Source organism: Lithobates pipiens, unplaced genomic scaffold (assembly GCF_037356315.1).
Source record: "Lithobates pipiens isolate NorthernLeopardFrog02 unplaced genomic scaffold, aLitPip1_a1.2 Scaffold_8, whole genome shotgun sequence".
NCBI classification, from domain to species: Eukaryota; Metazoa; Chordata; class Amphibia; order Anura; family Ranidae; genus Lithobates; species Lithobates pipiens.
In genome coordinates this window covers 344,022,658-344,094,746 of record NW_027507903.1, presented here as the reverse complement: position 1 = coordinate 344,094,746, position 72,089 = coordinate 344,022,658, and the positions used below count along the sequence as shown (strand labels likewise).

Here is a 72,089-nt window from a genome sequence, read left to right as displayed (position 1 = left end):
TTTATATCCAGCTCTCAAATTTTGTTGGTCAGACATTCCAACAGAAAAAGTGCGATGGAGCCCACACACGGTCGGATTATCCGACAACGTGGTCCGATTGGACATTTTCCGTCGGAATGTCTGACCGTGTGTACAAGGGCTGAGACTAATGCGTGGTTCCCTCCGCCCAGTCTATGTCTGGATAATTATATCCCCCATTATGATAACAGTTCCCATCCTTGCTACTAATCTAAATTGTGATAGGAGGTCCGCCTCCCTCTCCTCCCTCAGGTTAGGGGGCCTATAGCATACTCCCAGTATTATTTTCCCCTTAGCTTCATCCCTTCCATCTCCTCCCTAGCTCCCTTAGTGATGTTATCTCTCACATTCACTTGCACATTATTCTTGATATACGCGCATACCCCTCCCCCTTTTTTACCCTCTCTATCCCTGCGATAAAGAATGTACCCTTGAATGGTTGCCTGCCAATCATGAGAGCTGTTGAACCTCGTACACCCATCTTGTCCGCCAGGCTCCTGGCATTGGTGAACATGCCACATAGTTTAGACTGGTTGCATACTATCCTCTTATTGGGTGTTCCAAGAAAGCAACCAATGTATACCAACACCAAGAAATCAAAATGTAATTCCCAAAAATCAAAGGGTAACATCACTATTCTACACTCACACACCAAGAACCACCAAATATCACTGAATAAATCAAGAAGCATAATGTCATTCCACCACCTATAGGTATATGTCCAAAGAAATGCAGTATTTGCGTAGGAGGGTTCCACCATTGCAAATTGTTCCATATGTTTACCATGGGCAAGGACAATAATCAGCCTTAAGAATTCCCCACCAGCACTAATTGAAGCCTCTTACCAAGCAAAAAGCAACACAATTAGATATGGTTCAGAATGCTGACAGTAATCAGCCATACCCAGCCTTCAAAACAGATGGTATATGTCAGAAACAGGTTGTTCAATGGTTCTCATTCCTTTCACAGTACATCTGCATTGATTAACTTATTGCACCCCTGGGACTTGTTGACACCACAGAGATGCAGCCTACATCCATGTGGCAGCACAGTGGCTATTGGGTTAGCACTTCTGCTTAGCAGTGCTGGGATTGCTTGTTCAAATCCCAAAACATGCTACTCCATGTAGAGAAGTTGTCTGTTCTCCCTATGTTGTTAAACATAACTCCTGACCTTACCCAAATTGTTTCTAAATGTAGTATTTATATTTAGGGTTGCACCACCATTGCAAATCATGCTATATTTTTTCCATTGGCAAGGGCAATAATCAGCCTTAAAGTGGCTGTAAAGCCTGTTACACCACTTTTACCTACAGGTAAGCCTATAACAAAGCTTGCCTGTAGGTACCTTGAATATTTCCTACACTTGCACAGTTTAAAAGATATTCCGTATATGCTCTACTTACGATGTCATTGGTGCATGCGCACTGAAGAAATGGGCCGCAGGTGCTGTTTCTTCAGTAGCTGTGCTGTGACCGGCAGCTCCCGCACGCACGCGTGGGAGAGATGTAATCACGGCTTTGGCCAATCACAGCACCAGAGCCACGAATCCCAGAAGTAACTGTGGTGGAAGATGTCTGCTCTGTACTCAGAGGGCCGACACCAATCCAGGGCACCATTCTAAGGTAAGTATTTCATACTAACACATTAAGTCTTTGTCTTGCAGGTCAAAAAGCAACAAAATTAGAGATGCAGCATGCTGACAGTAATCAGCCATACCCAGCCTTTAAAACAGATGGCATATGCCAGAAACAGGTTGTTCAATGGTCCTCTGGCCTTCCACAGTACCTCTGCATTGATTAACTTATTGCACCCCTGGGACTTAGGACTGTTTGACACAACAGGGATGCAGCCTACATCCATGTGGCAGCACAATGGCTAACTGCTTAGCACTTCTGCTTAGCAGCACTGGGGTTGATGGTTTGAATCCCAAATATGCTGCTACCTGGCTAGAGGTTTGTATGTTCTTTCTCTGTTGTGGTTTTAAAGTTTTTTTTCACCAGTGATTACATTTTTGATGGGTTTCACATAATGGAAACCCAAGAAACGACATTATAAATCAAGCGAGTGTGGGTTTGCGCCAAATCTATAACTGTGTGTTTTGGGGCATACTGTATATGGATGTATATGTCTGGTGTGATCCTGCACACATATTTAAATGTTGAATGCCCCTACCCCTAGATTAATGTGTTTGAGGCAACCCCTTGCATTCTAAATGTTGTACACACGAATGCGCTTTTTCAAAAATTTGTGTAAGTAGCCCTCACAAAGTTGTCATTTCCTGTTTTCTACCCTCCACATGCCCAACAACGTGTAAGTTTAATTTGTAGATTTTTGGTATTACTGATTATGGCCATAGCTTTGGACATTTGTTATGTTTAGGTTTACCCTGCACATATATATATATATATATATATATATATATATATATATATGCATGCTGATGCATTCTTTCATTTGTAAAGAGTGTGTTCCTGATGAACAGATGTGAGCACTTGAACACTGAACACTGAGTGGAGTTCTGCTTGAAAAAAAAAAGTCAGCAGCTACAAATACTCCAGCTGCTGACTTTTAATAATTGGACACTTACCTGTCCCAGGGTCCAACGATGTGGAGGAATGAAGCCCTGCTCATCTCCCCCTCCTCTCTGCTGCGCCGAGCACCCGCTGCGCATACGTGAGCCATGCCATGGGCCCTGACTGGCCGGGCAATCATCTTGGACCTGTGACATGTCCCAGATGATTGCCGAGAGGGAGGGGGGAAGAGGTGATCTCCCTTCCGGTGCCGCAGTGCCCTGGGATGAAGTGGGAGCTGGGACCCGCTAAAAAGAGGGTTTCCGCCCCCCCCCCCCCCCCCTCAAAAAATGACATGCCAAAGGGCATGTCAGGGGGTCACCTCCCTTGAAGTGGAAGTTCCATTTTTTGGTGGAACTCTGCTTTAAGGCATACATTTAGAGATATAATCAATTACACTGGGGGGGGAGGGTCCTTTACTGAGGGGGTGGAGGTGTGCTAGCAATACTAACTAGGTTATATAAAGGCCTGCACTTGTGATGCTTGTTTGGCCTGAGAAGAGACCAGAATCTTTGTTTGCAGTGTTTATATTGGTTTACAAATAGATTATTTTTTTTGGGGGGGGGGTGCATAATGCTTCATCCACACCCCACTAAGGCTGTTGTTTGACAATTGCTTTATGCGTTTGCTGGCATAGTTTTGCATTAAGTAGGCATGATATCCAAATTGTGTCTTTGTCCAGTCTGACCATGTGTGATTTTTTTAATGCGCTGCCTTTTTGGATTTTGTATTAATTTTGTCTGTTTTTGCTTATTATAAATATATAAATATTATAAATACATTTACATACATTTTTTGCAGACTATAAATACATATTTTATAAGTGAAAACTATTCATACCCCTTTAAATCTGTATTAAATCTAATTGCATACAAAAGTATTTGGTTGTGCACACATGCAAGTCTTTGAGTAGAAAGGGTAATGGGGGGAGAGGAAGAAAAAACAAAATAAAAAAAAAATAATAATCCCTGCATTCCAATGCTGAATTTCAGGGCTCTATTAATTCTTTTGTGGACTAAGTAAACCATGAAATATGTCAACTAAATCTGAATTCACTCTAAGCGCCAAATGAAAAAAAATGTTAAAAAAAAAAATTGCTGTGGGGCCCCCCCCAAAATCCATACCAGGTCCTTTGGTTCTGGCATAGATTTTAAGGGGAACTCCTTGCCAAAATAAAAAAATGCTGTGGTGCACCCCCCAAAATCCATACCAGACCCTTATACGAGCATGCAGCCTGGCAGGTCAGGATGGGACTGACAACCAACAGCCCCCCTCCTGAACGGTACCAGGCCACATTCCCTCAACATGAGGGAGGGTGCTCTACCCCCCCCCCCCCACACCCCAAAGCACCTTGTCCCCATTTTGATGGGGACAAGGGCCTCTTCCCCACAACCATTCTTATAATAATCTGGATGCCCCCTTTGGCCCTCAGATTCCAGCCTCCCCGTGTGATTGGGTATCAGGTACATCGTACCCCTACCCAATTCACCATAAAAGTGTCAAAATGTAAAAACCACAAGAGACAGTTTTTGACAATTCTTTTATTAAAAAAGAAAAAAAAAGTGTCTTGCAATGTCCATCAAAAATAGAAAACAAAAACAAAGCTCCACCTCTATGGGAGGCCTCTGTCAGGGCTGGGCTCAGCCCTTACTTCTCTAAGCCGGCCACTCAGCTGTTGGCTATTTGCCTTTCTCTCCACAGTGACTCACCTGTTTCTAATATCCTGATTGTCAGTCCTACCTACTTAAGCCGTCCAACCGAGATGATCTATACCTTCGCCTTGGTCACATTTCTAGAGACGCTCTCCTGTGTTCCTGTTAAAGACTTGCTTGGCTGACATTCCTTCTGGCTCCAGATCCTGCTTGCTGTTCTACTATGCTCATCTCAGGCTCCCTGACATTTTGGCTTGTCTGACTATCTGTTCCGGTTCCTGAACTCACGCACTTCTGTCTCATTCATGGTTTCTGACAGTAGGCGAAGGCCATGAATTCAGAAGATGCAGTCAATCCACTTGTTGGTAATATTTTTTCCAGACTGGATGAGCAGGATCACCACATGGATCAGTTTGCCGTGGCGTTACAAACACTACTGAGTCACACAGCTCACCTGAATCTCCCACTGTAACTGCTCCAGTACAACCTGTGTTGCAGGCCGTCCCTGCTGCTGCTCCAGTATCTGTGCAGGCACCCTGCTTGAGTATTACTTCTATAAGAGGTATGTCTGGTTCCGCTCCATTTCCTGTCAGGAAAGGTTCCACCCGCTGATGATACTGTCTGACACTTGGCGTGCAGTACTGTGTCCACCAGCAGGTGTCTCCTGGCAGTCTGGAACTGCCTGGGGAGCCTTCCCCTGTTGATAGTATCATATGATCCTTGGGTCGCAGTACTGGTGTCCACCAGCGGGTGGTTCCTGGCAGTGTGGGGCTGACATCATCTCCTGCAATTAGGTGTCACCTGAGTAATTGCAGGAGGTGTGTATAAGTACCCGGCAGACACACTGATGCCTGGCCTTGGTATCTTCCTTGCGCTGTGAACCTGTGAACCTGTTTGTTTCCTGAACCCTGGACTCTGAGCCTTGTACCTGATGACCCATCCACCCTCTCCTTGTCCTGTTTCTCTTCCATCCCCAGCTGCTGAACCCCCGTTGTCGACCCCGGCCTGGCCCTGTTTATGATTCCGGTATTCCCCTTTTACTTGTATATATTTGTCTGTTACTATTTGTGGGTTTCTGTTGGTGATTGTTTGGTTGCACATTGTAGTATATTGGAGGCGGTTGTGTTTATTTGCTTATCTTAATAAATTATATATTTTCACCTTATCTGCATTTGTTCCTCTGTTGCTGTCCACACAGCTCTGGTCACACCAGATACGTGACATTTCCCCAGCAATTTGGGGTTGATCTAGTTCAATGCAGATGGTTTCTCAATCAAGTTGAGATATACTTTGAGATGCTGCCCCAAGCATTTTTCACAGACAGAAGCAAAGTAGGTTTTGTGATATCTTTGCTTTCTGAGAGAGCCTTGGCCTGGGCAAACCCTCTATGGGAGACGCAAAAACCTGTTGTCTTGAGTTACCCAGAGTTTGTGGCTTCTTTTAAAAAGGTATTTGACATTCCCGCATGTTCCACTTCTGCTGCCAAGTGCCTCCTGTCTATCATACAGAGTACGAGAATTGAGGCCCTGGCGGCTGCTTTTTCTCATGGTCTTTCAGATACCATCAATGATGAGATAGCAGCCCAAGATATACTGTACCCACTGAGCTGAAGAAGTTGATCACGTTTGCCATCCTCATTGACTACAGACTCAGAGAAAGACTTCCTTTTAAGGAGCGCTTGCTGAAGCCTCCTGTACATTTGTCTCCGAACTATGCAGTCCCACCCTTGCCTCCCTCACCTCCCATGCCTCCTGGTACTGAGTCAGTCTGTGAAAATGAACCCATGCACTCAGGCTTTACGTGTCTCTCTGTGGATGAGAGAACCCTTAGGAGGAGGGATTGTCCCTTTATTGTGGCCAGGCAAGTCACTTTTTGAAGTCTTGTCCTACCCGTCCAGGGAACGCCCAAACCTTGAGGTCCTGTCACGGACAGACCTTAGGTGGCGTTGCTTCATTCCCGGTTATCCAGAAGTATAACCCCCTGGTTTTGGTTACCCTTTCTTGGGCTGAGTTGTCCGGCGAGATACAGGCTCTAATTGACTCTGGGGCTGAAGGCCTGCTCATTGATGCTGCCTTCATATCGAATCACTCAATTCCGCTGCAGCAGCATGACACTCCACTTGCTCTTGACGGGAGACCTCCACAGCCCGCCCATAAGACTCATGAGACTTCCATCGTCCATGGCTGTAGGGGCTCTTCACCATGAGATAATCCAAATCCAAGGTATTTCCTCACCTAATTTTTCCGCTGGTTATTGGTTATCCTTGATTAGAGGCACAACCCCTCTTTTGACTGGCTCCGTGCTGAGGTTCTCTCCTGGTCACAGCAATACAGTAAGTCATGCTTCCAGAATGTAGCCAAGGTCCTGTGCACCTCTTCACTCTCCTCCCTGCTGGAGGAGTACCGCAATTTTAGCAATGTCTTTGACAAAGGTCAAGCCAGTTTGCCTACACACCGGTCGTATGATTGCTCAATTGACCTTCAACCTGGTGCCATCCCCCTCGTGGCTGAGTTTACCCTTTGTTGGTGGGGGAGGATAGGGCCATGGAGGAGTATGTTGCAGACAAACTTTCTCGAGGTTTCATCCGCAAATCTTCGTCTCCTGCTGGTGCTGGTTTCATCTTCGTGAGGAGTGGTGAACTGAGACCCTGTATTGATTATAGGGGTCTCAATTGTTTCACGATTAAGATTGCCTATCTGATTCCATTGATTACGGAGTTATTTGACTGTCTCAAGGGAGCAACGCTTGATTTGAGAGGGGCATACAATCTTGTGAGGATTAAGAAGGGCGACGAGGGGAAAACTGCGTTTAATACCACAACAGGCCATTATGAGTACCTCGTAATGCCTTTTGGCCTTTGTAACGCAGTTTTCCAGGAATTTATTAACAATGTCCTCCGAGATTTGTTGTAGTTATGTGTGGTGTGTGGTGGTTTATATTGGCGATATCCTCATATTTTCCATGTCCCTGGAGAGCCACGACACAGATGTCTGTCATGTGCTTCAGAAACTCAGAGAGAACAATCTCTATTGTAAATTGGGGAAGTGCGAATTCCATCATGAACAGGTTCAATTCCTGGGTTATGTCATTTCCACTGCTGGTTTTTCGATGTACCCAGAGAAACTTGCAGCAGTCCTACAGTGGCCCCGACCCATGGGTTTACCTCCTCTGCACCGTTTTCTTGGCCTTGCCAACTATTATTGGAAGTTTATTCGTAACTTCTCATCTCTGGTCAAGCCCCTGACTGATATGACCAGAAAGGACAGTACAGCACAGAGTTTGTCTCCGGAGTTCATTAAGGCCTTTGAGAGTCTCAGTCTCTTTGTTCCACTTGGGCACAAGTCCAGGAGGCTTTGCAACATGCTAATGATAGGTACAGACTCCATGCTGACTGCAGACGACAGCCTGCGCCTTCCTACCAGGTTGGGGACAGGGTTTGACTGTCATCTCACAACCGCCAACTTTGTGTTCCCTCTCTGCAGTTCGCACCTCAGTTTATTGGGCCTTTCCGTATATTTCGCAGGATTAACCAAGTGGCTTACGCATTAGACCTTCCTTCTAATATTCTATATTATATTATATAATCTAAATATCTCTAATGTATTTCAGCCGATTGGCTGTTGTTCCCGGAAGTGATGTCGTGGTCCTGGTTGGCGGCTTGCGTTCCACCCGCAGGAAGTGTCCACACACTCCATTCCAGCTTGCTGTTTGAACACTGCTGCCATCCAGTGCATGACTCCTATCCATCCCACGGACATCTGGCATTATATGCCTATATGCGCAACAGTGTTGTACCTTTGTGAGTACCATGCTTTTAGCTTTTTATTAAGTGGCGCTTTTTGTTTTACCCACAGTGTCCACAGAAGATTTTCTTCTTATGCTTCCAAGGGGCTGCCTTCTAAAGCTTCTATTTTCACAAATTACATGGACTTTTTAAAGCCATTGTTGTTATTTATATGCCATTATTTTAGCTGCCCTTGTGTGATTTTTTATTTAGTTCCTTTGAACATTTTGGTTGGATTTTAAACATAGTGTGGGTAATAGCGCTCAACATATTTTTCCATTTTGTTATGTACAAATGTATTTCATGTCTACTTATTAAAACCTTTGGTCTGAAACTGCTTTATCACTTCAGTGCCTTGTCCTCACCCTGTACAGGTTCAGAACCATGAGGAGTATGAAGTACAGTCCATTGTTGACTCATGTAGGTTCCGTGGGCACAGGGCCGCTGATAGAAATCATGGGGCCCCGTACAGCCTACTTAATGGGGCCCCTTTCAGCTCCACCCTGGCCCGCCCCTGGTCCCTCCTTCAGCCCCACCCATTGCCCCTCCCCAGACCCCGCCTTGAAAAAATTGGCGGGGTATGTATTGCAGAGTATTGGCGGGGTATGTATTGCAGGGTATTGGCGGGTTAAGTATTGCAGAGTATTGGCAGGGTATTGGCAGGGTAAATATTGCAGAGTATTGGCGGGGTATGTATTGCAGAGTATTGGCAGGGTATTGGCAGGGTAACTATTGCAGAGTATTGGCAGGGTATGTATTGCAGAGTATTGGCGGGGTATGTATTGCAGAGTATTGGCGGGGTAAGTATTACAGAGTATTGGTGGGGTAAGTATTGCAGAGTATTGGCGGGGTAAGTATTGCAGAGTATTGGCAGGGTAACTATTGCAAAGTATTGGCAGGGTAAGTATTGCAGAGTATTGGCAGGGTAAGTATTGCAGAGTATTGGCAGGGTATTGGCAGGGTAAGTATTGCAGAGTATTGGCGGGGTATGTATTGCAGAGTATTGGCAGGGTATTGGCAGGGTAACTATTGCAGAGTATTGGCGGGGTATGTATTGCAGAGTATTGGCGGGGTAAGTATTGCAGAGTATTGGCAGGGTAAGTATTGCAAAGTATTGGCAGAGTAAGTATTGCAGAGTATTGGCAGGGTAAGTATTGCAGAGTATTGGCGGGGTAAGTATTGCAGAGTATTGGCAGGGTATGTATTGCAGAGTATTGGCAGGGTAAGTATTGCAGAGTATTGGCGGGGTATGTATTGCAGAGTATTGGCAGGGTATGTATTGCAGAGTATTGGCAGGGTATTGGCAGGGTAAGTATTGCAGATTATTGGCAGGGTATTGGCAGGGTATGTATTGCAGAGTATTGGCAGAGTATTGGCAGGGTACGTATTGCAGAGTATTGGGTATTGGCAGGGTATTGGCAGGGTATGTCATTTGCAGATGTTGAACTTCAAGCCCCCCCCAAGCAAGCATACACCTCACCTTGTCACCTGTAATTGTCCACAAGATCTGGACTCGATCGATTCGCCCAGCCCCTGCTCTCTCTGCTCGCCTAAATCACCTCTCACTCTGCTACTAAGCTCTTGTCATGCGGAGAGAGAGAGAGAGGATTGGGAATATCACTCCGCAACACCATAACATTATATGCTGGCCGGGACTTGTGCGGTGTGCGGAACGGGTGCAGAAGACGTATTCTTCCACGCCCGAAATACAGGAAAGAGTCCCTCCCCTGCAGCCGCATACTGGAATGAATACAGCGCATAGCACATTTAACCACTTGAGACCCGCGCTATAGCCGAATGACGGCTACAGCGCGGATCTCCTTTTCCGGGACTACGTCTATTGACGTAGTCCCGTGCACGAGCGGCGCGCTCTGTGATCGGCGAGTTTACGAGACTCGCCTGATCACCGATCCGTGCAAGGGGTCAATCCCGACCCCTTATCACGTGATCAGCTGTCAGCCAATGACAGCTGATCATGTGATATAACGGAGCCGGTAATCGGCTATGATATGAAAAAAAAAAGCCGATCACCGGCGGCCGTGATCGGGACATCAGTCCCGATCACGGCCAGCCCTGCCAGTGACCACCTGCCCCCTGCCAGTGCCCACCTGCCCCCTGCTTTGCCTGCCTGAATAAAAAATGTGTCCCCCCTGTCAGTGCCACCCAGCAGTGCCCATAGTGCCACCCAGCAGTGCCCACAGTGCCACCCAACAGTGCCCACAGTGCCACCCAGCAGTGCCCACAGTGCCACCCAGCAGTGCCCACAGTCTGCCTCAACAAAGGTGCTGCACCCCAGTGCCACATATCCGTGCCCAACAGTGCCGCCCATCAGTGCCCATCAGTGGCAGCAGTGCCGCCCATCAATGCCCAGCAGTGCCACCTATCAGAGCCACCTATCAGTGCCACCTATCAGTGCCCATCAGTCCCATCTATCAGTGCCCCCTTAGTGCCACCCATCCGTGTCACCCATCCGTGCCATCTTATCTGTGCCCGTCTTTGCCCATCAGTGCCGCCTTATCTGTGCCCATCGGTGCCGCCTTATCTGTGCCTATTAGTGCCGCCTTAACTATGCCTATCAGTGCCCACCAGTGCAGCCTATCAGTGCCCACCAGTGCAGCCTATCAGTGCCCACCAGTGCAGCCTATCAGTGCCGACTCATCAGCGCACTTCAATGAAGGAGAAAAATGACCTGTTTGCAAAATTTTATAACAAACTATTAAACATGATTTTTTTTTTTTTTGCATCTTTTTTTGTTTGTTTACCAAAAAATAAAACTCCCAGCTGTGATTAAATACCACCAAAACTATTTACATGTCTGGTGGGACTGTGAGAGGATCCGCCCCCTCTGGACACAGGTTTTTGAATGTTATAATCTTCTAGCTGATACTCCGGTTCCTATCTCTCCGAAAATTGCATTACTCTCCATACTACCCGGGTCTATTAAATCGCAGAGACAAAGATTGCTTCGTTTTTTTATGTCCTCTGCTAGGCAGCTGATACCTGCTTATTGGAAGACGACGACTACCCCCCCATTGTCACGGTGGGTATCCATTATGAATGACACCATGAGAATGGAGGAGATGTTGGCGCTGGACAATGATACTTACTCCAAGTTTATATCTCAATGGTCGATCTGGCTCCGCTTCTCTTCCTCTGACACTTTAATGGAACAAGTATTGAATGCGTAGGGGCGCTGTGGGCTCTCTCCTACCCTTCCCCCCCCCCCTACCCGTATCCCTTCCCCTTCCCCCCTTTTTTCCCTCTCCTCTCATCTTGATATCCATTTTTTCCTGTAACACTCTGTTCCTCTTTCTTTTGCTCCTCTCTTCCCTTTCTTTTCTCTCTCTCTCTCTGTCTTCTTCGTAATACTAATTGCACGTTGTCTCATGTAGTAACCCATGAGTATTCTTTCCCTACTGTGGCCTTGTGGATCGGGAACAGGCTGCTTTCCTTGTTTTCCAAACTTTCCGACGGGACCGACTGTGGCTGATAGTCGCTAGCCGTCCATTCACAAATGTAGTCCTGTTACTGTTCCTGCTTGTATTTGCCTCATGTAGGTTACTGTCTTGTTGTTTTTTTTTTTTACTTGAAATGTTCAATAAAAATATTTTCAACACTAAATACCACCAAAACAAAGCTCTATTTGTGGGAAAAAAATGATAAAAATTTCATTTGGGTACAGTGTTGTATGCCCGCGCAATTGTCATTCAAAGTGCATCAGCGCTGAAAGCTGAAAATTGGTCTGGGACTGAGAGGGGGGTTTAAGTGCCCAGTAAGCAAGTGGTTAAAAAAAAAAAAAAAAACTTTACCGAACGGGGGGGGGGGGGGGGGGGGGGGGGGGATGGGGGGGGGGGGGGGCGGGGGTTTAGTTGGCGGGCACTGATCGGTGGAGGAGGAACTTTTTTTTATTTATACATAAAATTTTGCAGTTCAGGTTGCCCGGGCCCCCCTGCTGGTGAGGCCCGGTACAACAGGACCAGTTGTACTGGCCTAACAGCGACCCTGCCTATAGCATGTGTGAGCAATATATCATTTAGTGACAACTTTGTGCAAAAAAAAAAAAAAGTTTGTAATATTCCCACAACTTGTGGCAAAATATAAAATATTCCATGGACTCAACATGCCTCTCAGCAAATAGCTTGGGGTGTCTACTTTCCAAAATGTGTGTGGGGTTTTGTGCTATTTTGGCATTTTATGGCCTTCGAAACTGTAATAGGTAGTCAATTGGTGTTCGGGGCCCCGTACGCAGCTAAGCTCCCAAAAAGTCTCTCCGTACTCAGGAAAGCAAAATGTATTTTGGGGTTCCACATATAACCATGGCATGTGTGAGCAATATATAATTTAGTGACAACTTTTTGTAAAAAAAAAAAAAAATTGTATTTTTTGTCATTATTCAATCCCTTGGGACAAAAAAAAAAATATTCAATGGTCTCAACATGCCCCTCAGCAAATAGCTTGGGGTGTCTACTTTACAAAATGGGGTCATTTGGGGGGGGGGGGGGGGTTTGTGCCATCTTGGCATTTTATGGCCTTCAAAACTGTGATAGGTAGTGATAGGTAGTGAGGAGTAAAATAAAAAATGTATGCCCTTAGAAATCCTGAAGGCGGTGCTTGGATTTCGGGGTCCCGTACGCGGCTCCCAAAAAGTCCCACACATGTGGTATCCCTCCGTACTCAGGAGAAGCAGCAGAATGTATTTTGGGGTGTAATTTCACATATGCCCATAGCATGTGTGAGCAATATATCATTTAGTGACAACTTTGAGCAAAAAAAAAAGTTTAATATTCCCGCAACTTGTGGCAAAATATAAAATATTACATGGACTCAACATGCCCCTCAGCAAATAGCTTGGGGTGTCTACTTTCCAAAATGGGGTCATTTGGGGGGGGGGGGGGTTGTGCTATTTTGGCATTTTATGGCCTTCGAAACTGTGATAGGTAGTGAGGAGTGAAATCAAAAATTTTCACCCTTAGAAATCCTGAAGGCGGTGATTGGTTTTCGGGGCCCCGTACGCAGCTAGGCTCCCAAAAAGTCCCACACATGTGGTATCCCTGTACTCAGGAGAAGCAGCAAAATGTATTTTGGGGTACAATTTCACATAACCATGGCATGTGTGAGCAATATATAATTTAGTGACAACTTTTTGTAAAAAAAATGTTTTTGTCATTATTCAATCCTTTGGGACAAAAAAACAATATTCAATGGGCTCAACATGCCCCTCAGCAAATAGCTTGGGGTGTCTACTTTACTAAATGGGGTCATTTGGGGGGGTTTTGTGCATCTTGGCATTTTTTGGCCTTCAAAACTGTGATAGGTAGTGATAGGTAGTGAGGAGTGAAATAAAAAATGAATGCCCTTAGAAATCCTGAAGGCGGTGCTTGGATTTCGGGGTCCCGTAGGCGGCTAGGCTCCCAAAAAGTCCCACACATGTGGTATCCCCATACTCAGGAGAAGCAGCAGAATGTATTTTGGGGTGTAATTTCACATATGCCCATAGCATGTGTGAGCAATATATCATTTAGTGACAACTTTTTGTAATTTAATTTTTTTTTGTCATTAATCAATCCCTTGGGACAAAAAAAATAAATATTCAATGGGCTCAACATGCCCCTCAGCAATTTCCTTGGGGTGTCTACTTTCCAAAATGGGGTCATTTGGGGGGGGGGTTGTACTGCCCAGCCATTTTAGCACCTCAAGAAATGAGATAGGCAGTCATAAATTAAAAGCTGTGTAAATTCCAGAAAATGTACTCTACTACTACTACTAGTTTGTAGATGGTATAACTTTTGCGCAAACCAATAAATATACGCTTAATGACATTTTTTTTACTAGAGACATGTGGCTGAATACATTTTGCCCTAAATGTATGACTGTAATTTAGTTTATTCGATTTTTCTTATAACAAAAAGTAGAAAATATATATTTTTCTCGAAATTTTCGGTCTTTTTCCATTCATATCGCAAAAAATAAAAATCGCAGAGGCAATCAAATACCATCAAAAGAAAGCTCTATTTGTGGGAAGAAAAGGACGCAAATTTCGTTTGGGTACAACATTGCATGACTGCGCAATTACCAGTTAAAGCAGTGCAGTGCGAAATTGTAAAAAGACCTCTGGTCCTTAGGCTGACAATTGGTCCGGGGCTTAAGTGGTTAAAAATTAAAAAAAAAAATTTTTTTAAAAAGGCCTTTTTTATCTTGTTCCAACAAATACTGTATAGCCCTTTTAAATACAAATAAAAGTTATATAAATGTAAACCATTATTACATACAATTGCCTTACAGTGCCTTAAAAAGTATTCATATCCCTTGAAATTTTCCACATTTTGTCATGTTACAACCAAAAAACGGAAAATTGTATACTCACCTTTCCATAATTTTCCTTTCCTGTTGCATCTCATGGCAGCATACACCTATGGGTTGTGGCTCCGCCCCCGCAACCTGATAGGACCATTTAACTATTAAATCTTGAGAGGGCCTCTGCCTCAGCATTCTCAATATATAGATACCTCACCTTAGACGGGTGGGCATCTGTATGCTGCCATGAGATGCAACAGGAAAGGTTTTCCTGTCGCATCATGGCAGCATACACCTATTGGGAATAACTCGCAAAACTGGGTGGGTATGAGCAGAAGAAGTTTATTTACAAGGAATGGAGGAATTGGACTGAATAATTGCTCTTCCAAATTCCACCGTGGACAGCCTAGCGGAGTCCACTTTGTAGTGGGATATAAAAGTGCATTCTGAAGACCATATGGCTGCCCTGCAGATGGTTTCTGAGGAGACTCTGCAGAAGGCTGCCCAGAAAGTTGCCATCGCCCTTGTAGAATGCGCCTTTAAGCCCTCAGGTATTTGAGCTTGATTAGATGAGTAGGATTTCTTTATGATTTTCACAAGCCATGCTGCGATAGTGTGGGAAGTAGCCGCCTGTCCTCTTCTGGAGCCGTGAGGGATGACTAAGAGATTTTCCACTTTCCTGAGGTCACTGGTTCTCGAGAGGTAGGCCAGTAAGTTCGATTTTACATCAAATGGATGAGGGTTGCCCTGCTCTGTGGAAAGAGCGGGAAGGCATATTTCCTGATTAAAATGAAAGGAGGAAGCCACTTCGGGGATGAAGCGGTCTGAAGGTTTTAGAACTACCTTGTCTGGGTAGATGGTAAGGTATGGTTCCTTTGCCATTAGTGCATGCATTTCTGATACCCTCTTGGCTGATGTAATCGCTATCAGGAAGGTGATTTTGAGGGTTAGATCCCAAAGGGAAGCTTTTTCAACTGGAAAGAATGGATCATAGGATAGGAAATCCAGCACTACCGAAAGATCCCAAGTTGGAAAGGAGGGTTTCCTGGGAGGTCTTAATCTTAGACAGGCCTTCTGGAATTGAGAAATAAGAGGTTCTTGAGCCCATTTCACCCCCATTATGGCAGATAGAGCTGATATGTGCACTTTCAGGGTATTTGAACCAAGACCTTTGTCGAGACCTAGCTGCAGGAACTCTAGGACCTGAGCAACTGTAGGGGATGAAGGGTCCAAGGCTTGCTGTTGTGTGATCGAGAGGAACTTATCCCAGATTCTCTTGTAGGTGTTATTAGTGGTAAACTTTCTGGCTTGGAGAAGGGTGTTTATCACTTTGTGGGAACAGCCGTGAGCTTTGAACCTAGCCCTTTCAGTCTCCAGGCTGTTAGGTGTAATTTCTCTGGGCATGGATGGAGGAATTGACCTTGAGAGAGTAGGTCCGCTGTCACGGGAAGCGGCAATGGTTCTGCTGTATTCAATTGGAGTAGGGTCGTGAACCACGGCCTCCTCGGCCAAAAAGGCAGGACTGCTAATACTGTGGAACTTGAGTTCCTGAGTCTGAGTAGAAGCCTTGGTATGATTGGAGTTGGTGGAAACACGTAACCTAGGTGTAAATTCCAGTTGTGTTGTAAACAATCCGTGCCGAAGGAAAGGGGACCCTCACCAGGTACCTCTGACACTTTGCATTGTTCGGAGTTGCTGCCAGATCGATATCCGGAACTCCCCAAATTTTCGTTATCAGGGAAAAAGCCTGACGGCTCAGGGACCATTCATGGTTGGATACGAACGGTCGACTCAAGGTGTCTGCTATCTGATTCTGGACACCCGGCACGTATGTTGCCCTGAGACTGGCTAAATTCAGTTGTGCCCATTGGAAGACTGGTTGGACTTCCTGCAACATGGAGTGGCTCCTGGTGCCCCCCTGCCTGTTGATATAGGCCACTGCCACTCGATTGTCCATCTTTAGTAGGACTTCTTTCCCTTCCAGAAATGGGCTGAAGGCTAGTAGTGCCTGGAATGCTGCTTTCATCTCCAATATGTTGGAGACCACATCGTGTGTCCTGAATGGCCAACAACCTTGAACTGCGTGGTGACGATAGTGTGCTCCCCATCCTTCCATGCTGGCATCCGAGGTAATTACTTCTTGAGAGAGAAGGACTATGTGTTTGCACCTCTTCAGATTGTGTGGTTTGGTCCACCATGATAGCGATTGCTTCACCTCCTTCCGAATCACTATCGGCTTGGTCATTGACACGCCATTCCATTGTTTCAGGAATGATATTTGAAGAGGTTTGGCATTCCACTGGGCCCATTGTACCATTGGAATAGTTGCCGAGAATGACCCTAGAATACTGAGACATTCCCTGGCGGGAATGGTAGTGGCCCAGAGTAGTCTCTTTGCTTTCCGGATTAGGATGGGAACGTTCTCCTCCGGGAGTTCTACTGTATTGAGTCGGGTATCCAGCTCTGCCCCCAGAAAAATCATTCGCTGCGTGGGACTGCTTTTCCCCCAATTTATCAGCCACCCAAATTTTTGCAGGGTGGAGATTAGGATTGCGCGATGAAGTAGGAGGGAATCTCGGTTGTCGGCCAGGAGAAGGATATCGTCTAGATAGTGGTGCACTCTCAGGCCTTGTTCCCTTAATAGGGCTATTACTGGCAGTAAAACCTTTGTAAATGTTCTTGGAGCAGTGGATATTCTGAACGGGAGACTTTGGAATTGGAAATGTTGATGACCTACAACAAAGTGGAGAAATTTCTGAAATGAGGTGTGAATGGGAACATGCAGGTAGGCGTCTTGTAAATCGATGGAGAGCATCCAATCTCCTATGTTGATGGCCTGGAGAATTGTCTGCAGACTCTCCATTTTGAATGCTTCCACCAGGATTCGGTGATTGAGTTTTTTTAAGTCCATGACAGGACGTAAGTCTCCTGTTTTCTTTTTTACCAAAAATAGAGGAGAATAGAATCCTTTCCCTCTCTGTGGCAGAGGAACTTCACTTATAGCTTGTTTCTGGATTAGGTCCTGAACATATTCGTTCAGTAGTATTCTCTTTTGGTGAGAAGATGGTAGCTTTGTTACCCGGAAGTGGTCCCTTGGGTGCTTTCGGACCCTCCATTTGTGTCCGAACTGGACAGTCGCCACTGCCCATGGATCCTTTATTGTCTCCGCCCATACCTGCCTGAACAACCTGAGCCTGGCTCCTACTACAGCTGGTTGGGTGGGTGCACCATCAAAAAGACTTTTGATCCCCTGTAGTAGGGGTCTTGGCTTTCTGAAGCTTGAGGAAGGATGATTGAGGGTTCCTCCAGTTTCTCCTATACTCTTTGCCAGGTCTGTAGGATCTTGCCTCCCTATATTTGTCTGGGAGGTTTCGTCTGGAGGCTGGCGGTCTTCACTGTTTAGATCTTCTATCTGAAGGGATCAGACCCGATTTTCCCCCGGTAACTTTAGAAATCGCAGAGTCTAGTTTCTCTCCAAAGAGATTTGCTCTGTCAAAGGGAATCTTGCACCAGTTTGACTTCGAGGATGGGTCTGCTGACCAGGGTTTGAGCCAAAGTGCCCTTCTGGCCATTACTGAGCTCAGCATTGCTCTTGATGTAGATTTAATTATGTCTACAGAGGCTTCTGCGACAAAGTTGCCTGCGAGAGATTACTTTCTCTTGTTCCACTCCTTCTGATACCAGCCTCTCAGCATTGGCGGACCAGTTGGAAATGGCTCTACCGACAGCTGCTAGGGCCACAGCTGGTCTGCAAGCACCTCCTGCCGATAGGCAAGATCTTTTCAGATCTAAGTAAATTTTCCTATCCAGCACATCTTTAAATGTAACAGCATCTTCGATTGGAAGTGTCACATGTCTGGCAAGACGCATCAGAGAAGAATCCACCACTGGCGGGGTCACTAATGGAGTGACACTAGGCTCCTTCAGGGGGTAAAGTTTTTCTAACCTGTTAGTTAGGCTGATCTTCTTTTCCGGCTTTTGCCATTCCTCTTTAATCAAATCCTCTAGTTCCTCAATAAATGGGAAGGTCTCAGGATCTTTTTTGAGATTTGGAAAATATTTCCTCACTTTTTGAGGAGTTTGTTTTTCTTCCACCCAATCGATTGCTTCCTTCACTGATTTAATGAAGGGTTCGACCAGTGCAAAGTCGAAGCCGGTAGAAGTGTCAATGTCATCATTATCTGACAAAGGATCTGACATCTTTGAAGCGGAGGGAGCAGCAGATGTGGTACCTTGCAAAGGTCTGCTAGTTTCCGGCCCTGCGATTTGGAGGGGCGATTCAGAAGCTGGAATACTAGGATCTAACTCTCTGTCTCTGGTTGCTTTATTGAAGCATGAACGACAGGCCAGCTTATCTGGGAGTGCTATTGCGCCACAGACCCAGCATGAGTTTCCAGAGGGATGGAGACTTCGAGCGTGAGAAGAATGTCTGCGTGTAGGGGTTCTTCTGTGGTAGGAGTGGCCATGTCGAGAGTAGGACCTTGATCAACTCCTCCTGTGACCTCCACTCTCTCTGCGTCTTGAACGGCTTCTGCCATGGTCTCGATCTCGTCTATGACTTGAGCGACTTCTTCTTGAGCGCCTTGAGTGCGATGATCTGGATGATCTGATAGGGATGTGCAGTTAGACAGCATTAGTGACAGGCTCTCTTTTTCCTCTTCGTACTTACCCATTTGACCCCACTTACCTATTAGGCTGGCGATGGTCTGCTGCGGCAGCGGCCTCCATGAAGAGTGAATCCTAAAAACGAACGGAAGTCAGTGAGCAAAGACAGGTAGGGAGATATGCAAGTTGCAAAAAAGAACCTTAGACACAAAGAGACTGACCTTAAGATCCGAAGGAAACAAGATGAAAGAAACGATCGGAAAGACTTCAAAAACGATCTTATTAGTAATGCAGCAGCAGCCACAGTACACAAAGAAAAAATGCTGTTTTTAAAATCCGCGCCACCGCCGTCCGCAGCGTCGACGTCATCTCGCGCATGCGCAAAAATGTCCCGCGACGTCCGGCTCCATTTTCGAAACTGGCGAACCGGCAGAACAGCGAGATACTGGACGCCGGCGCATGCGCTGAAGAGTCCAAACATCGGCGCCCGAGGAGCGAAGAACTACAGGGCTTAGCAAGGAAAGGAACAGAAAATACCAAGAAAGCACAGGTTAGAGGCCGCTGCATGATAAATCTATTTAAGATTTGTAAAGATAAAAACGATACCCCTGAGACCATCAGAGTGGGGATTCCTCCATTAAGCTCATTTAGAGGCTGTACAGGTAGGACTTCCACCCAGGAGAGGCTTGAACCTGGCTGGGGCGATAGCGGTAAGGGGTGATGTCCAGTCTTCTCAAGTGAGGAAAAAAAGGAGAATGCTGAGGCAGAGGCCCTCTCAAGATTTAATAGTTAAACGGTCCTATCAGGTTGCGGGGGCGGAGCCACAACCCATAGGTGTATGCTACCATGATGCTACAGGAAACATAGATGTTTTTTATGTGGATTTTATGTGATAGACCAACACAAAGTGGCACATAATTGTGGAAGGAAAATGATAAATGGTTTTCCAAATTTTTTTACAAATAAATATGTGAAAAGTATGGTGTGCATTTGTATTCAGCCCCCCTGAGTCAATACTTTGTAGAACCACCTTTTGCTGCAATTACAGCTGCAAGTCATTGTGGGGATGTCTCTATCAGCTTTGCATACCTAGGAGAGTGCCATTTTTGCAAAAAGCTCAAGCTCTGTCAGATTGGATGGAGAGAGTCTGTGAATAGCAATTTTCAAGTCTTGCCACAGATTCTCAATTGGATTTAGGTCTGGACATTGACTGGGCCATTCTAACACATGTATATGTTTTGATCTAAACCATTTGATTGTAGCTCTGGCTGTATGTTTAGGGTCGATGTCCTGCTGGAAGGTGAACCTTCACCCCAGTCTCAATCTTTTGCAGACTCTAACAGGTTTTCTTCTAAGATTGCCCTGCATTTGGCGCCATCCATCTTCCCATCAACTCTGACCAGCTTCCCTGTACCTGCTGAAGAAAAGCATCCCCACAACATGATGTTGCCACCACCATGTTTCACGGTGGGGATTGTGTGTTCAGGGTGATGTGCAGTGTTAGTTTTCCACAACACATAGCGTTTTGCTTTAAGGCCAAAAAGTTCAATTTTGGTCTCATCTGACCAGAGCACCTTCTTCCACATATTTGTTGTGACATATAGTTGTCCTGTGGACAGATTCTCCCACCTGATCTGTGGATCTCCGCAGCTCCTCCAGAGTTACGAGTTCTTGGCTGCTTCTCTGATTAATGCTCTCCTTGCCTGTCCTGTCAATTTAGGTAGACGGCCATTGCAGTTATGCAATACTCTGTCCATTTTTGGATGATGGATTGAACAGTGCTCCGTGAGATGTTCAAAGCTTGGGATATTTTTTTTTATAACCTAACCCTACATTAAATGTCTCCACAACTTTATTTCTGACCTGTCTGGCGTGTTCCTTGGCCTTCAGGATGCTGTTTGTTCACTAAGGTTCTCTAACAAACCTCAAAGGGTTTCACAAAACAGCTGTATTTATACTGAGATTAAATTACACACAGGTGGAGTCTATTTACTAATTAGGTGACTTCTGAAGGCAATTGGTTCCACTAGATTTTAGTTAGGGGTATCAGAGTAGGGGACTGAATACAAATGCACGCCACACTTTTCAGATATTAATTTGTAAAAAAATAAAATTCCTTCCACTTCACAAATGTGCCACTTTGTGTTGGTCTATCACATAAAATCCCAATAAAATACATTTACATTTTTAGTTGTAACATAACTAAATGTAGAAAAATGCAAGGGGTGTGAATACTTCTTTCCAGGCACTGTATTTTCTGTTCTACTGGAAGTGAATTAACATAGGTACACCATACAAAATATTATTTCCCTTCTTTGGTTTAAGAGGATTAGCCATAAATGAAGACATTGAATAGCACCTATGTTTCCGGCATGCACATAATATACATTGTATATAGAGGTCTTCAATAGGAAACACAATTTCACCATCTTTTGAGTTCATAGATATGCTACTGTTTAATTCCATCATAGCTGTAGTAACATTTTATCATTATTGTACTTAAATATTTGCAGTAACTTTTTTGTGTTAAGACAGAGCATGTCATGCTAGGTCTATACTGAATTATCATGACATTTAGGCCTCTTGCACATGGTACTAAAGTTTGGGCATCTGCATATTTGGATGTATTTTCTGGCATGTAAGACGTTTTTGTGCCTACTTGCATGTATTTATGTGTATTTGTGCGTGTTTGTACAGAATACCGACTATGAACTCAATCTATTTAACAAAATTCAGTACTTGTTTTACTTGCCTTTGTTTACAGCTGTGGTTCTCAACCTCAGTCCTCAAGTTCCCCCAACAGGCTATGTTTTCAGGTTTTCCTTTACTTTGTACCGTTGCTTTAAATCAATAGCAATGACATGGTATTGATAAGAGCTATTTTATCTAAGGGCGGTTCCCAAAACATGGCCTGTTGTGGGTATTTGAGGACTGAGGTTGAGAACCACTGGTGTACAGGACCATTGTAAACAATGGGATGCATTTTAGAACAGTAAAATAAAAAAAAGACGTATGTCTGAAAACTGAGGGGTTTCAGGCAGAAGTGTGCAAAAGGCCTTAGCAGCCAATGTTTTATTTAATTTGGTGCCCTGTTTCAAATTCTGCTTCATGCATTGATATACCTCTATAGACCCAGTCTCTCCATCTTATGCCCCGTACACACGGTCGGACATTCCGACTAGGGATGAGCTTCGTGTTCGAGTCGAACATCGGCTGTTCGACCCGTTCGGCGAATTCCGAACGTTCCAAACGTTATGGGCCGTTCGCGCCAAATTCGTGTGGCGCTCACGGCCCACAATGCACTGCGTCATCGCAGTGCATTGCTGGCTCATGATTGGCCAAGCATGCACTGTGACCCCGCATGCTTGGCCAATCACAGCGCCAGCAGCGAGGAGAGCCATGATTGGCCACAGGCAGGATGCCTGTGGCCAATCATAGCTCAGGCTGTGTAGTACACGCCCCACACTATATAAGGCCGCCAGCGCGGCGGCCTTGTGTAGTGTGTTGGCGTCTGAAGCAGTTAGTGGGTGTTCTGTGTACCTTCAACACAGTACACACCGATCGTTATCGGACGATTTTCGACCTTGCTCTTCTGTAGTGGTTGTTGTCTGCTTGCCCTGACCACAGTATACACCGCTATATTCACCTCACCTATATAGCTAGTGATCTATCTTTTATAATAGAGCTTGCAGTCAGTAGTGTTAGGAGCTTGTGCGTGCTGTCTGCGTGCTCTGTACCCAGTACACACCGCTATTTCCACCTACATAGCTCTTCTCTATTTGAGCCCATTTGCCATCTGCAGGAGTTATTGGAAGTTGTGTGTGCCTCCAGCACAGCACAGTATACATCTGTATATACACCTTTATCTCTGGTGTTCTATAATAAAGGCATCTGCAGGAGTTAGTGGGTTTTTTGTGCCTCCAGCACAATATACACCTGTATCTACCCTTTATTGCTGTTCTATAATAGAGCCATCTGCAGGGCTTAGTGGGTGTTGTGTGACTCAATTACAGTATACCCCTTTATCTCTGGTGTTCTATAATAAAGGCATCTGCAGGAGTTAGTGGGTGTTGTGTGACTCCAGCACAATATACACCTGTATCTACCGTTTATTGCTGTTCTCTAATAGAGCCATCTGCAGGGCTTAGTTGGTGTTGTGTGACTCCATTACACTGCTGTTTTACCCAACTCCCTTCAGGCCATTACCATGTCTGGAAGGCCAGCAAGGAGAGGCAGACAGGCGCGAGCCAATGAAAGAGGGCAAGCAGGCTCTGTGTCTAGAGACAACAGTGCTGGTCGTGGACGTGGTGCATTGTCATCAGCACGTGGCCATGGGACACACTTGTCCTTCTTTTCGGCAGCTGGACATGTTGAACCGCAACATGCCAACGACTTGGTAGAGTGGATGACCAAGCCCTCTTCATCCTCCTCATCCTCTCTCACCCAGTCTCAGGGTACTAGCAAAGCAGCTGCCAACACATCGTCTTCCCTCCTCTCAATGTCATCATCAGTGACTCCTTCCCTAGACCCACCACGTCCTCCTGAGGAGTCTCCTGAACTCTTTGAGCACAGTGTTGGGTACATGCTCCAGGAGGATGCCCAGTGTTTTGTAGGCTCTGATGATGACACTTAGCTAGAGGAAGGCAGTAGTGTGAGCGCAGAGAGAGGGGATGCCCAAGAAGGACAGCAATCGGCAGTCATGTTCCACAAGCTGCAGCATACTGCCAGGTTTGCTACAGCGATGAAGAGGGAGGGGATGATGAGGGCACTGACTCCACGTGGGTGCCTAGTAGGAGAGAGGAGGAGGAGGAGGCACATGTCCAACGAGGCAGGATGCCCTCCGGGGGCCAGCTTAGGGGCAGCACACCGACTGAATCACACCGCAGAGCTCCGCCTGTGCAGGGCGCTGCCTCTGCGCGTTATTCTAAAAGTTCTTTGGTGTGGGCCTTTTTTGAGACGAGTGCATCAGATCGCACCGCTGCTATTTGCAACATATGTCTCAAGCGTATCTCGTGTGGCCAAAACATCAGCCGCTTGGGCACCACATGCTTGACCAGACATATGTTGACCTGCCATGCAGCTCGTTGGCAAGCGTACCTCAAAGACCCACACCAAACAACAAAGCGGGCCTCTCCTTGCTCCTCATCAGCTGCCATCTCCAACCCAACTAGACCTTCAGTCCTCTCTGAAACCTGCTCTGAGAGGAATGAAGGTGTAGAATTAGGTGTGTCACAGCCAAGTGCTTCCGGGCACTCTGCTAGCAGTACACCCACATCCGATTATAGCAGGCAAATGTCCCTGCCCCAGCTGCTGGACCGGCGAAAGAAGTTCACTCCCAGCCATCCACATGCCCAGCGGTTGAATGCTAGCTTGGCTAAATTGCTAGCACTTCAACTGCTGCCTTTTCAGTTGGTAGACTCGGCCCCCTTCCGTGAGTTTGTACAATGCGCGGTTCCTCCGTGGCAGGTCCCCAAACGCCACTTTTTCTCACGGAAGGCGATTCCGGCTCTCTACCGGCATGTGGAAGGTAATGTCCTTGCCTCGCTGGACAGGGCGGTCAGCGGTAAGGTGCATATTACCGCTGACTCATGGTCCAGCAGGCATGGACAGGGACGTTACCTGTCTTTCACGGCCCATTGGGTCACTCTTCTGGCAGCTGGGAAGGATGCAGGACAAGGTGCAGTAGTGTTGGAGGTTGTTCCGCCACCACGCCTCCAAAATGCTACTATTGGTTGTGACACACCTCTCTCCTCCACCCCCTCCTCTTCTTCTTCCTCCATGGCCTCTTCCAGTGCTCTGTCCTCAGAACCAGCGGTGCTCCGTAGGCGTTCCAGGGGCTACGCGAGTACACAGGCAAAACGATGCCATGCCGTGCTTGCGCTGGTTTGTTTGGGGGACAGGAGCCACACTGGGGCGGATGTTTTGTCAGCTCTGCAGGGGCAGGCCGAGAGGTGGTTGACGCCACGCCAGCTTAAGCCAGGAATGGTGGTTTGTGACAATGGCACCAACCTCCTCTCCGCCCTCCGACAGGGACAACTGACCCATGTGCCCTGTGCAGCTCACGTCCTTAACCTGGTGGTGCAGCGGTTCTTGGGAAGGTACCCCGGCTTACAGGATGTCCTGAAGCAGGCCAGGAAAGTCTGTGTGCATTTCCGCCGATCATTTAATGCCTGTGCTCGGCTGGCTGAGCTCCAAAAGGAGTTGAACCTGCCCAAGAACCGCCTTATATGTGACATGCCCACCAGGTGGAACTCAACGTTGGCCATGCTGCAGCGGCTGCACACGCAGCAGAGGGCCATCAATGAGTGCCTGTGCGACTACGGCACCAGGACAGGGTCAGGGGAGCTTGGTTTTTTCTCACCACGCCAGTGGGGCATGATCAGGGATGCATGCACTGTCCTGTCACCGTTTGGGGAGGCCACAAGGATGGTGAGCAGTGACAGTGCATGCATCAGTGACACTGTACCTCTTGTCCACCTCTTGGAGCATACGCTGCGTGGAATAATGGACAGGGCACTTGAGGCAGAACAGAGGCAGGAAGAGGAGGACTTCTTTGCCTCTCAAGGCCCCCTTTATCCAGACAGTGTTCCTGTTGTGCCACCCATCACACAGGAAGAGGATGAGGAGGAGGAAGAGGAGGAGGAGGATGATTGTGTCAGCATGGAGGTGGAGGCTGGCACTCAGCATCAGCAGCAGCAGTCTTGTAGGGATGATTTACAGTCCCAAGAAACACGTGGACTTGTACGTGGCTGGGAGGAGGTAGCTGCGGATCATGTTGCCCTTAGTGACCCAGAGGACTCTGGACCGAATGCCTCAGCTAACCTACGCTGCATGGCCTCCCTGATCCTGCAAAGCCTGCGACAGGATCCTCGTATTCTTTGGATCAAGGAGAGGGACCATTACTGGCTGGCCACTCTCTTTGATCCAGAGGGAGCAGAGGATGAGACATCTCCGGGAGGCCTTGCAGAAAGGTCTGTGCAACGCGTTCCCAGAGACTGGGAGGTTACAAACTCCTGGTCCTGGACAACGTGTTGCTGAGGCATCGGTCAGAAGGAGCGGTGGAGAAGGTGGCCGTCTGACTGATGCTTTCAGACAATTTTTTATTCCGCAGCCCCAAGGTATGATCGGTTCCAGCAACCATCACCAGCGTCTGATTTACATGGTGCAGGAATACCTAGGGGCAAGGTCAGACTTGGACACCTTTCCCACCGAAAATCCTCTGGCTTACTGGGTCTTGAGGATGGATCACTGGCCAGAGCTTGCACAGTATGCAATTGAGCTACTGGCTTGTCCTGCATCCAGCGTTCTTTCGGAACGCACCTTCAGTGCTGCTGGTGGCTTTGTTATCGATCACAGGGTGCGCCTGTCCACCGAATCAGTTGATCGACTGACCTTCATCAAGATGAATCAGTCTTGGATCACCCACAGCTACCAAGCACCTGAAGCTGATGTAACCGAATAATTTTTTTTGAAACATCATATCCCTTCAAGACTGCCTATGCTGATGCTGAGTGACTGTCCTGTTATGTTGATTGTCTATCCTCTTCCTCCTCCGCTGATATGTTGGAAGAACATTTCTGGTTCTGGGTGATGCCATCAGCCCAATTTTTCTGTCCCTGTTTAACAGGGGCGTTTAATTACAATTTTTGATGCAATGCTTTGCAGCAGGGCTAATTCCTGCAATAAAACTAGAGTATATGGGAGAGGTTGCAGTGTTGGTGCACCAGCAACAGTGCCTAAGGCCCAATTTTTCTGCCCCTGTTTAACAGGGGCGTTTAAGTACAATTTTTGATGCAATGCTTTGCAGCAGGGCTAATTCCTGCAATAAAACTAGATTATATGGGAGAGGTTGCAGTGTGGTGGCACCAGCACCAGTGCCTAAGGCCCAATTTTTCTGCCCCTGTTTAACAGGGGCATTTAAGTACAATTTTTGATGCAATGCTTTGCAGCAGGGCTAATTCCTGCAATAAAACTAGAGTATATGGGAGAGGTTGCAGTGTCGTGGCACCAGCACCAGTGCCTAAGGCGCAATTTTTCTGCCCCTGTTTAACAGGGACATGTAATTACAATTCTTGATATAATATTTCACAGGAGGGCCCGTTCCTGTGCCCACCCAGAGTAACTGTGAGGACTTATAGTGTTGTGGCACCAGCACCACAACCACCAAAGGTCAATTTTTCTACCACTGTTCAACAATGGCATGTAATTACAATTCTTGATATAATTGTTCACAGCAGGGCGCTCCCACCAAGAGTCACTTTGAGGGCTTACAATGTTGTGGCAAAACCAACACCTTGTTCCGCCATTTCTGCAGAGCATATAGGGCAGGCCCTACTTTCAAACATCCAACTTACAAACATCTCCTACTTGCAAACGGAAGGAGACAACAGCAAGTGAGATGAAAAAAGATGGACGACAAAACAAATTATACAGGGGTGATAACCCTTCCCTATGTTTTCCAAAAAGCTTAAAAATAGTTTTTTTGACTGGAGCTACACTTTAAAAATGTACCAGTTGAAAATTACAAACAGATTCAACTTAACACAACAAACCTACACAGTCCCTGTCTTGTTTGCACCACCTGTATACTGCTGTTCTGAGTATATAGGGCCTGGGGGCCACACACATTTCCTTTTTTTAATATGGGCACGGGGTTCCCCTTAATATGAGTACAAGACCCAAAGGGGCTGGTAATGGGCAGGGAGGGCTACCCATGCCATTTTTCTCAATGATTTTCAACCATATTGCAGGAACCAGATATAACATTAAAACCGCAAGCAGTTTTAAATGATGTTATTTCTGTTTAATGTCATTTTGTGCAGGGACTTTTCTAAACACGGGAAACACGTGGCACTTCACAGGCATACTACAGACACATCCCAGGCACCATATTTAAAGGAATATTTCACTTTACTCATCATTAAAATCAGTGCTCCCGCCAAAACGGCCATTTTTAAAAACATTTTAGGCATTGACCCATGTCTCCTGGGGCAGGAGCCAGGTCCCCAAACCCTTTTTAGGACAGTATCTTGCATATTAGCCGTTAAAATTAGCACTTTTAATTTTGAACGTTCGAGTCCCATAGACTTCAATAGGGTTCTAAAGTTCGTTCGAATTTGGGGTCCGTTCGAAAGTTCTGGTGCGAACCGAACCGGGGGGTGTTCGGCTCATCCCTAATTCCGACCACAAAATCCGTCAGATTTTCTCTGATGGATTTTGTCCGAAACTGGTGTTGCATACACACAGTCGGACAAAGTTGTCGGAAAATCCAATCGTTTGGGACGTGATGACATTCGTTTGTTACGACGGGACTACGTTGAGGCTAGTAGCCAATAGCTTTGGTCTCGTAATTTGATCTGAGCATGCTTGGCACTTTGTCCCATCTGAATTCTCTACAAACGATCGGAAAAAGTCTGATCGGATTTTTTTGGAGGAAAATTTGAGATTCTGCTTTTTTGCGTCTGAATTTCTGATAGAAAAAGTTCAATAGAGCCCACACACTATTGGATTTTCCGACAATATAATCCGATCGGACCTTTTCCATCTGAATTTCTGATCGTGTGTACGGGGCATTATGCTTACTTGCTCTGTGCAATAGCATTGCAAAATATGGCCATGAGTTTCCTCTTTTAGGGTTCCCCACTGGCTCTCTAGGCTCCTCTTCTTCTGTGATGAGGAAGCACGTCTGTGTGAAACGCGTCCACTAAGCACCTTTTTTGGATTGATGTTTGTCATGTTCACTTGATTTTATGGATTTTCAATAAATTCTTTTGATTTTACTTCCAGATGTGCTGCCATTCTTTGTTTCCATTGGATTTCCCTGGCTGTGGACCAGTCAGGCACCCAGATCTCTTCAGCAGCTTTTCGGATCCTCATAGGTGGTTTTGAGCTGTGTGTTCCCAGCTCTTTCTCTCTATCAGAAACCATGAATCAGACCGAGACAGAAGTACAGTTAAATCACACTTGTTTAATAATAAAAGTAAATAGAACAAACTTAGTCAAAACATAGCCAAAGTTTGGTAACTGTAACAGATAGTCAGACAATCTAGAAAGTCAGGAAGCCAGGGAACAGCATAGTGTAACAGCAAGCAGGATCTGGAGCCAGAAGGAATGTCAGCCAAGCAAGTCTTTAACAGGAATGCAGGAGATTGTATCTTTGATGTTGACCAAGGCGAAGACAGAGATCATCTGGGCTGGGTGGCTGAAGTAGGCAAGACTGATGAGCAGGATATCATCAACATGTGAGTCACTGTGGAGAGATAGAAGCTGGTAATTAGCTGACAGCTGAGCAGCCAGCTCAGAGAAGGAAGGGCTGAGCCCAGTCCTGACAGTACTCCCTCTTTAATGACCCCTCCCCCTCTGAGGACCAACAGACTTGAGGGGAAAACATCTATGGAAATCACGGAGGAGGACAGGAGCATGTACATCCGAGGATGAGACCCAAGAGCGTTCCTCCAGACCATACCCTTTCCAATGCACCAGGTACTGTATGCACCCACGGAATCTACGGGAGTCAACAATGGACTGTACTTTATACTCCTCATGGTTCTCAAACTGTACAGGGTGAGGACGAGGCACCAATGTAGTAAAGCTGTTGCAGACCAAAGATTTTTTATAAGGAGACATGAAATACATTCGAGATACGCATATTAGAAGGAAGTTCTAATGCGTAAGCCACTGGCTTAATATTGTGAAGAATACGGAAAGGCCCAATAAACCAAGGTGTGAACTTCAGAGAGGGAGGTTGCGAGATGACAGCCAGACCCTGTCCCCAACCTGGTAGGAAGGCGCAGGCCAGCATGGAATTTGTACCTATCATTAGCATGTCGCAAAGCCTCCTGGACTTGTGCCCAAGTGGAATGAAGACCATGGAAATGCTCCTCTAATGCAGGAATACTCTGCGGAACAAATGAGTTAGGCAACATGGAAGGTTGGAAACCATAGTTCGCCATAAACAGGGACAATCAGGAAGCAGAATTCAAGGCACTATTGTGAGCAAACTCCACCCATGGTAAGAGGTCTGACCAGTTGTTATGATGGTCAGAAATATGGCAACGTAGGAATTGCTCCAAGGACTGATTGGCTGCGACCCCATTAGACGGCAGATGATACGCAGAGGAGAAAACAAGCTGAATTCACAATTGTGCACAAAAGGCTTGCCAGAACCGGGACACAAACTGACTACCCCTGTCCGAGACAATCACCTTGGGTAGCCCATGTAAGAGAAAGATCTCCTGAGCAAAAATGGAAGCCAGTTCCTTAGAAGTGGGCAACTTCTTAAGTGGAATACAATGAGACATTTTCCAGAATCGGTCAACTACCATAAGGATAACTGTGTTGCCCTGGGAGTGGGGTAACTCCACAATCAAATCCATAGACAGGTGGGTCCAGGGCCTCTCTCCATTGGGTATGGGTTGTAGGAGGCCCACTGGAAGGTGCTGTGTAGTCTTACTCTGAGCACACAGAACAGGCATCTATGAAGTTACATCAGCACATAGACTATGTCCCCAGAATTGTTGGGAAATGGCCCAAAAGAGTTGATTCTTCCCAGGGTGCAGCCTTGGGAGAATGGTAGGTCTGGAGCACGGCAGTATGGTGACTCTCTGGGACAAAGCAGTGGTCACAAGGTTTCTCAGGAGGACCATGGACCTAAGCAGCAAGAATTGACAAAGTGTCAGCCCTTACATTCTTAGTACCGGGTAAGAATGAGACCATGTAATTGAAACTAAAAGCGTTTAGCCTCAGATAAGAATGTGAGATTCTTATGGTCAGTAAGAATGAAAAAATGGCACAGTGGTACCTACATTCTTTCAGGGCTAACATGATCGCTAACAGCTCTCTGTCACCAATCTTGTAATTGCACTCCTCAGATGACAATTTCTTGGAAAAGTAGCCACAAGTATGCATAGTGCTCCCAGAGGTAGGACGTTGATACAGAAGGGTACCAACTCCAGTCTCAGAAGCATCAACCTCAAGGATAAAAGGTAATGTAGGATCAGGATGTGCCAACACAGGAACAGAAACAAAGGCAGCCTTAAGACTCTCAAAGGCCTTAATAGACTCTGGAGACCAATATGCCATCCATGACTCTGCCCCTAGTTACATCACTAACCTAGTCTCAAAATACCAACCAACCCGCTCTCTTCGGTCATCCCAAGACCTCCTACTCTCTAGCTCCATTGTCACCTCCTCCCATGCTCGCCTCCAGGATTTCTCCAGAGCTTCTCCCATCCTTTGGAACTCCCCACCCCAATCTGTCTGACTGTCTCCTAATCTATCCATCTTTAGATGATCCCTGAAAACCCTTCTCTTCAAAGAAGCCTATCCTGCTTCTAACTAACACTGTTTTACTTCCTCCGTCAGCTCATCCCCCCACAGCTATTACCTTTTGTATCAATTGACCCTTCCTTTTTAGATTGTAAGCTCTAACAAGCAGGGCCCTCTGATTCCTCTTGTACCAAATTGTAATGTAACTGTAATGTCTGCCCTCATGTTGTAAAGCACTGAGCAAACTGTTGGCGCTATATAAAACCTGTATAATAATAATAATAACTCTGTGGGTTACCGTTCTTTCTGATCATATCAGTAAGGGGCTTAACTAGAGACGAGAAGTTACAAATAAACTTCTGATAATAGTTGGCAAAGCCAAGAAAACGTTGTAGAGGATGTAAACCCACGGGTCAGAGCCACTGTAGGACTGCTGAAAGTTTCTCTGGGTCCAACGAAAAACCAGCAGTGGAAATGACATAACCCAGGAATTTAACCTCTTCACAATGAAATTCACACTTCTCCAATTTACAACAGAGATTGTTCCCTCTTAGTTTCTGAAGCACATGACAGACATCTGTGTGTTTGCTTTCCAGGGACTTTAAAAATATGAGGATATCGTCGAGATAAACCACCACACATAACTGAAACAAATCTTGGAGGGCATTGTTAATAAATTCCTGTAAAAATGCCAGGGCATTAAAAAGAGCGTTACAAAGGCCAAAAGGCATTATGAGGTACTCATAATGGCCTGTTCGGGTATTAAACACAGTTTTTCACTCGTTGCCCTCCTTAATGCTCACGAGATTGTATGCCCCTCTCAGATCATTGCCCCTTGAGGCGGTCATGATTGAGACCCCTATAATCAATGCAAGGTCTCAGTTCACCACTCTTCTTCACAAAGAAGAAACCAGCACCAGCAGGAGACGAGGGTTTGCAGATGAAACCTTGAGAAAGTGCGTCTGCAGCATACTCCTCCATGGCCTTATCCTCCAAGACCAACGAAGGGTAAACCCGGCCACGAGGGGGTATGGTTGAAGGTCAATTGCACAATCATATGACTGGTGTAGAAGCAAACTATCGGCTTGACCTTTTTCAAAAACATAGCTAAAATCGTGGTTCTCCTCCAGCAGGGAGGAGATTGAAGAGGTGCACAGGACCTTGGCTACCTTCTGGAAGCATGTCTTACTGCATTGTGGTGACCAGGAGAGAACCTCAGCATGGAGCCAATCAAAAGAGGGGTTGTGGATCTTCATGCTTAGTGCTCCAGGCTTGCACTGAGCCACTGCACTATACTGGCTTCCAGGGAAGGGCATTTGGGATTGAGGCTAGAGAGAGCATCAGCTTGCTGGTCAAGCCTGGTGGGGAATGTGGAAGCCCCAATCTGTCCTCCATGGCAGCTATATTCATCATGTTAAACTCTGCACTGGGAGCTGGGCTCCTCAACTTCCCCTGGGCATTCAACAAAGCAGGTGGAACTCACTCCTCTGTTCTGGTGGAACTGGGGTCATTGGTCTTTCTCATAAGTGGACTGGTAATTCTGGGATATGCATCCTCTCTTAGTAGCCAATCCACATACCAGGGAGTGGTGAGAGACGTCCGTGGACAAGCAATTGGAAAACTCTGTGGAATCTGCTTCATATTCAACCTGTTCATGATATCTGTGGATTTTCTCCATGTGGTGGAGGATCAGCAGGAAAAATTGTGTGACTCTGTCCATGCAAACCTGACCATGAACGAGGTGGGTGAAAGTTTCCAGCCATGGTACCCAGATCCAAGATTAACCATGAGCCTCCTCTGCCTCCTTATCATCCTCCCACGCTCTATCCCCAGGGAAATCAGTTATCAGAAATACACAAGTATTCTGGGCACCCTGGCAGCCTGTTACCTGACAGCGGTAATCATTGTGAAGTACTACCTCATGAAGCACATTGTATTCCAGAAGCATGAACATACCTCAAAGGTTTCCTCACTGGCTTCAATGTTCAGCGTGATGCCCACAATCTGCTTTTGGCTTTTAGTGCCATGAAGCTTGTATCAAAATACAGCATGAGGAACAAGTGCCTGTCTAATTGGATAGCGGTGTCTGTGGTGTCCATGCTGATCTACCTTCTTATTTACTACCTGACAGGTATTTATGGGTATCTGACTTTTGAAGATGTTGTAGCTGCTGATATTCTGATGTCTTACCCTAGAGATGATTTGGTTGTGATAATAGCCAGGGTACTGTTTGCTGTATCAGTTGTCAGCATCTATCCAATCACTCTATTGTTGGGCAGGTCTGTTCTACAGGAGGTCTGGATGGACCACAAGCACATGACAGTAACCACTTCTTATGAGCACTTTGTACAGATTACACTTACAGAACTATGGATTCTGGTCACGCTCATCATTGCCTTGTCTGTTCCTGACATTAGTGAGGTAATTTCCATCATTGGAGGGATAAATTCTTTCTTCGTCTTCCCAGGTACTGTTTCTGATATGTGCAATGGAATGTAAAGCAATGGATCCAAGGAAAACAACATGTCTAATTGCCTGGGGGATTGTTTTTGTCCTCTGTGGAGCCTTCATATTTGGTCAGAGTGCAACCATCGCTTTATGGATTATGGAACTCCTGCACAAGTTCTAAAATGTGTTGGATTTTAATTTGAAATTTTTTTGATATTTTTATATAACTTATCTTTTTAAATTTATTTCCAAAACAAATTTGTCTGATAATCTTTCCATAGGTATAACAAGACAGAAAACTGAGTACCGTAAATGGTTTAGCAAGCGGTTTGCTGCGGTACAAATAATCGTTGAAAAGGAATGAAGGTCACATAGCTTGTATCTTTGTAATTTTGCTGCAGGTCAGAAGGCAAAGAAAACATCTAAATGCTCAGGGCAGTATCTGTCATTTTTCTTTCAGTCCACTTCCCAATGGGCCCCTTTATATAGCACACCTATAATCTACCAGTACTATATAACTGTAAAGGCAGAGGCTAAGAAAATGGTTTTAAAGGACAACCAGGGGCAAACCTAGAGCATATGGCACCCGGCACAGATCCTATATGTCACCCCCCACTTTAAAATGTAAAAACACCCCACTGTGCCCCCTGCATACCTCTGCACCCCAATATCTTTGTCACTACTGTGTACCCCCAACACAACTTCTCCTCTGAACCCCTTTACATTACACAGCCCCCGCACCTCTGGACCCCTTTACATTACACAGCAGCCTGCACTTCTGGATCCCTTTACATTACACATCCCCGCACCTCTGCCTTTACATTGCATAGTACCCCCCACAGTTCTGGACCTCTGCATGTTACACAGCTCACCCTGCACCTCTGAACCCCTTTACATTACATATCCCCTGCACCTCTGGACCCCTTTACATTACACAGCTAACTGGCGCCCCCCCTCGGCATGTGCCCCTGGCAGGCGCTGGTCTCGCCAACCGCTTGGTACGCCTCTGGTCCAGAGGTACGGGGGAGGGGGTGCTGTGTAATGTAAAGGGGCCAGAGGTGCAGGGTGCTGTGTAATGTAAAGGGGTCCAGAGGTGCAGTGTAATGTAAAGGGGTCCAGAAGTGCAGGGTGCTGTGTATTGTAAAGTGGTCCAGAGGTGTAGGGTGCTGTGTAATGTAAAGAGGTCCAGAGGTATAGGGTGCTATGTAATGTAAAGGGGTGCTTAGGTCAGACAGACTGACAGATCAGTGAGGTAATATTATACAGACTCTCGCTGGAGACCTTAGGTATGCCTCTGCTCTGGACCACTGCACGTTACACAGCCCTGCACCTCTGGACCCCTTTACATTACACAGCCAAGCAGCTCTGGACCCCAGCACATTACACAGCCCCCCTACACTATCTCCGGACCCCTGCACATTACACAATGCCTGCCACCCCCCCCCCCCCCAGCTCTGGACCCCTGTACATTACACATTTCTCCTTCCTACCTTCCTGGGGCATGCAAGCAGAGCTGGAGACACAACAGCGCTGAACAGAGGGCGGGAACTGCTGGAGTTAATTTTTCATATTGACAAGTTAGCGATTGGTTCCTGGCACCACCTAGCAACCAGTCACCTGCTGGTTAACTTGAAGGGGTAGAGCGGAACCACAGTGATTTTTTTTTTCGTCTTTCCTTCTATTGGGTCCTCTGCCCTTGCTTTAAATTTGAATAGTGAAACATTTTTTTCTCCCAGTGGGTGCCTTGTGTGGCCCACTTCCTGTTTCTTGTCTGGTGAAGGGCCTGGACTTGTGGCATCATGCGTGCCTCTCCCTCTCACTTTTGTGGGAGTTTGCCAAGAGGGGAGGGGGGGATGACTTATGGGAGGACTAGTGAGAGCTACGGAGCTGGTGTGCCTCTGTGTGAATCCAGGAAATAAAAAGGCAGCAACTTCAGCTGCCCACAGTTAAAATGGTTTCAACCAGCGACTCAGTGGAGGAAGATTTCTGCAGCATATTTGGCAGGTACAGAGTCACAGTGTATATAAAATAATGCGCAGAATGGTTGGAGGGAAGCTTCAGAGTGGCAAAAATGTTTTTATTACAAATTATGAGAGCAGACTGCAGTTCCTCTTTGATTCCAGCAGTTGCTGTCCTCTATTTGGCGCTGTTCAATGTCTCTTTCCTCTGCTCTGAGCCGCAGAGTGAATCTGGCAGCTGACCCTGTGTGTCAGTCACCCGGGTACGGTCTGCACCCTGTCACAGCTCGCCTCTCCCTGCCCTGGCTGCCCTGGCTGTCACAGTGTTATTCCCTGAGCTCGGTGCCCTGCTGTCACCACTTCACTGCCTGACCCCCTTACCAATGTGTGGCACCTAGGGCGTAACCATTGGTACACCACTGAAGACAACTGCACCTTTTGTGTAGAATGTCATTCCCTCACCTTCTCCCTTTCTTGGCCTTTGTATCCAATAGCGTGAAAAAAAGCAGATAACCTTTAAAAGCTGATGCAGTGTTGCATTGACAACCCCACAGCATTGCCTTATCTGTCTAAACATTGGTGGTTTCAATAAAACAAGGTAACAGGGTATGTTTGAGGAATCTCCCAAGAAGAAGATGGCTGTAAGATTACGGTTATCTCTTACAGGGATTTCCCCTTCAGTGACTGCACATGCTTTGTCTTCAAACAACCACTGCTTATTTTCAGTGGTAAGAAAGCAAAAAAATGCTTATACTGAAGTTATTTATATATTTTTCTATTAAATAGAAGCTGAGCACTGTTAAAAAAAAAAGAAAAAGAGGGGTTCTGCCTCTGTAACCAAGGATAACCAATAGCCAGCAGAAACTTAGGTGAGGAAATAACTTGGAATTGGATTATCTCATGGTGAAGAGCCCCTACCATCATGGACAACAGAACAGTCTCATGAGTCACATGGGCAGGCTGTAGAGTTCTCCCATCAAGAGCCTATATGGCTAGTGGAGTGTCATGTAGCTGCAGCCGAATTGAGTGCTTTCATACAAAGGCAGCATCAATGAACAGGCCTGCAGCCCCAGAGTTGATTAGAGCCTGTATCTCAATGGAAGACTCATCCCAAGAAAGGGTAACCCAAACCAGGGGTTTATCCTTCTGGATAACTGGGGATGAAGTGCCACCTAAGGTCTGTCTGTGACAGGACCTCAAGGTTCGGGCGTTCCCTGGGCGGCTAGGACAAGACTTCAAAAAGTGGCCTGCCTGGTCACAATAAAGGCACAATCTCACCCTCCTCAGGGTTCTCTCATCCACAGAGAGACGTGTGAAGCCTAAGTGCATGGGTTTAATATTCACAGACTGACTCGGTACCAGGAGGCATGGGAGGTGAGGGAGGCAAGGGTGGGACTGCAAAATTCGGAGACAGATGTACAGGAGGCTTCCGCAAGCGCTCCTTAAAGCGGGATTCCGCTGCCGTTTTTTTTTTTTTTACCTGTGTCACTGGTGGGCGATTCCTACGGTGTCTTTGCAGTCACGATCGGCGTCTTTTTAACCCCCGGTGTGACGATTTCATTGCTAAGGAAAACTTTTAAAAAAGCAGTCCGGCGGTTTCCATTTTCACTGTGGGCGTTTGAAGCCCACAGGCATTTACTCCCTGGATGCGATGACGCTGAGCTCCCAGCATCCACCGCTCCATCTCGCACATGCTCATTGAGTGTCCTCTTTGTTTTCCTTCCTCTTGCCTCGTGTGCTATAGTGGTAATGGCAGATAGAGCTGCCTGCCCACTTTCAAAATGGCAATTTCGGACATGCCCTCGTCACGTGACCGGCGTCCTCCTTCCGAAATCTCACGAGATTTCGGCATGACTGTGTCCCCCACTGATTCCTGGGAAATAGCTAAAAAAGTTCCCAGGGACCATTGCGAAGCCGATAAACACGCCTACTCCCACGGGAGGAGAGCCCGGAAGTCGGCATTAACATTACAAATAAAAGGTAAATACTGCATATTATTTTATTTCAATGGTCATAACTGCATCTATGTTCCAAAGCCATTTGAATAAGATGAACTTGCAATTTTCTGTACAAAACCGCTTTAAAAGAGAGTCTTTCTCTGAGTCTGGAATCAATGAGGATGACAAACGTGATAAACTTCTCCAGCTCAGTGGATATATCTCGGGCTGCTGTTTCATCCTTGATGGAGAGCACGAGAAAAAGCAGCCACCAGGGCCTCATTGTTCCTCTGCTGCCAGATCACGGAATTCAATGGCATAATCGGCAACAGTTTTTGTACTCTATCTGATGGACATGAGGCACTTGGCAGCAGAAGTGAATGTCAAATACTCTTTTAAAAGAAGCCACAAACTCAGGTTAACTCAAGACAGCAGGTTTTTGAATCTCCCATAGAGGGTTTGCCCAGGGCAAGGCTCTCTCAGAAAGTAAAGATATCACGCAACCTACTTTGCTTCTGGCCATGGGAAACGCCTGGGGTAGCATCCCAAAGTATATCTCAACCTGGACACTGACAAGGCTGCAATGATGGACAAGGCTGCATGACAAGGCTGCAAATGACACTGACAAGGCTGCAATTATGGACAAGGCTGCATGACAAGGCTGCAAATGACACTGACAAGGGTGCAATGATGGACAAGGCTGCAAATGACACTGACAAGGGTGCAATCATGGACAAGGCTGCATGACAAGGTTGCAAATGACACTGACAAGGGTGCAATGATGTACAAGGCTGCAGATGGACACTGATAAGGCTGCATTGATGGGCATTTAATGTAAGTTTTTTTTCCCTTAAACTTCCCACCTAAAAGTTTTTTTCCTTAAAATTTCCTCCTAAACTTGGGGTGTGTATTATACGCTGATAAATACGGTAATATTTACCCCAATTTTTTATATAATGTGAAAGATGATGTTTCCCTGAGTAAATAGATGCCTAACATCATGCTTTAACCAGTTCCCGACCGGCGCGCGACGATGTATGTTGGCAGAATGTCACGGGCAGGCAAACTGGCGTACAGGTACGTCCAGTTGAAATTGCCGCCCTGCCATCTCATGCGCACCGCCAGTGGACCGCACGCTTGCCGGTCAGGACCCCCGTGAGTCCGGTCGCGGGTCCTGCGGACTCGATCGCCGTGGGGATACCCACGATTGTCTCACGAAGAGGCTGAAAGGGGAGATGCCGATGTAAACAGAGTCTCCCCGTTCTGTCTAGCAACAAGTGACACTGATCTCTGCTCCCTGTGATTGGAGCAGAGATCGGTGTTCACTAACACACAGCCCAGCCCCCCACAGTTAGTAACACGCCCCTAGGACACACTTAACCCCTACACTGCCACCCCCTGGTTAACTCCTTCACTGCCAGTGTCATTTACACAGGAATCAGTGCATTTGTATACCACTGATTGCTGTATAAATGACAATGGTCCCAAAAATGTGACAAAAATGTCCGATGTATCCACCATAATGTCGCAGACACAATAAAAATCGCTGATCGCCACCATTACTAGTAAAAAAATTATTAATAAAAATTCCATAAAACTATCCCCTATTTTGTAAACGCTATCAATTTTGCACAAACCAATCAATGATTGCTTATTGCAATTTTTTTACCAAAAATATGTAGAAGAATACGTATCAGCCTAAACTGAGGAAAAAAATGTTTTTTATATATTTTTGGGCTATATTTATCATAGCAAAAAGAAAAAAATAATGTGTTTTTTTCCAAATTGACGCTCTTTTTTTGTTTATAGCACAAAAAATAAAAACCGCAGGGGTGATCAAATACCACCAAAAGAAAGCTCTATTTGTGGGAAAAAAAGGACGTCAACTTTATTTGGGAGCCACATCGCACGACCGCGCAATTGTCAGTTAAACCAACGCAGTGCCGAATCACAAAAAGTGGTCTGGTCTTAAGCCAGCAAAATGGTCCGGTCTGAAAGTGGTTAAAATTGAACGTGTGAAATGGCAACAAACTACGGTACTTAAAAATCTCCATGCAAACATTCCATTTCTTTTACATAAAAAAAATTGTTTGCTATGGCCCAGGTCCCAGAAGTGACGTCAGGCTTCGCCCTGGTCCTCCAAGGGCATATAGACGAGTGGCAGCCATCTTGGCCTCACTTGTCCCCATGCCCAGCTAACAGTCACATCAGATCATTCTCTGGCTTTACTGATGGGTCAGTAAATGGGGTTATGGCAGCTAGCATTTAACGTCAAAGTAATGACGTATTTTTATTATGGGCCAGTCGGTAAGTGGTTTATACTTCACCTTTTACCATCTTATAAAAGGTAATCATTTCAGATGTGCAGGGGTGCCAGACATGGCTGCCCCCCTTTACTTAGACTCTTTGAAGTTGCTCCACAACATCATGGTATCCAGTTAGGGCCTCATATACTTAAAATTTTATATTTTGCTGATCACTGTAAGGACATAATGTAAACACCCTGGTCCAAGTATATAGTGATAATGTGTTTCACCTTTAGCAGCAGTCTTTTCCTTAAGGTTAGTACACCTATGAGTACTTGGATGCCCCGAGACTTAGACTATGTATTCTGGTCATAGGTGGGGTGCCCACGTGTCCCAGATTGGGGGACATTCCCACAAATAGCAGGTCTGTCTGGGTTCCGGGCACCTTCATTATCAGACAATACAGTGTCCCGGAAGGAAATTGATAGAGAGAACAAACACCGCTATAGCGCTGACGCTCGCTCTGCCTCCAGCTCCATCTGCCTCCAGCCGAGGGGAGCTGAGACCGCCCCTCCACCCGAGCACAGCCGAGCCCGTCCGAGCCGAAGGGAACTGAGACCGCCCCCCCCCCCCAGCACAGCCAAGCCCGCCCGAGCCGAGGGGAGCAGAGACTGACCCCCACCCAAGCACAGCTGAGCCCACCCAAGCCGAGGGGAGCTGAGACTGCCCCCCACCCGAGCACAGCCAAGTCCGCCCGAGCCGAGGGCAGCTGAAACCGCCCCCTGCCTGAGAGTAAGGGGGTCTGTACTTAGCGGGGGTCTGTATTGAGGGGGGTCTGTACTTGGCAGGGGGGTCTGTACTGAGGGGGGTCTGTACTGGGGGGTCTGTACTGAGGGGGGTCTGTACTTAGCGGGGGGTCTGTACTGAGGGGGGTCTGTACTGGGGGTGGTCTGCACTGAAGGTGGGTCTGTACTGAGGGGGGTCTGTACTTAGCGAGGGGTCTGCACTGAGGGGGGTCTGTACTTAGCGGGGGTCTGTACTTAGCGGGTGGTCTGTGCTGAGGGGGGTCTGTGCTGAGGGGGGTCTGTACTGAGGGGGGTCTGTAGTGAGGGGGTATGTACTTAGTGGAGGGGTCTGTACTAGGGGGGTCTGTACTTAGTGGGGGGTCTGCACTTAGCGGGGGGGTCTGTACTGAGGGGGGTCTGTACTTAGTGGGGGTCTGTACTGAGGGGGGCCTGTACTTATTGGTGGGTCTATATATATATCTTCTCTGGGCCCACTCCAGCATGCTCTAAAACAGGTCCCCGGGTCGTGCTGCCACGGTGGCAAGTGACACGCTGCATTTGGCAGCAGGCGACGGTGGCATGCGGCATCTGATGACAAGTGACAAGCTCAGGGTTCCCACTGATTCTGCATTATGGTGAGTTGAACTATTTCATTATATATTACAATGTAGTAATAGAAATAATATGATTTGATCATCCTGACACCATATCAAGCATGGTGTTGGGATGATAAAAGTGCTAAAACCAGCCATTCAACTGACAAATCACTCGCCCCTGAAATCCCCATAAACTCCGAGACTACATTCAACGTCCCCACCCCCAGTCTTTGGCAATTGAATGGCAGTTTGGAAATGTGGTCATCCTAGGCATAGGGGATGCTACAGGCCCGCAGGAAAACATAGTGTAGGACAGTGGCGGATGTCTGAAGCTGAAGTCACTGAAAGAATAATAGTGGACACGTAGAAGGGGCAGTAAATAAGACAGGAATCCAGTAACCATAGCCAAGGGTCAGGATAGGCAGCAGACAGTTAAGCCAATAAAAGTAAAACAAAAAATGTACAATCCTATATACACAATGTAATACCCACAGTTGATCCAGAGAAAGGAAAAAAATAAAAAAACAGCAAAGCATGATCCAATTTGCTCCAGAAGGGGAAAAAATTCTTCCTGATCCCTCAAGAGGCAATAGGATATTCCCTGGATCAACTTTACCTATAAATGTTAGTACTCAGTTATATTATGTACATTTAGGAAAGAATCCAGGCCTTTTTTTAAAGCAATTTACTGAGCTGTAGTAAATGTAGAATTGTGCGCAAAAGTGAAATCTCTCAGAATTAAGGTGCCTATGGAAGTGGTGACTGCTGAGAGGATGATTACAAAAAAATTTTAGTATAAAGGAAGTAGGTAAGGGGGGAAAAAAATAAATAAAAATGACAATAGAATAAAAATAGAAATAAAAATAAAAATAGCAATCAAGAGGAAAATTTTTAAAAAATGACAATAAAAATAGGGATAAGAATAAAAGTAAGGATAACAAAAAAAGTAAAAAAGGAAATAAAAATATAAATAAATAAAAAAAAAAAGTAAAATAAAATAAATATAAATGGAAAATAGAAGGCTTGCTCAGGTGGAGAGTGTATATAAATATACGATTAATTCAAAAATTGCTCTTAAATTAATACATGTATCACAAAGTGCCTATTGAACTAATTAATAAACAGCATAAATAGATCCGATAATAGGTGAATAACATAAATAAATACGATAATAAAGTAATTTGTATAAATAGATAAGGTGATAAAGCTAATTGTGATTAGATGTGAAACAATAAGTAAATAATGTGTATGATTCAATTAATCGGTGATAAAGTAAGGAATTGAAGTTCATATGTGCAGTTCATAAGTGGTTAAAATTCTTGAAGTGTTGGCAGACAATCTTCCAATCTTATAGTCTGTCTGGACTCTCACCTTCTTTGTATTCAGTGCATATAATCATCTATTAAGTGGACGATTCTGTATACTGCTGTATAGTGGCTCTGGGATATGATCAATCTCTGAATGGCACTCCTCTCTCTGTTCCTCCACACACAGAATCTCCGTCTCTCCGCAATGTGTCAAAAAAGGAAAAGAGAAAGAAAGCCTCCACTAGTGCAGTATGTTTAGACCAAAGGGGTGTATTTATTAAAAAACTAAGGGTGGCCTCTTACATTGTAACAATATAAAAACAGCAGAGTAAAAAATGGTAACAGGTCAGCGTCAGATACGCCTTCTCACATGTATTGTGACAGACGTCCATCTCAGCCAATCCCTACGCGTTACGGCCGGATGCCTTCATCTGGGCCAGACCAGCTCTTCAGAGAGTCTATTCCACATTTTCACAGCTCTTAAGTCCCATACACACGATCTGACTTTTTGACAACAAACATGCAAATTAGCTGTTTTAAGGCAATATCCAAACGTGTGTACAGTCCATCGGACAAACTTTTTGCGGTTTTCATGTGACTTTTGTTGGCTCTTCGAATGGACAAACTTTCCGGCAACAAAAGTCCAATGGAGAAAAGTCCCATCGTGTGTACAGAAAACCATAGGACTTTTGTACAAAGTACAAACACGCATGCTCAGAACCAATGCAAAAGATCAGACAAAAATACAGAAGCTGACCAAAGGTGGCAGTAAAGAGCAGAAAAAACACGTGATTTGGTGAAAGTTGGCTGAAAAAGTCTTGCTGTGTGTATGCAATACAAATTCACGGCCGACGCCCTCTGTACAAAAATCCACAGGAAAATTTGTACAAAGTCAGATCATGTGTATGAGGCTTTACTGTGAAGAAGCCTCTCTGTATTTGGAGATTAAATCTCTTTTCCGCCAAACGTAAAGAGTGCTACCTTGTTCTCTGTGATGATTGTGACAGATTCAGCCAGAACAGGGGCTTTTGGAGGGGACTACAGGGTGGCCTCTTGGTACTGACTATAGGCCCTGGCTTTTAAGGGAACACTACTCTTTGGGAGGTGTGTGCCTGGGGGACCCTTATGCTGCATACACACGATCGGACATTCCGACAACAAAATCCTGGATTTATTTCCAATGAATGTTGGCTCAAACTTGTCTTGCATACACACGGTCACACAAATGTTGTCAGAAATTCCAAACGTCAAGAACGCGGTGATGAGACGTTGAAGTTGAGAAAAAAAAGTTCAATAGCCAGTGAGGCTCTTCTGCTTGATGCCGAGCATGCGTGGAATTTTGTGCGTCGGAATTGTGTACAAATGATCGGAATTTCCGACAACGGATTTTGTTGTTGGAAAATTTGAGAACCAGTTTTCACATTTTTGTTGTTGGAAATTGCAACAAAAAATGTCAGATGGAGCCTACACACAGTCAGAATTTCCAACAACAAGCTCCCATCGAACATTTGTTGTCAAAAATTCTGATCGTGTGTACGCGGCATTAGAGTGGTCTTGTTTGGATTATCTCCCCAAAACACATAGACTTTGGAAACTGGAGGTTACATATACATATTTTGGGGCCTCTATGCCTCAAACCAACAAAGACTGTAGATGTTTGTGACAGTACCAGTCTCTGTCCCAACCCCGTTGTTTCCTTGGATTACCTGTTACCTGAACCAGCCAAGTTATCTATGTTATGTGCTTATACGGGACAGCATTATAGTGCAGCCTGGAGTCCATGGTACACCTACGGAGACTCAATTTTTGTGACAGCGAGAATGCACACATTGTGTAATCTGACTCCTGGGACTATTTCTGGGTATATTTGCCTGATGTGTCCCGGTCATTCCCTGTGACACTGACATTGGAAAAACACTGTTTTCACCGACCATACAGCACTTTGTTACCCAGATTTAAAGTGTGACTGCCATCCCATGTTCCTAAGTTACTGGGTAGTCACACATCTTCCAGGCGGGCTTATGGAACTATTATTGACCACCTTTGCTACCACCTGCCTGATAATGGGGGGGGGGGGGATTTCTCCAACTCTCATTCCTGCTAATAAGGCTGTCTACGTGCCCAGTTACTGATTGAATTATTTGTTGAAAAGTTTGAATGTACCTGTGTCTACTGGATGTACAGTTTACCCCACCCTGTGTCATTATGCAAAGAAGGGGGGATTGTCCCAGTGTGTACTGTATATCTCTTTGTGCCTGTGTTTCAATTATGTTTTTCACCACCCTATGCTGTGTCCCGACTAGTGACTGGGTGGGCTAGGGGATCTGGTTTCAGTCCGTTACCGGGCAAGGGGAGCTTATACGATCAACATACTCCTATTCAGTACCAGTTTTGGTCACAATGACCTTAAAGTGAATAACACCAAGTTCACTATATGACCACTTATGTATTTATACATATTGATTAGGGAGGGGTGAGCCCAGTATTTGAGTCTAGCATAAGTTCGACTAGAGCATCGGGTGTTCATCCGTTCACCGAATTTAGAACATTATGGGGCATTTGCGGAAATTCAAGCTCCTGCAGAATGCCCCATAATGAACTGCAATGTACTACGAGATCACAATGCATCGACGGCTGCTGGTGGGCCAAAGAATGCACCTGACCTGCATGCTTTGGCCAATCACAGTATGCTCTGCTGTGAGAGCCATGATTGGCCAAAAGGCAGGGTGCCTTTGGCCAATCATGGCTCAGGGGGCTAAGTCCATGTCCCACACTATGTAAGACTGCTTACACGGCAGCTGTACATAATGTTATGAATGAGAGCAGCAAAATTACATTTCTAAAGGAAACATTTTAATTTAAAACTCCCAAATATATATATATGTATATATGTAGTATGTATGCATGTATGTAGCACTGACTCCCGAAGGAGCGGCTGATTTTTATGGGCTTGCCGTTACCTTCTCCACCTCATGTGCATCTAGGGGTTTCCCAAGGTTGATGGCCCAATAAACTGTAGAGACCGACACTTGAATCCACTTTAGGGATTTTTATTTGCAAAACGTTGAACAAAACACAGTCTCTAAGTAAGGAATAGAGGGTATGGGTAGTAAAGCTCAGGTACTTTAGGAACTGCTGATACTTAAATGTCTCTCTCTATGCAATCCAGTGAATAGCCATTCGCAACTGGATATTACAGCTATCGGATAAATCCCTCTTTTTGTGGATTTAGCAACCGACAGGTGATTCAATTACAGCAAAGTCTCTGCCACAGACTTGGTTGTAGAACTTTAGAATGAGAAAAGTCTCTGTCGCAGACTTGGCTGTAACTGAAGGATGAAATTGGGAACTTTCATACGGTACCAGTATCTTGCAGCCAGTCCGGCGATACTGTAAGAGTGTGGATTCACCTGGTGTCCTTTCCAGCTTAGCTTCCAGGCTCTTACCGAGCAGCCAGCCCTGTGCGTGGCCCTCTTCTGAAGAGCCCTCCCCTGGTTGCGTTTTCAGTTGCTGGGCCTCTCCAAGACCGAAACAGCACTGGACCACCTTGGAACCCTCCTTCCAGTTACTACGCCTCGGGCTAGCCAGCCCCGAGACTCGCAAATGGATGGATCCGCACCCCAGGCCATGAGGGCCTCTGGGGCTGGTCAGGAGGACCAGGACCAGGGAGTCAGAACATACTTATGGTCCAGAACAATGAACCAAATGACCTCAGCACCTTAAGTACCCTCTCCCGGAATACACAGCGAGACAACGCACCCACTGATTGGCTCAGAGAGAGAGATTGGTACCCAATGCGTCCAACCAAAGGTGACACCCACACCTATGTCAAGGCAGAACATAATACAGTCCAGCCCAACTGATACTGAGATCATAATTTACCACAATTAAACCTAAGACCCAACTATGGTCTTAGGAACTTTTAAATTGACAAAAACATAACGCGTGCTGTTCAGGAGCCCGGCGCTACATATATATATATATATATATATATATATATATATCTCTTTGTGTCACTTTTGTCTCAGTAACCAACCTTCTGGTTTACCACAGTTGTGTTTCCTCTCTGCTGCTGTGTTTTGCACTTATATTACCAAGTAGATGTGCCAGAGGGGTTGGGGTTGAGAGGCAGAGTACAGAATTCAATATACATTAAGTGGCTCCTCCAGGGGTAGCGCTAAACTTGGGGGCACTTCCGGGATTATACAGCCACTCTACAATCAACTCCTCAAGACAGCACCCCTATAAGCACCAGCATGGACTCTGCCACTGTTATCCAGTGGTGTAGTGAGGAAAGTGCCCACCCAGAGCAGAGAATGGTGATTTAAATCCCTGGAGAGGTCTGGGCTGAAGAGCAGATCAGCCAAGCAGTGAAGACATTGGCCCCAGACAGGAAAGTGTGGGTGATTGATGTCATATCAGACCATGGGACCTCCCGCACATATGCCTTGTTATAAAGGAAGCAGGGAGTCCCAGACAATTTCAGAGATGTCAGTGTGCATGTCATAAACTAGATGTGACCAGAACTGTGTGACTACAACAGAGTGAACCAGACATAAATAGTGAAAGTATGTTTATTAAAGTAAATGCATATAAATGTTAACACACCACCAATACAAACTGAGTGAACAAACCAAACAACCAAACAGTGATTATAAACCATCCAGCATATGTAGCAAAAGGGAGTACCAGAATCGTAGTCAAGCCAGGCCAGGGTCATAAACAGGAGATCGGTAGATGGGGGGCCAGTAGTAAACAGACAGGGAACAGGATGGAGGGATCAGGCTGCAGGACAAGGTTCCAGTGATACAGGAACAGATACAAACAGGTCCAGGATACAGGAATCAGGGATCAGGTTCAGGATCAAGATCAGGCTAACAGATAAACAGGCTGCAGGTCAGGGCACAAGGCCAATACCAGGGTAAGGTGTGTGTGCACTTGCCGGGTATTTTTTACTATAGCTGCTATCAAAGTCAGGTGATGCCTAATTGCAGAAGGTAATACCTGCTCCACACTGCCAGGATTACTCCGCTGGTGGACACCAGTAATGCGGCCCAAAGATGACATAACACCAGCAGGGAAAAGCTCTTCTGACAGCTCCAAACTGGCAAGAGACACCTGCTGGTGGACCTCAGTACTGCACGCCAAATGATCAATATTGCCAGGGGAAGCGCCGGCCGCAGTAAACTGGAAGCAAAGGGAGGTTTGGAATTTGGGCAGAGGATGATGACGTCAACCACATTCCAAACCTCACTTTGCTTCCAGTTTACTGTGGCTGACACTTCCTCTTTGTGCAGCCTCCTGGATACAGCAGACCCAGCAGACCCAGCCGGCAGGAGGACTTGACAAATCTGATGACCCCCATATTTAGAATTTATTTTATTCAAGGCTCACCTATTACTCTCAAAATGTGAGTTGCCTGTGTATATTTATATTGTGTGATTAAAACTGCCTTTACTTCTACACCCAGAGGCGCCTCTTCTCTTGTACCCTTTTGCAGATTTTGGAACAGTTTCTGTTCCCCCCTAAAGGCTGCCCTGTGTGTGTGAATTCCCTGTTACTGGATCCCTTCTCAATTTGCATTGGACCTTCCATATAGATTGTGTATGGACTATTTATGGCAAGGACTTTGGTTGGATTAATTGTTTCAATTTACACAGACTTATGTCATCCAGCACTGTGTGAAAAAACTTTCTTTGATCTAATTTTCTGCGCATTTACTTGTATATGGGCAGCAGACAGAGGCTTGACAGGCTGGGCAGCAGATGGAGGCACATCAGGCTGGGCAGCAGATAGGGACACATCAGGCTTGGCAGCAGATAGGGACATGTCAGGCTGGGCAGCAGACGGAGGCTCGTCAGACTGGGCAGCAGACTGAGGCTCGTCAGACTGGGCAGCAGACGGAGGCTTGTCAGACTGGGCAGCAGACGGAAGTCGTCAGACTGGGCAGCAGACGGAGGCTCATCAGATTAGGCAGCAGAGGCTCCTCAGACTGGGCAGCAGACAGGCTCATCAGGCTGGGCAGCAGACAGAGGCTCATCAGGCTGGGCAGCAGACAGAGGCTCATCAGGCTGGGCAGCAGACAGAGGCTCATCAGACTGGGCATCGGACAGGAACATATTAGGCTGGGCAGCGGACAGAGGCTTGTCAGGCTGGGCATCAGACAGAGACTCATCAGGCAGGGCAGCAGGCAGGAACTCATCAGGCTGGGCAGCAGAGAGGAACTCATCAGGCTGGGAAACAGGCAACACACCCTCAGACCAGGAAACAGTCACTGGGACTTCAGGCTGGAATGCTGGCTCTGGTTCTTCGGGCTGGAACACTGGCTCTTCAGACTGGAACGCTGGCTCTGGCATTTCAGGCTCGAATGCTGGCTCTGGCACCTCAGGCTGGACCTCTGGCACCTCCGGCTGGGATACTGGCACCTCTGCCTGGACCTCTGGCACCTCCAGGATGGGATACTGGCACCTCAGGCTGGGATACTGGCACTTTGGCCTGGGACTCTGGCACTTCGGGCTGGAACTCTGGCACTTCGGGCTGGGACTCTGGCACTTTGGGCTGGGACTCTGGCACTTCGGGCTGGGACTCTGGCACTTCGGGCTGGGACTCTGGCACTGGAATTTCAAGCTGGGACTCTGGTACCGGAATTTCAAGCTGGGACAGATTGGTGGGTGTGGAGGCAGGTTGGGTTAATGGCAGGATTGCTGGGAAAAACTTTTTTCTTTGGCTTAGCCACTGAAGCTCTGTAGGTGAGGGGTGCAGCAGACAGGAAAGGAGGATTGGGATATGTCAGAGAAGAGGTAACAGTAGCTGGGGAAGTTCTTGTGGGTTTGTAGGCAGCTGAGAAGAGGCAGGTGGGTTGAATGCAGGATAGGTACAGGGAGCAGAGACTATTTGGTTGGGAGCAGAGTATACTGGGCTGCAACTGAGGTTGACATGGGTGATGGGGAAACATACATTTGGGTAGGCTGGTGTCTGATGGCAGAGGTGGTTTGATTGGCTGGGGCTGATTGCACAATGTCAGACCATGCTGAAAGTATAGGTTGGACAAACTGTAGTTTTAAGTCACCCTATCTAACAAAAGACTGAGCAGACACAATGAACTCAGCAATCACCTGTGGGGAACAGGCTGAGTAGTGCTCACAAAAATCGTCAGGATCATCTTAAAAAAAAAACATACTAGGGATACAACCTGATTCATATTAAAAGGAGGAGTGAAATCATCATGGCCCTCTGGGATACAGGGCCAGCTCAGTACAGATCTAGATCAAAGGCTGCACCTCCCCAAACAATATATAACCCTGATCGACCAGGAAGTGAGCCAAATGTATAGTTGCAAACAACTGATCACTAGACCATCCTTTCAAAGCCTGGTGGCAATAATTTCCACTTTCAGCAGAAAAAAATAAATAACCTCATCGGCATTCATTTTTGCAACCAAACTGAATCAAATGGTTCCCCTTTGCAGCCACTTCTGTTCAGGCATGGCCCTGGTATTTTGTCATAAACTAGATGTGACCAGAACTGTGTGACTGCGACAGATTGAACCAGACATAAATAGGTGAAAGTGAGTTTATTAAAGTAAATGCATATAAATGTGAACTCACCACCAATACAAACTGAGTGAACAAACCAAACAACCAAACAGTGATAATAAACCAACCAGCAAATGTAGCAAAAGGGAGTACCAGAATTGTAGTCAAGCCAGGCCAGGGTCATAAACAGGAGATCAGTAGATGGGGGGGCCAGGAGTAAACAGACAGGGAACAAGATGGAGGGATCAGGCTGCAGGGCAAGGATCCAGGGATACAGGAACAGATACAAACAGGTCCAGGATACAGGAATCGGGGATCAGGTTCAGGATCAAGATCAGGCTAACAGGCTGCAGGTCAGGGCACAAGGATAATATCAGGGCAAGACGTGTGTGCACTTGCCGGGTATTTATATTATAGCCGCTATCAAAGTCAGGTGATGCCTAATTGCAGAAGGTAATACCTGCTCCACACTGCCAGGATCCCTCTGCTGGTGGACACCATTACTGCGGCCCAAAGATGACATAATACCAGCAGGGAAAAGCTCTTCTGACAGCTCCAAACGGCCAAGAGACACCTGCTGGTGGCCCTCAGTACTGCACGCCAAATGATCGATATTGCTAGCAGAGGGAACCTTTCCTGACAGTGCAGTTGACTGACAAGACTGAGTTTCGTATAATTCAGCTGAAAGTTCAAAATGAGTGCCCAACAAGATCCAGTCAAGCTGAGGCAGTTGAGGAAGTAGCCCCCTCCTCGGCACCCCTGGCCATGATTGGACCAGAGTTCTTTACAGCCATGGGAGACTTGTATCAAAGTGCCAGAAGGACAATCCAGTCAGTTCTGGGGCTGGATATCGAAAGCTAGGATTTTTCTCGGGGAGAGTTCCCATCCCCTCTGGAGAAGATGATTTTGACATTTGGTTTGATCAAGCTATCCAGGCGGTTTAAGAATGAGAAGTAGCCGATACAATAAAAAGGCAGAGGTTTAATGAAAGCATGCGAACCCAGCTACCTGAAAAGAGACAAGCCTAGCTGTGCCACTTCTGAGAGTCCAGAAGCTATTTGAGAGAACTATGGGGGAACTGATGACTGCAAGGAGTTACTCTAGCTCTTTACCCAAACCTATTGTATCAAAAGGAGGATGAGAAGCTATCAGTCTTTGTCAAGCAGCTAGATCAGATTCTGCACCCAGGGCCGCTGATAGGCCAGTACAACTGGCCCTGCTGTATCGGGGGGGCCCGGGCAACCTGAACAGCAAAGTAAATTCGATGTAAAAAAAAGCCAACGATCAGCCCAGCCTTGACGCCATCCCACTGTTCCCCCATCGCCCCACCAACCCCCCCCCCCCCCAACGGCTCCCCTCCCTCCCCTTTTTTAGGACCTGTGTTCTTGTTACATATGCGGCTGCAGAGAAGGGACTATTTTTTGTATTTTGGGCGTGAAAGAATGCGTCCTCTGCGCCCGCTCCTCATGCTGACACAGCCGCACAAATCCCGGCCAGCGCATCCTATTAAGTGGGATCGCGGAGTGATATTCCTCTCTCTCTCCGCGTGAGAAGAAGTAGCAGAGAGAGCAGGGGTCGGGCAAGGAATCCAATTGAAATGCTGTGGACACTCAAGAACAGGGAGGAAGTGACTCTGCAGTGCTGGGGCCAAGGCAGCTAACAATTACACAGGTGAGGTGTGCGCTTGCTTGAGGGGGGCTTCAAGTTCAACATCTACTACTACTGCAGTTACCCTGCCAATACTCTGCAATAAATACCCTGCCAATACTCTGCAATAAATACCCTGCCAATACTCTGCAATACTTACCCTGCCAATACTCTGCAATACTTACCCTGCCAATACTCTGCAATACTTTCCCTGCCAATACTCTGCAATACCCTGCCAATACTCTGCAATACCCTGCCAGGCTGCCAATGCTCTGCAAAACATTCCCTGCCAATACTCTGCAATAAATACCCTGCCAATACTCTGCAATAAATACCCTGCCAATACTCTGCAATACTTATTCTGCCAATACTCTGCAATACATACCCTGCCAATACTCTGCAATACATACCCTGCCAATACTCTGCAATACTTACCCTGCCAATACTCTGCAATACTTACCCTGCCAATACTCTGCAATAAATACCCTGCCAATACTCTGCAATAAATACCCTGCCAATACTCTGCAATACTTTACCCTGCCAATACTCTGCAATACATACTCTGCCAATACTCTGCAATACATACCCTGCCAATACTCTCCAAAATACCATTTTATTTATTCATTAATGGTTTGTATTACATATAGATATTAAAGAGGTCTGTTCTCATCTGAAAACAGTATTTCTTTTGGATAATCAAACCTATAACTGGCTGGAGATAAAAAAATATCACTTGTAGACAAACCTACACTTTGTTTCAAGGCGGGGTCTGGGGAGGGGCAATGGGTGGGGCCAGGGGTGGGGCTGAAGGAGGGACCAGGGGCGGGCCAGGGTGGAGCTGAAGGGGGCCCCATGATTTCTATTAGCGGCCCTGTCTGCACCAAATCATAATAAAGGGTGGAATGGAAGGCAAAGTCGCAACCAAGAACTTAGTATCCCAGATGATCAGAGGAGTGCAGCCACTGGATCCTATTGTGCTACCGTTTCGGGCCCAGGGCTATAGCAATCACCGCACTTACTCTAAATGAATGAAGGCTATCAGAGAAGAGGAAGCACTCATTCCAGTTAAGGTACCAAGGCCTGCGCCTGCCAAGGCACCCAAACACAGTGTCTCAGCTTGCATCATACAGTCAGGACCTAAAATAGAGACCAGCCCAGAGAAAGGGATCTGCCCTCGATTGAAGCCCGAGCTGATATGCAAAAATCCCTCTCAGAAATGAAACACGCTGTGCCCACCTCTGCAGGTGGAAGAAGAAATGTGACCCCTACCCCAGCTACCCCAACAGAAATGTTATCAATGTGGGGAGGTAGGACATTTTATTGCACAGTGCCCAATTGGAGAGAAATTGAAAGATATTGCAGTGGAAGTTGCCAAAGCATTGAAGAAAATATACCTCAAGAAGCCCATGAAAACTCCAGGGCCCCCCCCCCCCCCCGTGAAGAAACCAACCGAGGGCCCATCTACAGTAGCTTTCTCCAAAAGCAACAATGCAAACAGACAGCAGGGGAAGTCCAAACACAGAGGGCTCCCGTTGTTACCTCTAAGTGACCTAATGTCCCACTCCCTTTGACACATACAGCCCGGCGTCGGGAAGTCAGTGCATGCCAGACTCCCCAAGCTCAATGGAAACTCAAGCCGGATCAGAAGAAAGAATCACTTTGAGCTCCCTGCCAAGCTCATGGGACCTTCTCCAGTTGTATCCATCCAAGTGGAAGGAAGCTACACCAAGGCCCTCTTGGATACTGGGGCACAAGTGACTCTTCTCTACAGAGACTTCTACAACAAGTATCTTAAGCACTGCCATTGCAAAAGTTGGAAGAGTTAGAGATCTGGGGCATTAGAACAAGCTGACCTTTGACCCCTCTGTAGCTGGAAAGACGGAGACCTTTGACACACTGGCAGTGGTCTGTCCTCGCCCGCCAGGGGCCAGCAAGGAACCAATACTGATCTAGTCAGAAGGCTGCTGACACCCCTTGTTTTTGAATCAGACACTTCAACTATGAGTGTACACCCCATGCTGAGACAAGCCTACCAGCGCCTGGCGCACGAGCAGAAGGCCCCAGCTGAGGGAGTGGGGAAGATCTGGCACCTAGACTGGTGTGAGAAAGTGTTACAGCCCGTTAAGGTAGTTTGAGAGCATCAGTCAAGCTGAATTGGAAGTAACCAGGCCCTTTTATTGTCCTTGAAGCAAACAGCAGAAAGAAGACATGGGGTGGAGATGATTCCTGGAGTGGTTTCAACTAAGGCGTTGCAGAGAAGTCACGGGAAGATCTCAGTGTTCACAATGTAACAGACTCACCTGTAAAGATGCCGGTTTGGATATTGTTGGGACAAGTGAATCCAGCCAACCCAGTCTCACCGTCTGATTTACTAGCAGGAGCAAAGGATGGAATCCCTGTCGAGGAGTTCTATCTGAAGAACACTCCTCTCTCACCTGCGTGGAAGGAAAGGGTCAAGACTCAGCTCCTGAGGTGGCAGGCTGCATTCTCAAAGAGCGAGTTCGATGTGGGATGTGCAAAAAGCACCCAACACCAGATCTGTGTTCAAGAGGATAAGGATAAGATGGATTCCTTTAGGAGACTTGGAAGACCTGTGTGTTCAGCTGGCAGAGTTGAAGACAGCAGGTGTCATCCGAGAGTCCTGAAGTCCATACCCCAATAGCAGTGGTACGGAAGAAGAATGGGTCGCTGCGGATGTGTATCGACTATAGGAAACTAAACTGAAGGACCATTCCTGACCAATATACCACCCCAAGGATAGAAGACACCTTACAGAGCCTGTCAGGGGCTAAATGGTTTAGCGTGCTGGATTTGAAGAGGGGGTACTACCAAATCCCCATGCACCCTGAGGATCGGGAAAAGACCGCTTTCATTACCCTGATGGGGTTCTTTGAAGTTGATTGCATGCCTTAAGGCCTGTCTGATGCCCCGGCCACCTTTCAAAGGCTGATGGAGAAGACTGTGGGTGACATGAACCTGATCGAGGTGTTGGTGTACTTAGATGATATCATCGTGTTTGGCAGGACTCTGGAGAAGCATGAAGAGTGTCTGGAGAAGCTCTCTCTGTGCCAGTTTTATCAACCTTTAGTCAACTACCTTGGCCACATCGTATATGCTAATGGAGTCGCCACAGACTCCAAGAAGCTGGGAGCCATCCCCACCTAGCCTAGACCTACTAATTTGATGGGGCTTAAGTAATTTCTGGGATTCTGCTCATATTACCAAAGATTCATCAAGGGATTTGCTAAAGCTGCTCACCCACGCAATGAGCTTCTGAAAAGCTGTCATGTACCTAGGTGTATTTGAACCGGGATGTTCCTGGTCCCACAGCTGCAGTCTTACTTGTTATGCCACAGAAGAGCTCCGGAGTTATGGCTATGTTCTCTCAGTTTGATGCATTACCTTGGACTCACTAGCCCCACCTGCTGCTAGCTGTGGACAATCTACAATTAAAGCAGCCCATAAATAGCAGCACTTCCTATCTCTCAGTGCCCATTTGTGTGGACTTGCTCCCTGGGTGTTGTAACTTTGTGATTCTGAATACTGTATATAAACTTCTGCCTGAATTCCTGACTACTCTCTAGCCTGATGATTTTGTACTTCACTGCCAGCTCGTGTATGACCTTTGCCTGCCTGACCACTCTTTGGATTTCGATCGTGTATCGCTTTGCCTGATCTGTTGCCAACCTGATCTGCTTGACTAAGTTTTCACCTGAATTCTCAGCACACAAGTTCCACTTCGGACACTACCTATCACAGGTACCTTACATTACAAACGGGCCACAATGGCAGTGGATCCTGCTGAGATTGTTAATGCGATTTCACGTCAGAGACAATTGATTGGAGCTCAAAACATCTTTCTTCCCTGGACGCCAAGTTGGATGAACTTTGTACTATGCATAAATCTTGCTTGCCTGGTACTTCTGCAATGGTCCAGACTCCTGCTCCAATCCAACCTACCTCTTCTGTACCACGCAAACTTCCCCTGCCTGAAAAATTTGGTGGTGATACGGAGGACTGCAGAGGCTTTTTAAATGTTTGCCGTTTGCATTTCCACAACAACCCTGGGACTTGTAACACTTCGTCTGCCAAAGTGACTTTTGTAATTTCCTTGTTAAAGGGGAAGGTCTTGGCCTGGGTCTCTCCTAACCTGGAACGCAATGATCCTGTGCTGCAAGACGCATACAAATTTCTGGCTTCTCTCCAGACTGTATTTGACAAGCCAGATAGAGCTTCTTCAGCTGAGTACTCACTTTTGGACATACAACAAGATAACAGGTCTGGCACAATATGCTATCGAGTTCCGTACCCTGGCTGCTGAGACTAATTGGGACTCAAGGGCATTACATGCAGCCTTCCAAAAAAGATCTTACAGATCACATCAAGGATGAATTAGTCTATAAGGATTCCCCAGAAGACCTTGAGAAATTCATAGAGCTGTGTGTTCGTCTGGATGTCCGGTATCATGAAAGGTGCCAAGAGAGACTTAGAAGTCACAAGTTTCCTAGGCTAGATTACTGTTTGGCCCCTAACTTCCAAGCACCACCTAAGCCAGAACCTGAAATCTTAGTTGAACCTCAAGCACCTGTGGAACCCATGGAAGTAAGCCGTCTCCACCTAACTGAGTCGGAGAAACAAAGGAGGCATACATTGGGCCTATGCCTGTACTGTGGACTTAAAGGACATTTGTTATTTGTCTGCCCTTCCCGTCCAGTAAAAGGCAGGGTCTAACCACTGTTGGAGGAGCTGGGTTAGACCTTACACGTATAGCCTCCAAGATCAAGATTACCATTCCCCAATTATCCATTTACCCTCTAAACTTGTCTCCTGTGAGGCTTTTGTGGATCCTGGATCCACTGGCATATTCTTGGACTATACTTTTGCTAAAGAAAATAACATTCCATTTGTTCCAAAGTCTAGACCCCTGAACATCACCACCCTGAATGGACAACCCTTGGGAGATGGCATTGTAAAATTTGAGACTATGACAATCACCCTTCAGGTAGGTGTACTCCACAAAGAGGAAGTTGTCTTGTCTCTTATTGATTCTCCACGTCTGCCTGTTATCCTTGGTTACCCATGGTTACAACAACATAACCCTTCTTTTAATTGGGAAAATGGAGAACTAACCTCTTGGGGGGTCGTTCTGTCATCTAAACTGTTTGTCTCAACCTAAAAGACTTTCTGGTTCTCTGTTTCTTGTTGCTTCCGTGGCAATACCACCTATCTTGCCTCATGAATACCATGAGTTTGCAGATGTATTTTGCAAGCAAAAGGCAGAGGTTTTATCTCCACATCGTTCTTTTAACTGCGCAATTAATTTGATTCCTGGAGCACCTCTTCCCAATGGAAGGACCAATCTCGTCTTTGCCTGAACAAAAATCCATGGAGTAATACATAAAAGACAACTTGGAAAGAGGTTTTATCCGACCCTCTTCTTTTCCAGTAGGGGCAGGTTTTTTCTTTGTTGAAAAAAAAGATTGGGGTCTTCGACCATGCATAGACTATTGAGGGTTAAATCAAATCACTGTAAAATAATCCTTCCCTTTGCCTCTCATTCTTGAACTGTTTTTTTTTTTTTTTTCTTATTTTTCTGCCAGCTCAGTGAAATCAATTAATAGCCATAGGACCAACCTCAGCTTGACGCTCAGCGTCCCTTGTATGCACTCACATCATTGTGGCATTTTTGAAGTATATATTATTTTTTTTTTTTTTATTTTTTTTTTTCCTTTTTTTTTTTTTTTTAAAATGCATATATCCATAATATACAAAAATCAGAAGCTCACCTGGCTGGACATATTCCCACTCTTATCTAGACACCTTCCCTCTTACCCACCGTTTCCCTTCCCCCTCCCGCCTACTATGGCTACCCCCCTCCCACCCCAAACCTAACATCGTAGATCATTTATGATAAAACAATTACTCGTATCTAAACCCGTTTGGGTCTATACCCTTAATCCTTCTGAGGTGCTCCAGCTCCTTTTGAATGCTTGCCAGCTATTCCATTTCTCCAGTGTATGTTTGTTACTCTTGCCCCTCGAGCTATCCTCTAAACATTCCATCTTATAGATCTCTTCTACGGCATCCACCCACTCCCATATTGTGGGTGCTTCCGGCTCTTGCCATTTTTTTGGAATTAATTTTTTCCCGGCATTTAATAGATGTGGGATCAAGGACATCTTATACCGTTTCATGCTGCCCCCTGTAGCATGAAACAGGACTGCCCACGGATCTGCGGTTACCCCGAAGCTAGTTATAGTTTTAATATGCCGTAGAATCTGGTTCCAGTACCTCTTAATTTTTGGACACCCCCACCATATATGAGCCATCGTGCCTAGTTCCCCACATCCACGCCAGCACTCTCCTGCCGTGTCTGGTTGGAATTTGCTCTTTCTATCTGGGGTGTAGTACCATCTCGACAGACATTTATAATTCATCTCTGTGGTTTTAGCGTCAATGGCAGAGCCATGGACCAATTTAAATACTTTATCTAACATTGCCTTATTCTTTTGTGAACCTAATTCCCTTTCCCATTTTTTGACGAATGGAGGTATTCCCGACTCCCCAGCCGCCAACAGCAACTTATACCATCTGGAAACTAACCCTTTAGAGTTCTTTGTTATAGATAGTTGTTCTAACGTACTCAGTTCGTTAGCTGCCCTTATCGGCTGCGGTAGTTTTTTAATAAAACGGGAGAGCTGGCCGTACCTCCACTCGTCAATCACCATTGTGTCAATTTTTTGTTTTATTTCGTGATAAGGTGCTATATTGCCTTCCTTCATTACATCTTTAAGCTGTGCCTCCTTTTTTACCCAGTTACCTCCTATCTCCGAGCAACCAGGTAAAAAATATTTATTGTCCTTAAGTGCCATAAGAGGTGAATTATATTTTCCGTTAATGTGCTTATATACCATATCCCATATTCGGAGAGTGTTACGTGTTAAATTATTCCCTATCCCTAGCTTCAACCTTTCATGTGGAGGATTCCATATTTGTTTACCTAATTGTGCTCCACAACTTTCGTGTTCAAGTTTTACCCACTTTTTTTCTATATTATCCCTTTTGGTCCACTCGCTCACCCTTGACAAAACCACCGCTTTATAATATGTCTGGATGTCCGGGATCGCCAGCCCACCTCTCTCTTTTGGTTGTCTCAGACTTGCAAAGGCTATTCTGGGTTTTTTATGCTTCCATATGAATTTATTTAGTACTGATTTTAGTTTAGTAAGATATGCGTTGGGCAACGCTATCGGTAGCATCTGAAAACAGTATAAAATTTTGGGGAAAATTATCATCTTCACTATGTTTATGCGCCCTAGCCATGATATCGACCCCTTACTACATCTCTTACACTCCGCCCGAATATCATTCAGTAATGGTAAATAATTGACTCGAAAGAGTCTCTTCTCAGATTTAGCAAGTTTTATGCCCAAATATTTAAGCTCTTTTCTCACCGGAAAGTTCCAGTTCTGTTGGATTTTTTGTACCTCGATCTTATTGGTATTTATATTTAATATTTCGGATTTCAATCGATTTATTTTGAAATTCGACAGTTCTCCATATTTTTCTAATATCTTTATTAAGTTTGGGATCGATCGTTTGGGATTGCATATATAGAAGAGAATGTCGTCCGCGAAAGCAGATAGCTTATGTTCCTCCTTCCCCATTTTTACCCCCATAATATCCTGACATTCTCGAATTGATGCGAGGAGGGGTTCCATTGAAATCACGAACAGAAGGGGCAACAAGGGACACCCCTGTCTTGTCCCCCGTTTCAATTCGAATTCAATGGACTCCTGTCCATTGACTTTTACCCGCGCAGTGGGTTGGTTATATAGAACTCTCACCTTCTGTATTATTTTCGGGCCCATTCCCATCTCAGCCATTGTTTGGAACATGAACCCCCAGTCCACTCTGTCAAAGGCCTTCTGTGCATCTGTAGACAGAAGCAGGCTGGGGGTCCCTCCCCCTCGCATCCGCTGAAGCAGCAATAGGGTTCTGAGGCCGTTATCTCTCCCCTCCCGCCCTGGTACAAACCCCACCTGATCTGGATGGACCAGTCTCGTCATCAGGTGTTTTAGTCGCTCGGCTAGAATCTTTGCGTATAGTTTTGTATCTGTATTAAGAAGCGAAATTGGCCTGTAACTAGTACATTGTGCTGGATCTTTCCCTTCTTTATGAATTAAAGTGATTGTGGCTGCTAGGCCCTCACTACTCATGCTGTATTTCTCGCCCAGCCCATTAAAGTAATGACATATTTTTGATGTTAAAATTTCTCTGTATGTTTTATAATAAAGTATTGTGAAACCATCCGGTCCAGGGGATTTTCCCAGAGCCGTTTTGATCAAAGCCCTATTTATTTCTTCGGCCGAGATAGGCCGATCCAGAATCTCCCTTTCCAGCGTATTGATTTTGGGTAGTCTAATTTTTTTTAGGAAAGCTGTAATATTCTTTGCGCGCATCACGCCCTGTACCTTCTGCTTGCTGTCTGAGTAGGTCTCTTCAAAATATTGCCTGAAAGTTTCTGCAATTGCTTTCGTTGAAAATATCATATTACCATTTTTATTCGTTATTTTACCAATGAAATTTTTAGTTTTTTCTCTTTGTACCATCTTGGCTAGGTGTTTACCCGTTTTATCCCCCCAGAGGTAACGTTTACGGACCCGACCGTTTAACACCCGCCTGGCTTCTTGTTCCAGATGACCTTTTAGTTCCTCTCGGGTTTTAGCTAATTTTTTGTATATTTTATCCCCTTGGGAGTGGCTTTTTTTTTATGCTCTTGTTCTAGGTTATAGATTTCCTCCATTAATCTTTTGGTTTCCATTTCCCTCATTTTTTTCTTTTTGGACCCTATTGCGATCAATATTCCTCTTATATAAGCTTTGTGTGCTTCCCAAACTATTTGACCTGGAGTTTCCGGAATATCATTTAATGCAAAATACTGTTCAATTTCTTTGCCAATCCTAGTTCTATCCTCTTCATTATATAGCAGATCTTCATTGATCCGCCATGTCCATTCTTGAACTGTTTGATGTACTTAAGGGAGCTGTTATCTTCTCTAAGCTGGACCTATGATGGGCTTATAATCTGATTCAAATTAAATACGAGGACGAGGGGGGTGGGGCCGGGATGGCGGAGTGAACGGATGTGCTGTCTGAGCTCTCCTGGAGTGTGATCCAATAATATATCCATGCCAAGACCCTGTGATCTCTGGATGCCTTCCAGGAGCCCAGGGATTCATAAGAGGGGCAAGAAAGTAAAATTTCCTCCGAATATGGAAACCAGCCCGGTCTGTGTCAATCTGCTGTAACTGCCTGCCAATCTACCTTGGCATTGAAGATTGAGGAAGTCCAACTGGATGTGAGCTTAATCCGCCAAGATCTGGACAAGATCAGGTCCAGGGTGTCTGAGGCTGAGAGGCATGTAGGAGCAGTGGGGGATACAGCAACAGACCATGCTGCTTCTATCCATGCACTACAAACAAAAGCAAAGGCTCTTGAGTACCGAGCCGAAGATGTGGAAAACCAGAGCAGGAGGAACAACCTCCGGATCGTCGGCCTCCCGGAAGGGGCCGAAGTACGTTCCCCAACCCAGTTCACAGAGGATCTGTTGCTCTCTCTGCTGCCGGCGGCTCAGCTTTTCCCGTACTTCGCGGTGGAGAGAGCTCACCGAGTGCCGCCCCGGCCGGGGCCAGAGGGAGCTCCCACTCGTACTTTCATCCTCCGGCTGTTGAATTTCCACGACCGGGGTGAGCTTCTCAGGGCCGCCCAGGCTGCAGGAGAATTACCCTACAAGAATGTTAAACTCCTGTTATTCCCAGACTACACCATGGAGACCCAGAGACAACGCCGCTCTTTTGATGCGGCCTGCGATGGAAAGGAATCAAATACAGCATCATGTTCCCTGCCAAGCTTTGGGTAATAATTGATGGTGAGTTGGTCCGTTTCTTTACCAACCCTAAATTAGATTCCGCCTGGCTAGAGGCTTTACTGTCGTAGTAGGATCATCATACCCTGCCTATACTTTTAGCCTGCTCAGGATGGCCGGCCCTGTTGGTTTACCGGGAGCTTAGGTAAACATAACTGTATTATACCTCTGTGCCTATTAGTTCCCCGGGCCCCTGAATCCTATCGTTATGACCAGTGCTTACCCTGAAGAGACTGGACTGTGCTGAGGGGCTCCTTAGCAAAAGCCTGGTCCAAATGGTGGGATTACAGTCTATAAACTCGTCAGGATCCTGTGTAAATGAACATCCTCGCCCGTGCTCAATTGTACAATCATTTTGGAAAAAGATCTTTCTGATAATTACAAAATTTTTTGATCGTCCAATTTTTCCAGACCCAATTATAGCTCTCCTTAATTTAAAACTAGCCTTTCTGAATCAGAAACAATTCGATGTGGTGAATATTGCAGAAACCAAACGTAGAATGAATCAATCTTTCATCCATGCTAAAATGGACGCTATAGATAAAAACCAGATGACAAAGTTTGATATCATATGGATTAAATATTATACGTCAGATAATATTGACAACCGAGTTTTATTGTTATGGTGATTAAGATTTTTTATAGAATTACAACATTAGATGATATATAAAACCTCCTCCGGAGAATTATTCCCTCCCCTTCCCCTCCTATATACCTTTTATGTTCTTCCCTTACTATATAATACTTACTATAAACATACTTTAGAAGTTATGGTCAAAACTTTAAAATCATATATTTTCTTTTAGACATATTTATATTTTCTTGGGATTAAAATGTTTAAAACTCAGCTATAAGAATGTTTTCAAATTCTAAAATATATAAGGCCATTTATTGTCATTCCCACAAGAATATCTTGAAATTCTTCTTTGCTTTGTATCATCCGTAGTTCAATATGTCTACTTTTTATTTCTGGTATCACATAATTTGTCTTATATTCTGTACATGTAATTTATTTTAACATAAAATAAAAAATTCTGAACGAGAAGAACATCCTCGCCGGCAGTTTTTTGGCTTACCGGATTACCAGGGAGACTAATGATTTGCTTCTCCCTGTTCTCTATTTGCGTTAAAATCTCTATATAAGACTCTGCAAGAAGTGCCCCTGCTTAGTCAGGTGAAAGACAGAACTTATTCTTGTTTTATCACTCCACCAGCTCTGGATTCAGACGAATTTCTTACGCCTGGCCCCGATGGTATTGCAATGATGTGGCAATGCCCCATTCCAGCTACACGACCCTAACTTAGGTTACTAGTTACTCGACTGTGGGTGTTTTGGGATCCAAGTGCTCCTTGCTGTTCTGGGGTGCACGGGTTGGGGGGTGGGAGGGGTGGCTGTTGCTACCCACAGTTGTTAGTTTATGATGTTTTATTTTTGCTTATGTACTGTTGTTGGTCTTTTAGGGGAAATGTGTGATGTAATCTCGCTGTGTCCTGAATATGAAAATACTGCTGGAGGCGTGGGCGCGGTGCTCCCGGAGCCATTCGGGGGATAGACTGTCCCCCCTGTGTATACTGACTAATGGGCATTGCGGCAGGTGGGACCCTCTTGCATTAGCGCAATTTCTATGGCATGGCTCAGTGTTTAGTGGTATCGTGGAATGTGCGGGGGCTTAATTCCGCAATTAAATTATCTTTAGTGCTTAACTACCTACACAAAATCTGCCAGCAGGTGTGTCTCCTGGGGTCCCGAGTCCTCAGTTTAAAGAGCGCATGGATTGGTGTGTATTATCATGCCCCATATTCTAATTATGCAAGAGGAGTCAGCGTGTTGGTTCACAGGGCCCTGCCATTTCAGCTGTTGGACGTTAAGATCGACTCTGGGGTAAATTATTCTCCACGCTCTGCTTTCAGAGATCCCCTTTGTGCTGGTGGGAGTATACCTGTCGCCCCCTGCCGATATAGATGTACTACATGTGTTGATGCAAAAAGTCACAATGTACAATGTTGAAAATGGTCTATTCGCAGGAGATTTTAACATGGTGTCAAATAGAGACCTGGACAGAATGCAGGCCTCTGGTCCTCAGCAGTATGATCTCTCCCGCTGGGCCTCCATTTTTAATATGACTGATCTGTGGTGCCACTTTAACCCCTCCGATAGAGAGTTACGTGCCTATCTACCACTCACCGGACCATGTCCCTTTTGCGAGGCATCTCGGACCATGCTCCGGTGTCTGTTAGTATTTGACTCTCTCATGTGGAGGGAAAGAGGACATGGCGCCTATCCAAATACTGGATTATGGACCCTGAGATTCAGGGACAGCTACCTGAGGCGATGTGCAATTTTTGGCTAAATAATGAGGAGTCTGCTAGTCCTTTTAAATCTTGGCTTAGAGGAGAATATATGACCCACATAGCTGCAAGGAAAAGGAGTTCTGGACAGTCTCTGAGGAACTTAGAGGAGTAGGCGAGGCTGAGAGAGGCTGAATATATGCGGTACCATGATCTGACTCACTATATTGTCTGGCAGGATACCTTGCGGGGTTTATTGCTGATCAGAGTGGAAATCACCAAAAGATCCATGCTAGATAGTGCCCAAAGGGTGTTCGAGTTCGGTGATAAGAACGGTTGGTTATTGGCCTGGCTAGCCAAGAGACAGCATAGTATGACTCACATAGCCAGGCTACCGAGAGGGTAGACTCTTAACGGCTCCTGCTGAGATAGGGGCAAGATTCCTTGAATTTTACCAGACCTTGTACTCTTCCAGGGCGAACTATGATGACTCCCAATTGCACCAGTATTTGGACCGGATTATGCTCCCCACCTTAGAGGCGGAAAAGAGCGCGGAGTTGGATGAGGATATCTCCCTGGAAGAGGTACAGGAGGCTTTAGGTTCTATGCAAATGGGAAAGGCCCCAGGGCCAGATGGCATACCCATTGAATTTTATTCTGTATACCAGGATTATTTGGCCCCTAGATTTACATTGCTACTTAAACAGTTTTACGAGTTGAACTCCCTACCGGAGTCATTATCTGATGCGATCGTGATGTTGGTGCCCAAGCCCAGCAAGGACCCAGAGGATTGCCTATTTCTCTGATTAATGCGGATGCCAAACTGCTGGTGAAAATTCTATCCCTTAGGCTCGGCAGAGTAATAGAAGATCTTGTACATATAGATCAGAGCGGTTTTATGCCGGGCAAGGGCATCGATATTAATATCCGCAGGCTATTTTTGAACCTGACTACCAACCATACTAATGGGGGAACAAGAGTCATAGCCTCTCTCGATGTAGAGAAGGCTTTTGATTCTGTTTAGTGGAGGTACCTGTGGGCGGTGCTCCGTAAGTTTTGTTTGGGACCTAGGTTCCTCCACTGGCTGAGTCTACTGTATCGGACCCCGAGGGCTAGGATCAGGGTGAATGACTCCCTTTTTCTCCTTCAGAGGGGAACCAGACAGGGCTGCCCGCTCTCACCCAGCTTATTTGTGTTGGCCTTAGAGCCTCTGGCAGCTCTGGTCAGAGAGTCCAACCACATTATGGGACTCCGGGTGGGCCCTCTGGAGGAGTAAATATCCTTATATGCGGATGACACCCTCTTATATTTGCATGATGTGGAGTCTTCACTTCAGGCTGCCCTGGAGGCTTTTGAAGAGTTTGGAAGATTCTCAGGGATCCATATTAATTGGTCCAAATCTACCCTTTTTCCCTTAGATGCACAGGCCACAGATTCCGCATCCCAATGGGTGCTGAGGTTGGTGGAAGAATTTACGTAATTAGGGATAAAGGTTTCCCATGACCCCCAGTCATTTCAGCGCTTGAATCTTCATCCTATAGTAGCACAATTAAAAGACCACTGCCCTAGATGGGTTAATCTCCCCCTCAATTTATTAGGGCGCATTAATATTCTAAAAATTATTTACCTACCCAAGTTCATCTACATTTTTAGGAACTGTTCTGTGAAGTTGGCCCGGGCTTTTTTCAGGGAATTAGATGGCTGCATTGGCTCTTTTCTGTGGCGGGGCTCTGCCCCTCGGATGGCCAGAACTAGTCTTCATCTGCCGGTTGGCGTGGTGGCTTGGCTCTCCCTATTATGCTGGTTTATTATTGGGCGGCCATGCTAGTTACGGTCAGGTGGTGGCTCGAGCAGTCCAGGTCGAATGCGGCAATCTGACTGGAGGTGGTCATTGTGGGTTCCCTCATGGAATTGAGCAATTTTATATATCGTGGAGCCTTATCACACCCTTCCCTGCCGAGTCCCACTAGGGTCCCTATACAGATCTGGGAGATGGTTAGAAGGCACTTCCTGGTCCCCAATCGGTGGTCCCCTTACTGTCCATTATGGGAGAATCCGTGCCTCCCCCATTTTAGGACAATCCCTGATCCACAGTTCTGGGCTAGATATGGCATTAAGCTGCTGAGGGATATTGTTTCTGATGGGGGCCTTACTCAGTTTTGGGAGCTTGCAGGCAGGCATTGTATGCCAGCAGGGATGCTCTTTAGGTACTATCAGCTGAAGCACGCCTTCCATGCACAGTTTCCAGAGCTGCCTGACCTCGGGGCTGATGTACTTGAAGAGTTGCTAGCTCAGGAATCCCTAGACAAGTCCCTCTCTGCATTATACCTGACATTGCTCAGTAAGGAGTCGCCAAGGATAGATGTACTGTGGGATAAGTGGAGGACGGACATCCCAACTCTGGACAGGGAAACTTGGGAGGAATGTTTTGACAGGGGCTCCCGACCAGTTATTTCCTCTAGGGATAAATTAATTCAAACCAAATTTATGCAAAGGGTGCACTTTATGCCTCAGAAACTGTACAGAATCTACCCACAGAGGTCTCCAAACTGTTTGAGATGCCAGTCTCCTGAAGGTTCATATATTCATATGTTCCGGGCATGTCCTAGGCTCTCTCGTTATTGGTCTGCTGTTGTGGAATGCATCAATGAGTGTCTTCAGCTGGACATGCCCTTAACAGTGGAGTTGGCGCTGTTAGCTATACAAGATGATTAACAGAGGCCTCAGTACACTAAATTACTATTCTCGCTGTTACTTTTCTATGCCAAAAAGGAGCTATTGCTCAAATGGACCTCCCCCTTGCCTCCCACGCTGAGGGCATGGGAAAAGTCGATCAATGAAATTCTGCCAATATATAAATTGACTTACATAAGTAGAGGCTGTCCTCAGAAATTTGCGAAGATGTGGCAGTAGGGGACCAACCCTATATGAATGTCTACATGTGGTACTCCTGCACCCCTTGCTCCTGAAATAAGGTGGCTGAAAATGGATGTGTGCCGTTTGCCCCTCCCCCCCCCCCTCTGCCTCCCATCCCCTCCGATAATAAAGTTGCGCCTTGCTGATTGTCTCTGGCCCCCCTCCTACATGGAGCAGCACATAACTCTGATGCCCCCCCCCCAACCTGGAGCAGCACATAACTCTGACGGCCTATGGTCGATATCTGTTCTGTGAATGTATGTATGTAGTCATTCCACTTTGTCTCCTTTGTAATGTAGTGTTTGTGATTGTCAGTCCTGTATATCATTTTTTTTTCCAATAAAGACCAACCTTGTTGTTAAAAATACGTGGAAGACAGCATTCAACACTCGTAATGGACATTTTGAATATCTGGTTATGCCATTTGGGTTGTGTAACACCCCTGCTGTCTTCCATAATTTCATGAATGACACTTTTCACGATTTCAGCAACAGTTTTGTGATCATCTACTTGGACGACATTTTAATCTTTTTCAAGACTCATCTAGAGCACATCTGACATGTAAAGCAGGTATTGCAATGACTGAGAGAAAACCATCTTTACGCGAAGATTGAGAAATGCAGTTTCCATCAAAGGCGTATTCTTTTCCTTGAATACATTATAAGTACTGTCAGTTGCCAAATGGACCCTCAAAAACTTTCCACTATCATGCAATGGCCCAGACTGACCACTTTAAAAGGGCTCCAAAGCTTTCTAGGGTTCGCAAATTTTACTTTACTTCTATGACTAAGGAAGGTACTAATTGCAAGGTGGTAGTCGAAAAGAACACATTGCTACGTAGAGCTAGGAGAGTGCTGCTCACCCCAGACGAATCAGAATAGAACAAGTTCCCCCACAAAACGGGGTTTTTAGGCAGCAAAAAAACAGTACTAACGCATGTCAAAATAATATAAAAAGTATTTTAATATTTGGTAAAAAACATGAGCTCTACCTGAGCAGTTTAAAAGCGGACTCTTATATACAGAGTACAACGATATCCATGGGCGTACATTAACAGACACAACTATAAATTACACTGTATATTATAATAACAGTAAAAATATATATAATTCTAACGCGTTTCAACTCCCTGGGGGGTCTTCTTCAGAGAAATGGTGGTCTGTTGATAAAACAAAATTACACTGAATGAATACATCAAGTATTATGTATTATTTGTGTTGGAAATACCTCATATTTGTTAATATCATTTACCCAAAGATGTACTTCCAAAGAGATAAAACATTCCAGATATGTGAAGGAAATCGAGGCACCACCTTATGGGGGAACTCCATCAAAAATATCACAACTCGTTTTATCTCTTTGGAAGTACATCTTTGGGTAAATGATATTAACAAATATGAGGTATTTCCAACACAAATAATACATAATACTTGATGTATTCATTCAGTGTAATTTTGTTTTATCAACAGACCACCATTTCTCTGAAGAAGACCCCCCAGAGGGTTGAAACGCGTTAGAATTATATATATTTTTACTGTTATTATAATATACAGTGTAATTTATAGTTGTGTCTGTTAATGTACGCCCATGGATATCGTTGTACTCTGTAAATAAGAGTCCGCTTTTAAACTGCTCAGGTAGAGCTCATGTTTTTTACCAAATATTAAAATACTTTTTATATTATTTTGACATGCGTTAGTACTGTTTTTTTGCTGCCTAAAAACCCCGTTTTGTGGGGGAACTTGTTCTATTCTGATTCGTCTGGGGTGAGCAGCACTCTCCTAGCTCTACGTAGCAATGTGTTCTTTTCGACTACTACTAATATTCGGTGGATAAACACCCCCCTTTTTTTTTTTCCCCTAATTTGAACACAGGAGGGTTTAAAACATGAGCTCGGCTTAGTAGAGTCTTATTGAGGAATCACATTGCCTTTGTATATCTGTATATAAATATGTTTACAGTGAATATGAATACGTTTCAGGGCAATGACTGGGATGCTTTGATGTTAGGATATGAAATAGAGTTTGAGAAGACTGACCGAGTTGATACAGAGATTATCACTCTTACCTCTAAATTGATGAGAATACTTGAGAAGAAATCAGCACTATTTTGGCATATAAAATCATTTGATAGACATATTGGTGAAAAGATTAACCCTTTAGGTCTTCGGGTTCATATCTTTCCTAATATAGAATTAATTAGCAATGCATGCAAAATGGAATAAACCTCTCCTTCTCGTTTCTCTTTTCTATCATCTCTCAAGGCAACATGCCCTGATGATACCTCTTTGCAAATTGATTGAGACTTCTAGTCATTATGATCATATTGGTTCGAGATAATGTACCATCTATGGCCACTGTGTAATAGAATGTATCTCTATATGATCAGTTACCTAGAAATGTCACTCATGAAGTTGCTATACATAGTTGCTATAGTTGCATATCTACTGTGCTCGCGTTCTAAATAAAGACATGTATTTGCATGTCAATAAACGCATGTCATATATGTGAAGTATGTGTAATTATATAAAATGATTGGTAAAACAAGTTTAGTTTATTGTGATTGTGATGTGATGTGATTGTGATGTTGTGCTTTGATTTGCCGCCTTCCCCCCTCTCCGCCCCCCCCCCCCCCCGGGCCTTCCCCCCCCCTTTTTTTTTTCTTTTCCCCATGTCCCTCACTGCCACACCCCCAACCTTATCCTAGTCCCGGTGGTTATTGGGGGGCTTTTGGACGGATGCGGCATGTCTCGGCATATGTATCACAGGATTTTCTTTCCCCCTGGGTGAATGCTTTCTTTTAACTAGCATGGTCCTTCCGCCAGCTGTACCCAAATGATGAGGGAGAGGGGGGTGGGTTGAGCTCTGCCGTGACTCCTTGGCAAGGATAGGAGAGGCTTTTGTTTGTTTTTACATACAGGCCTCTCCGCACGCCTCCCTTCGTCATAATGGGCGGGCTGGTCCCGTCCGGATACGAGGGATTCGCACTTCCTTGCCGGTGGCATCCTAGGACACTTCCAGACACATACCTCACGTGCGTCAGCATATCCTGCGGACGCAGTTGCGACGGGAGTGACGTCATTTCGGGGCCGCTCTGCGGCCTTCCGGGACGCCGGGGCGGCAACATGTGGCTGACCTGATTAGGCGGCCATGCGGTATTGGGCAAATACCGGTTATTGGGTGGACGGTCTACACCTGCAGGTAATTTACAGGCCTTATAAACATACCCCTCCCCACAGGAAGTGCACATTTACTTCATGTGAAAGGACTGTTTGAACTTCCACTTGTCAGATGGTAAGCATGGCTATTCCCCCCTTTGGTTTGATCTGGATCTGTTGATTTACTGCATTCAAGTAATTTCTTGAAATCTGTAGAGCTGTATTTTGATTGACTTATCAAATTTCAGATTTGGTGACTCTACCTAATACGAATTAGTGACTGCGCCTGTTTTGGTCGCAGTCCTTTCCTCTCCCACTCGGATCACTTTTGATCAAGCCTAATAATCCAGGTAATTTGTCTTTATTCTTACCATCGATACCGTCTATTAAATTAAGCTAGTATAAATAGTTTTTTTTTTTTTTTCTCACTCACATCTCACTCACTCATTCACATCTCATTTACATCTTGTCTTTCACTCATTCATCCTAGTTCATGTACATGGTGGTTTTGTTTTTCTATGTCACTCCCTTATTGCTTTCCCTCCCCCTCTTTAGTTGGTTATTTCTTTTCATGCTTCATATTACACTATTTTTTAGTTGGTTCATCGTTTTTTATGCATGTGTTGTCTGTTATTTATTCCATTTAGTCCACCATTTTAAGTTATTTATTTCCTTCCATTTTTTCGCACATTTTCACCTATTTATTTATCTCTCATGCATCACATAGTCTATTCATCATATATTCACCTTATCATCTTTTAGCTTTTCACTCACCACATTATTCTGATATCTTGCAGGCACAGTCATTATTAGGTTCACTTGTATACACATGTCCCTCCCTTATATTTATTTTTTGGCATTTGGGTTACCCAGGGGTGCATTCTTTATTTTATATAGATTATGGGTATGATGATGACAATCTCATGCCACATACACACCCTGTGCTCATATATTAAAAAGGACATGTTCTTAATCCTTTTCATGTTGGGATTTCACTGCAGGTGTGACTTACCACATTATCCGGTTGCCCATATCTGCACCCACTCCCTATGTTTATGGGGGGTGTGGTATTCGTGTGACCTCTCGTGAGCCACGCCATTGGTTCTCTGACGCTACCTCCTTTCCCCTTGGTATCCTGGCGGTAGACATGGACTGGGTAACATTCCAGATATGTGAAGGAAATCGAGGCACCACCTTATGGGGGAACTCCATCAAAAATATCACAACTCATTTTATCTCTTTGGAAGTACATCTTTGGGTGAATGATATTAACAAATATGAGGTATTTCCAACACAAATAATACATAATACTTGATGTATTCATTCAGTGTAATTTTGTTTTATCAACAGACCACCATTTCTCTGAAGAAGACCCCCCAGGGGGTTGAAACGCGTTAGTATTATATATATTTTTACTGTTATTATAATATACAGTGTAATTTATAGTTGTGTCTGTTAATGTACGCCCATGGATATCGTTGTACTCTGTATATAAGAGTCCGCTTTTAAACTGCTCAGGTAGAGCTCATGTTTTTTAACAAATATTAAAATACTTTTTATATTATTTTGACATGCGTTAGTACTGTTTTTTTGCTGCCTAAAAACCCCGTTTTGTGGGGGAACTTGTTCTATTCTAATTGCAAGGTGTGGCCCTCAGAAGCAGAATCAGCTTTCCAGCAATTAAAAGACGTGTTCAGCAAGGCTCCAATTCTTTAGCATCCAAATTCTGCTCTCCAGTATATAGTTGAGGTCGATGCCTCTGAGGTAGGAGCAGCTGCTGTGTTGTACCAGAGACAGCCTAAGTCCAGTAGAATCCATCCAGTAGTGTTTTTTTCTAGAAAGCTTTCTCCAGTGGAGATGAATTACGATGTTGGGAATTGAGAACTACTGGCTATCAAATTGGCATTGGCTGAATGGTGACATCTTCTGGAACGGGCTCCCAAGCCTTTTTCTATCCTCACTGACCATAAAAACCTGCTGTATCTTCAGACTGCAAGACGTTTGAACTCACATCAGGCTTGATGGGCTCTGTTTTTCTCCCATTTTAATTTTGTTCTTTCTTATGTTCCTTGGCATAAAAACAAGAAAGCCGATGCTCTTTCCAGACAGTTCGCTACCTCTGAAGAAGTTCAACCTACTGAGCAGTATA

The 72,089-nt window shown here is 45.6% G+C and overlaps 1 pseudogene; it reads left to right on the top strand.

The window, feature by feature from the left end:
- The first annotated feature begins 29,063 nt into the window (after positions 1-29,063).
- On the top strand, positions 29,064-33,821 carry LOC143962559 (putative sodium-coupled neutral amino acid transporter 8; annotated as a pseudogene).
- Positions 33,822-72,089: the final 38,268 nt, after the last annotated feature.